This window comes from Gopherus evgoodei, chromosome 2, assembly GCF_007399415.2.
Source record: "Gopherus evgoodei ecotype Sinaloan lineage chromosome 2, rGopEvg1_v1.p, whole genome shotgun sequence".
NCBI classification, from domain to species: domain Eukaryota; kingdom Metazoa; phylum Chordata; order Testudines; family Testudinidae; genus Gopherus; species Gopherus evgoodei.
In genome coordinates, this window is record NC_044323.1 from 258592887 (window position 1) to 258660511 (window position 67625).

The 67625-nt window shown below is 43.3% G+C and overlaps 1 protein-coding gene across 5 annotated transcripts; it reads right to left on the bottom strand.

Annotated features, from left to right (window-relative positions):
- Window positions 1–30724: 30724 nt before the first annotated feature.
- On the bottom strand, window positions 30725–58609 carry ANKRD46 (ankyrin repeat domain 46). 5 transcript variants are annotated; one of them, XM_030553583.1, is made up of 6 exons: window positions 58547–58598; window positions 43718–43761; window positions 42841–42941; window positions 37324–37666; window positions 35834–35992; window positions 30725–32726 (listed from the first exon to the last, which is right to left on the bottom strand). In XM_030553583.1, the coding sequence occupies exons 4-6, from the start codon at window positions 37632–37634 to the stop codon at window positions 32510–32512; spliced, it is 687 nt and encodes a 228-aa protein (XP_030409443.1). In that variant the 5' UTR covers window positions 37635–37666; window positions 42841–42941; window positions 43718–43761; window positions 58547–58598; the 3' UTR covers window positions 30725–32509. The 5 variants fall into 5 exon arrangements, with proteins under 5 accessions (XP_030409443.1, XP_030409442.1, XP_030409444.1 ...); XM_030553582.1 differs by lacking the exon at window positions 42841–42941 and adding an exon at window positions 54923–54990 and having other exon boundaries at window positions 58547–58592; XM_030553584.1 differs by lacking the exon at window positions 58547–58598 and adding an exon at window positions 54923–54947.
- Between the last annotated feature and the right edge of the window lie 9016 nt (window positions 58610–67625).

The following is a 67625-nucleotide window of genomic DNA, read 5'->3' on the forward strand; positions in this document are numbered from 1 at the left end:
CATTATTTTACAGAGTTCAGTTGTGCTCATCTTGCTCTTCTTCTCTGTAAGCTAAATAGCCCTGAATTTCAGATCCTTTCATCCCGTGTAAACTCTCCCACCACACAACCTGGCTAAGCAGGGGTGGCATGTGTAACTGACAAGATGGGGTGCAACATAGGGAACGGCTGTTTTGTGCATAATTTCTTATTCCCTACACCTGATAATGGTTGTGGGTTAGTGAGAAAATGCTGAACTAGTTTATAACCCCTCAGAATTCTGTATTTTAAATATTGCCAAGGGTTTTGTTTTGAATGTAGAATTTCTCATTCATTTCAGCTTAGCTGGATTTTTTTTTTTATTTCTGAACATTTTAGTCTGCCAATTAAGTATTGGTCAGATTAATTTAGTATAGCTCTCAGAGAGCAAGCGCATAGGTCAACAATATTATGATCACATTCTGTTCTACTTAACATGTTAATACTCACTATAGTTACTGAGCAACAATAGAATCATTTTAACATGAGCTTTAAAACATATTCAAGGTTTAACTTACTATGACATCGAAGTAAGTAGGAAAAAAAAAAGAACATAAACATATCCATCAGTCCAAATCAATCCCTAGATACATAAACAGAGAGCCACATGGCATAAACAGGTCATCTAGCATCAGTGTTTGTCATTAACTATGACACAGAATGGGAAAAAAAAGGACACAATAATTAATATTAAGATAATGTGTGGGATGGTTGAGTGGCACATGACCTTAGTGGTGGTAGGGATGAAAAGCCTTTTTCCTCTAGGTCAAAAGCAAACACATTGTTGCTTCTGCTTTCACTGTCTGCTTAGCAGTGCTGTCAAGAGTAAGAGAAGCAGAGTGAAACTGACAAATACTGGCCAGTTTCATTCTGTTGCTCCTGCTGGGTCATGCAGAAAATGTTTTGTGCAGCTGTTCAAGCATAGGAATAATGCTCTACTTGCTGTTGGGGGTGCTCTAGGAATAGAGAGGTGAGATCAATTACCCTATTTATTTTAATGTTAGGAAAATTATAGACAAAAGACCCTCAGTTACACTTATGAAACCCCACTGGCTTAGCTTAGGTTGCATGGATATAATGAGGGCATCACTAGACTAAAGTACTCATGACTATGTTGGTTAATGGCAAAACAAGGGGGATATGGCAAAATCCATATGTCTTCAGTATGCTTCTCTCTAACTCATGTCAAAATTTAACCCAGCTAGGAGTCAATCAGGAAAGTCAGTTATCCTTACAGTACACTGAAGTAATGAAAAATAGTAACTACACAGAAGATCATCCCCGACCATATAGGATGAGTTTGATGAATTTAGAGTCAGGAGGAGGATGGTGACAATTGGCTATTAGAGATGTTGACAGTTGGCTATTAAATATGTTTCAGTACATTGGATACAAATAAATAGGGCCCTACCAAATTCAAGGTCCATTTTGGTTAATTTCACAGTCATAGGATTTTAAAAATCATAAATTTCATAATTTCAGATATTTAAATCTGAGTGTTGTAACTGTAGGGGTCCTGACCAAAACAGAGAGTGGTGGTGGGGGGTATCACAAGGTTATTGTAGGGGGGTCACAGTATTGCAACCTTTACTTCTGCACCGCTGCTGGTGACAGTGCTGCCTTCATAGCTGGGTGGCCAGAGAGTGGCGGCTGCTGGCTGGGAGCCCAGCTCTGAAGGCAGCGCCCCACCAGCAGCAGCGCAGAAGTAGGGATGGCATGTTATGGTATTGCCACTCTTCATTCTGCACTGCTGCCTTCAGAGCTGGGCCCTTGGCCAGCAGCTGTCGCTCTTCTCCCACCCAGCTATGACAGCAGCACAGAAGTAAGGGTGGCAATACTGCATGGTCCCCTTTTGGGTTGGGGCCACCAGTCTGAGAAATGCTGGGCTACCCCATGAAATAGTATAGAGCAGATGTTCTCAAACTATGAGTCAGGACCCCAAAGTGGATTGTGACGCCATTTTAATGGGGTCGTCAGGGCTAGTGTTAGACTTGCTGGGATCTGGGCCCAAACGCGAAGCCCGAGAGCTTCAGACCTGGGTGACAGGGCCCAGGGTTACAGGCCTCCCACCTAAGGCTTCAGCTTTGGCCTCTTTCTGCCCCCCACCCCACCGCCTGGGGCAGCTGGGCTTGGGTGGACTCAGGCTTCGATTTCTCCATCCTGGGGTTGTGTAGTAATGTTTGTTGTCAGAAAGGGGTTGCAGTGCAATGAAGTTTGAGAACTCCTCGATTAGGGTGTGGAACAGCTTCTATAGGAGGAGAGATTAAAAAGACTGCGACTGTTCAGGTTGGAAAACAGAACTAAGGGGGATATGACAGAGGTCTATAAAATCATGACTAGTGTGGAGAAAAAGACTAAGGAAGTGTTATTTACCCCTTCATAGAACACAAGAACCAGAGGTCACCCAATGAAAGTAATATGCAACGGGTTTAAAATAAACCAAAGGAAGTACTTCTTTACACAATGTACAGTCAACCCGTGGAACTCATTGCCAGGAGATGTTGTGAAAGCCAAAAGTATAAGTAGGTCAAAAAAGAATTAGATAATTTCCTGGAGCATAGGTCCATCAATGGCTATTAGCCACTATGGTCAGGGATGCACACCTATGGTCTGGGTGTCCCTAAGCCTCTGACTGCCAGAAGTTGGGACTGGATGACAGGGGATGGCTCATTCTTTGTTTTAACAATGACAGTTGTTTAAAAAAATATTTTTAGAGCAGATATTTAGGAGAAATATTTCCCATGTCTAATTCTGAGGCCTGTCTATCAAGTGTCAAATATGCCTGTGATTAGCTGTAGAGAAACCACTGCTGTACTGTTTGCCAAGGTCACCAGGAAAACCCACAACTCATCCATTACTTTGTACTTCCATCCAAGGATCTCAGTATGCTTTACGGACACCCTTGAGTTAAACCCTTGCAGTCCTTACCTGTGAGGTAGGAAAGCATCATCCTCATTGTACAGACACTGAAACTGAGGCTATGGCTACATTAGAGAGCTTACAGGTTGGGCTCCTACAAGCTCCCTAGTAGAGCCACTCTGAGCTGGGAGAGAGCTTGCTCGCTGACACAGCACTGTCCACACCAGCACGTACGTTTGTGTCACTTATGTCACTTGTGGGGAGGCTTATTCACAGCTCTGAGTGACCAAGTTACGCCGACATAAAGGATAGTACAGTAACTCCTCACTTAATGTCATCCCAGTTAACGTTGTTTCGTTGTTACGTTGCTGATCAGTTAGAGAACATGCTCATTTAAAGTTGCACAATGCTCCCTTATAACATTGTTTGGCAGCCGCCTGGTTTGTCCACTGCTTGCAGGAAGAGCAGCCCATTGGAGCTAGCTGCGGGGGTTTGGAACCAGGGTGGACCAGCAGCCTCCCATCAGTTCCCCTAAGTTCACTGTGCAGCAACCGCTCAGCAAACTATCAATTGCCCGGCAGTTCAGCTGTCCCTCCCCCCACTGCCATGTGCTGCTCCTGTCCTCTGTCTTGGAGCTGCTTCCGGGAGCCTCCTGATTGTTCTGCAGGGGGTGGGGGGAAGAGGGGTGCTGATGTCAGGGTGTCCCTCTCCTCCCACTCCTGCACCTCATATCCACAGAGCAGGGCAGGGGACATGACAGGTTTCAGGATGGAAGGAACTGGCTGGCAGCAGCAGCTGCCTCAACTTGCAGATCTACTTAAAAAGGCAATGTACTTAGAGTGGGGGCAGCGTACTTAAAGGGGCAATACCCCCCCCCCACACACACGGTGTGTGTCTCTGTCTCTCCCCCCTCCACACACAGACAGTGTGTGTCTCCTCCCTCCATTCATGCTGCCTTGTACAGTGTGAGGCTACATTAACAACAAAGTGTTAACCCTTGAGGGCTCAGCCAAGTGCTAGTTCATCATTTAGCAGCAAGGCATTCCCTGGGAAATATCCCTCCCTCTTCCACCCTCTGACTCCACCATCTCAACCAAGCTTCACAATCATCATTGCTGTGTACAGTATTAAATTGTTTGTTTAAAATTTATACTGTGTGTATATATATAAATTTCCCTGGAACCTAATCCCCCCATTTACATTAATTCTTATGGCGAAATTGGATTTGTTTAACATCATTTTGCTTAAAATAGCATTTTTCAGGAATATAACTACAACATTAAGCAAGGATTTACTTTATAGACATGGGGTTCTCAAACTTCACTGCACTGTGATCCCCTTCTGACAGCAAAAATTACTACAGGACCCCAGGACAGGGCACCAAAGCCTGAGCTCACCCAAGCACTTCCGCCCCGGGTGGGGGTGCCAAATCCAAAGCCCGAGGACTTCAGCCCCAGGCAGGGTGGCCTGTAACCTGAGCTCTGCCACCCAGGGTTGAAGACCCTAGGCTCGGGCTTTGGCCCCAGGCAGTAGAATTGGGCTCCAGCCCTGGCGACCCCATGAAAACGGAGTCATGACCCATTTCTGGGTCCTGACCCACAGTTTGAGAATCGCTGCCCTAATCTTTTCTGTTGCCCTTTGCTGTACCTTTTCTAATTCTAAAATATCTTTTTTTGAAATAAGGCGACCAGAATTGCATACAACATTCGAAGTGTGAGTGTACCATGGATTTATATAGTGATGTTTTCTATGTTCTTATCTATCCCTTTCCTAATGGTTCCTAAAATTCTGTTAGCTTTTTTGACTGCCACTGCACATTGAACATATGTTTTCAGAGAACTATCCACGATGACCACACGACCTTTCTTGAAAAGTTAAAAGCAAATTTAGACCCCATTAGTTTGTTTGTATAGTTGGTATTATGTGTATTACTTTGCACTTATCGACATTGAATTTCATCTGCCATTTTTTTGCCCCGTCACCCAGTTTTGTGACATCCCTTTGAAACTTTTCGCATTCTGCTTTGGACTTAACTATCTTGAGTAATTTTATATTATCTGCAAACTTTGCCACCTCTCTGTTTATCCCTTTTTCCAGATAACTTTTATGAATATGTTGAACAGCACTCGTCCCCGTACAGATTCCTGGGGAACTCCACTATTTACCGCTATTAAATCTGAAAACTGACCATTTATTCCTACCCTTTGTTTCCTGTCTTTTAACCAGTTACTGATCCATGACAGGACCTTCCCTCTTATCCCATGATGGCTTACTTTGCTTAAGAACCTTTGGTGAGAGACTTTGTCAAAGGCTTTGTGAAAGTACAAGTACACTATATCCACCAGATTGCCCTTGTCCACATGTTTGTTGACCCTCTCAAAGAATTCTAATAGGTTAGTGAGGCATGATTTCCCTTTACAAAAGCCATGCTCACTCTTCTCCAATAAATCGTGTTTATCTCCATGTCTGATAATTCTGTTCTTTACTATAGTTTCAACCAATGAGCCTGGTACTGAAGTTAGGTTTACCAGCCTATAATTGCCAGGGTTGCCTCTGGAGCCTTTTTTAAAAAATCTACATTACATTAGCTACCCTCCAGTCATCTGGTACAGAGGCTGATTTAAATGAGAGTTACATACCAGTTAGTTCGTCAATTTCATATTTGAGTTCCTTCAGAGCTGTTGGGTGAATGCCATCTGGTCTTGGGGACTTATTACTGTTTATCAATTTATCACAAAACCTCCTCTACTGGCACCTCAATCTGGGACAGTTCCTCAGATTTGTTACCTAAAAAGAATGGCTCATCAGTGGGAATCTCTCTCATGTCCTCTGCAGTAAATACTGATGCAAACAATTCAATCAGCTTCTCTGCAATGGCCCTGTCTTCTCTGAGTGCTCCATTAGCACCTCGATCTTCCAGTTGTCCCACTGATTGTTTGGAAGGTTTCCTGCTTAAACATTTGTTGCTGTTAGTTTTTGTCTTTTTCGGTTAATTGCCTCTGGAGTACCTGGCATTGGCCACTGTGGAAGACAGGATACTGGGCTAGATGGACCATTGGTCTGACCCCATATGCCCACTCTTATGTAGTCTAGAGAGGACAATGGAAGTATGAGCAGGGATGTTCCATGGGACAGCTGTCATCAATGCAAAACTTTCAGTAAGTGTGCTGTCCACTCACCTCGTACTTCATACATCACAACTTTCTCTCAAGAACCCATGCTCCTCTCTGAATCCACAAGTGGAAAGAGCCTAAGCTTGCAAAACGGATGAGTTCTATCTATGTGGCATTCACCTCCTATCTCCAGTCATCATGGAAACCCCTTTATGGCAGGATTGGGACTTCAGAAGGGAAAGCACTGAGTTCCTCTGAATTCTTCCATCCAAACTTACAGAGAAGCTGCACAAGGTAACACAGCTTCAGACTATATTTATTCTGTCATTTTCCGGAAATCCCCTTTGAGGGAAGATGCGTTAATTAGGAGAGGAGAGAATGGGCCCTTCATTATTTATTATTAATGCTCTTCCTTGAATTGTCTGGTTGGACTCTGACCTTGCTCTACCATTCATGAGTCTCTTTGCCCATCTTCCTAACTCTCAACTCTGTTCCTGAAATTTTCCACTGTTTCCCAGCAACAACATGAACTTTTCAATAAAAGTAAATACAATTAATAAATCAATACTTGCACTGCAGCGACTTCAACCCAAGTTAAGTGAGAATGTGTAGAGCTCCGTACCTGAATGAACTGTTTCATTTGCTTCTGTTTCTCATATTTATGTGGTGTGGTCCTCACACATGCATTTATTTTCTCCAGTTTGTAACATGAGTCCAGTTAATCCAGTCATTCCTTTGTGTGGGAGGGATGGCTGCATTCTGTTCCTTAGTTTCAAAGCTGTAAGCAAGAATAATCTGTGACATATTCCAACTGGAATGTCTTTTTTTAAAAGGAGTTTTTGGCAACATTCCCAACACAGCAAGTGCAGGATCGGGATCTGATTTCACTTGTAGTGCTGGAAATAGCTACTCAAAATTTTTTCTTCAACAGTTATTATGGGGAGATGGCAGCAAGTGTTAAGGTTTAACAAGTTTTCTGTTATAGTTTGATTTTACACACACACACACACACACACACACACACACACACACACACACACACACACACACACACACACACACACACTTACTTACTTACTTTTGCCACAGATAAACTAACTGGCCTGAAATTTCTAATCTGTTTTTCTTTACCAGAGGACAATTTTTTTAAAGGTTTGAGGGTAGTTAGACAACGTGTTTATCAGACATGAAAGTTCACAAAAATTATATATTTTGGAATTTTTTCGTACCACTTTTCTACCAGTTTCATCACTCGAAAATCTCCAGATATGGGTTTTGTATTGTCCTGCCTGAGGAATAGGATTAGTACAACGATAGTATTTTGTGCAAGTTTGCTGGGATAAATTTTGGATTTATTTGCTACATTTGATCCAATCCAGTGAGAAGTCCAGGCAGTTTGTAAAAGTCTGCAAATAGTACTGGATGCGCTTCAGAAAGATTGCAGCCACAGACTGCCTATGTCAGAGCTCTAGCAGCATGGAATTTGAAATGTTTGTAGATGAAAGCACCACAAAACTGCTGTGGGGATCCTGCTACTGTTGTGGAGTTCGCTACTTGAAATCCCTGTGGTAGTTATAAACCCTTTATAGACTCCTGAAGAGATTATAAACCTGCAAGGACTCATAAGGAGGTGTGCACTAGAATAATAGTTCACAAATGTAAAGATAAATACAGTCCAATCCCAGCTTCCAGAAATGCTAACACACAAAAGAGTTATAGAACCATTCATAAAATGGGTTTTAAGGGCCCAAAGAGATTTCCAGATCAAAAAAATCTGAAAAACTGGAATTAAATTTGTAAATATGTATCAACAACTTCACAGGAAAACTTAAAAGAGTATCATTAGGAAATCAGAAAGCCAGGAAATGCAAAGTTAAAGATACACTTAAACCTTCTTCACCTAAAAGCTAAACATTTGGTAATACAGAAACACAAATTAAGGTAGCCTTACGTCTGCCCCTTTCTCACCATGTCCTGAGACCAATTCTTCTCTCACTAACCCCAATGCAATTCAGGAGGAAGTCCAATGAAGTCAATAGGGTTACACAGTCATAAAGCTCGTGCAGATGAAAGCAGAATGCTCTGTGTAAGGTAGATGCTAATGCATAAATAGCTCAGCACAGCAACCACTACTAACAATAATATACCATGGCAATTTGGAGAGACACCTTTTCACATTGGCCATGGACAGTGAGAAGCCCTGCTCCTGTAGCTGCAGACATCTTAAATTGGGTCCACTATGGTTTAAACAAGTTGGTATGCGTAGCTGAATCGTGAGAGCATACAGGCTTTTCTATAGCCACAGCCACAGGCCAGCTTGACTTGTTTACAGTGGGATAAAAGCTATTTATTAAGATTGACGTTTTAATGAGCAATCACCCTGTTTCACATACTTTGCCATGACCTGTCACAAATGATTACTTTTGAAATATAAAGATTTATTAAAAGTGAAAGAAGAAGCAGCAGTACAGCAGGGAAGGAAAAATGATTACTAAACAAATAAGTGACTGAGTCAAAGGGTTTTATTTGAATATGTCAGGCACTTGATTCTCTGTTAGTGCTAAAGGCAAGCAGAACTGAAATAGTTTTCCTTTGAGACTATTCACCCTACCATTTGAATATAAACATTAGATAAGCTCGACTCCATTGCAGGATGATTATTTCACTTTGTTCTGCCAGAATCTTTCTGGCTAAACAAACACACGTAAAGAGCAAATTCAGATGGCATACAATGGAAGCCAGCTTGCAACCATAACTATACAGTCATGACTCTGGCCCCATGATGAGCTTGTCATGATTACAAAACTTCCTTTTAAATAAGCCCCTCGAGCTCAAAGACTTAACAAACAGGCTTGGTTGAAGGTATTAATTAAAATAAGATGAAAATCTGTTATGTTCTTTCATAAACAGATAAGTAAGAGTTAATAGAACAAAAGTGCTTCATATCTCCTTTGCCTGGAAAGGGTTAACAAGATCAGTGAGCCTGGCTGTCATCTGACCAGAGGATCAATTAGAGGACAGGATACTTTCAAATCTTGAGGGAGGGAAGTTTGTGTGTGTGCTGTTAGTTCTTGGTTGTTGTTCACTCTGGGGGCTCAGAGGGATCAGATGTGCAACCAGGTTTCTCTCCAATCTCTCTGATACAGGCTCTTATAAGTTCAGAATAGTGAGTACTAGGTAGATAAAGCGAGTTAGGCTTATGGTTGTTTTCTTTATTTGCAAATGTGTATTTGGTTGGAAGGAGTTCAAATGTGTATTTGGCTGAAAAGAGTTTAAATTGGTATTTTGCTGAAAAGATTTTAATTTGTACTTGTATACTTAGGCTGGGAAGGTATTCCCAGTTTCTATAGTTGAAAGACCCTGTAACATGTTCAATTTTTTTAAATTTACAAAGATAATTTTTACTGTTTTTCTTTCTTTAATTAAAAGCTTTTCTTGTTTAAGAACCTGATTGTTTTTTTATTCTGGTGAGACCCCAGGGGACTGGGTCTGGATCCACCAGGGAATTGGTGGGGAGAAAGGAGGGAAGGGGGAGAGAAAGATTAATTTCTCTCTGTGTTAGGATTACTTTCTCTCTCAGGGAGAATCTGGGAGGGGAAGAGAGAAGGAGGGGGAAAGGTGAATTTTCCTCTCTGTTTTAAGATTCAAGGAGTTTGAATCACAGTGATCTTCCAGGGTAACCCAGGGAGGGGAAGCCTGGGAGAGGCAACGGTGAGGGAAAGGGTTTACTTTCCTTGTGTTAAGATCCAGAGGGTCTGGGTCTTGGGGGTCCCCAGGCAAGGTTTGGGGGGGACCAGAGTGTACCAGGCACTGGAATTCCTGGTTGGTGGCAGCGCTACAGGTTCTAAGCTGGTAATTAAGCTTAGAGGAATTCATGCTGGTACCCCATCTTTTGGACGCTAAGATTCAGAGTGGGGAGTTATACCATGACATGTTCACAGCATACACACAGAAGTTAGATAAAACCATAAATACTCTTGCCAGAAGGCTGTAATGTAACACTACTTTATTTCTTAGAATTCAGAACAATAATGCACAAAACCCACAAAGCAGAGATACACAAAGCAGGCTGCTCCCTAAAACAGAGAGGCACAACTCAGCCCACTTTACTCTAGACTCTCTCTCTGCAAACTGACTGCTGCTAGGCCCCAATTGCATGTTTCCATAGGCATGGTCTACACTGGGGGTGGGATCGACCTAAGTTACGCAACTTCAGCTATGTGAATAATGCAGCTGAAGTCAACGTACTTAGATCTACTTACCGCGCTGTCTTCACTGCGGTGAGTCGACTGCTGCCGCTCCCCTGTTGACTCTGCCTGCACCTCTCATGGCGATGGAGTACAGGAGTCGACGGGAGAGCACTCGGGGGCTGATTTATCGCATCTAGATTAGACGCAATAAATTGACCCCCACTGGATGGATTGCTGCCCGCCGATTCGGCAGATAGTATAGACATACCCTTAAAGAGCATCTAGCCTGCAAGCAGGACCAGGAAATCTCACCCCCTGAAATTTAAAGTGACAGATTACAATTTTAGCACAGTTTTTAGTATACCACAATCTGCTTCTCCATAGTCTGGATTGAATGATGACATTCTGGGAACTTTTTTCCATATTTTTGGTGTATGAACTTAGCTCTGGTAAAAGGTGTTAGCCTATGTGAAACTCATGAAAGCAGTGGAGCTCCAAAGGCAACTCCCTCACAACATGGGGAAAGGACCACAAAAACAGGGGCCTCAACTCACTAACAGGGGACAAATATTGAGAAAACAGACACAGGAATGACGTTAAAGGGTCAAAACAAGGGATACAGAAGGGGACATCCTGGAAGGAACCCCAGACAGAGCCTATGGCTCCAAGCAAGTATCAACGCAGGTAAAGTCAAACTGATTCCTCTGCTTCTAGTTTGGATACTGAATAGTTCATATTCTTGATTAGTGTCAGAGCACCCTAATAAACTAGAGAACTGAACTGGTGGGACAGTCTCAATAGGACAATGTATCTACAGTAACCATGATGCTTTGGTTGTAGTTTTGTCACATACCCTCACTTGTGCTGCACTACACTGCTGCGGTTGCACTGGGTATCTATCTGACAGTTTCCACCACAACTACAGGGTGTGATGCAGCGGTTTGTGGGAGATGTCAAAAGCCTTCCTGGGAACCCAGCAGAAATGTGGGAGGTCAAGCTCCCATGGGCTCCTTGAAAACGTCTCTAAGTCCTTGTGACTAGTTAAGAGGCTTTACACCACTTTTGTGCTCCCACAAACCTGGGCCAGCTATGTGCCAGTCCAATTGTCCAGTCAATGGCGCTTTTTCTCCAGTCATGGCCCTATACTGCTATGGGAAGGAGGGGTGTCACAAGAGCTGCTATGCTAGCTCTATGCCACTGGAGGACCCCAGTATAGTGGAGAGATCCTCCTATAGTTGGCTACACCAGATTTTAGCTGCTTTGCCAAACAGTTCATTGATTGCTTTGACTAAGGATATGATTTTGTCATGGATTCCGTGACTTTAATGGACCTCCCAGACGTCTTCATTTTCAGGCACCGTGGCAGGACTCCAGGCTGTCAACCCGTCCCCTCAGCAGTCAGGCCGTACTCCCACATTAACGGACAGGTCATGGGCTTCCATGAATTTTTGTTTATTGCTCATGACCTGTCCATGACTTTTACTAAAAATAACCATATAAAATCTTAACCTTACTAAAGACTCATACAAAAGTTGGAGTGGCTGCCACTGTTTTAATCTGCAGCTCAGAATGCATTTTAAAAAGTTAAGGAAATCCCATAAGCCTCCTCTCACCTAAAAGCAGATATTTTTTATAGATTCAAGATCAGAAGAGACCACTGTGATCATCTGCTTTGCCCTTCTATACACACAGGCCACTGAATTGTCCACAGAAGCTGGAGTAAAGCATGTCTTTTAGAAAAAGATCTCTTTGGATTTTGTCCTTAGAAATAAATAGTGTTGACCATTAAAACACTCTCTAGCATGAAGTCTCTATATTTACCAAACAGTCTGCGAACTGGGCAAAAAGTCTTGATAATGTTCCAATAAAAACATTTTACACACAGCAATGTAATGTGGTTCTTGCCATTTCCATGGCCCTTGGTGCCATGAACCTGCCTTCAGCACAAAGATCCTTTCCCCAAAATTACTATTTCCATTGGCATCCATTCTGTATTAGCCACCATTCACCGTAACACAAATGGACACATTTCTGGATGTACTACAGTAGTGCCTAGAGACCAGAAGCCCACTGTGCCAACCTACATGCTGTACAAACATACAACAGAGACAATGCGTGCCCTGAAGAGCTTACCACCTCCGTGTAAGACTATAGACAACAGATGGATCAAATAGACAGATGGGAGAGACCAGGGAAACAATGAGATGGTACTGATCAGAATGAAAAAGAGTAGTCACAGCAAACCGCCTGCCTTGCCATTGTTGATTTTTTTTCTGGTCCTCACAGCGGAGAAGGGTTTTAAGGAGTACTCTGAAGGAAGGCATGGAGGTAGCTTTGCAACTATCTACAGGGAGCTGCTCCCATGCATAAAGGGGTAACATGGGAGAAGGCACCTAAGTACATGAAGGACAAATTAAAAAATGGACAGTCATGACTGGCATCATGGAATCTTCCCAACAAGGTGTAAATATTAATTAGTAGAAGTAAATTAGATCATGTAATACAGTTCTACTAAGGACCTAAGGGATCTGTTCTCATCTTGTTATCCAGGGATTTATGCATGTAAAGTCCTGTGCATCAAGACACTTGTAAATTGCTTTGTGTTTCAAGCAAGTGTCTTGCAAGTCCAAGCTCAGTCTTCTTTGACATCCTGTTCCCCTCATCATGATACAATGGGCCAGATTCTCCACTGAAATAGGCCCCTTTGCAAGGCTCAGGCAGAACAAAGGAGATTGAATCTGGCTGTAAATTGCCAGCAGGAAATTCTCCTGGCATAGAAGAACTCCCCACTAGCATAAAGCAGGTGGGAGCCCTCTGCCACCTACTTCCCAAGCCCATCATCAGCAAAGGAGTGTTTTAGAAGAAGGGAGGGAGCATGCTGGAGTGGTGCTTTGCTACATCCATCCTCAAGGAGACTCACTACCACTGGTATAAATGACTGCAGCTCCTCCAACTCTCATTAGGAGAAGAGCAGACCAACCTTCAAGCTCAGGGAACCATAACCACCTTCCTGACCCACCCGTGCGCCACCCCCTCACATCTCCTCCCTGTCCCCCTGCATGCTGAGCAGACATCAATCACAGGAGAGGCTCACTGTGTCCTCGGAGCCTGGGCTGAATATTCAGCTGAATCCAGACTTGACTCAGCTGAGGGGAAGAACCACAAAATTGCTGTTTGCAGCTCTTTAGTCCTGGGGCAGTTCTATGCTGTCCCTGTCCCCTCTGGATGCCATTATCCTGGCAGAAGTATAGGGTACTCTGGTTGTGTCCCCTTCCTCTCTGGAATGCAAAAGGAGTTGTAGGATGGAAGGAAATGGTGTAGAAGCAGCTCTAGGGCAGTCAATGATTCTTCAGCTCAACATTCCTGGCATCTTTAGGTCCCTGGAATGGAGTAAAGGTGACTTAGCATGAGCCAGGATCCAGCCCACTGTATTCACTTTAATCTAGTAATCAGTTGATAAAGGCCACTGCAAAACTGTGTGGTTAAAATGCCCCTTCCCACAAGAGCTATAGTGTCACCTGCACAAGACACATAGTTATTCATGGTCTGAGGGCCAGAGGCCTTAGTCTCTCTCTTGAATTCAGCAAAACTCTGGCGAGATCAAATATATCACCACTACCTGAGACACAAAACCATTTATGGTCATTAAATGCTTTAGGACACACTATGCAGTGGTGGGGGTGTTAATCCCAACATGCTGTCAAATTACAGGTCCAGTTATTGGATGTTGCTTTTCCAACTTCCCCCTGCACTTTCAGTGGAATGCATTTTCAGCTGCATTCTTTACTTTCTGTTCTCAACTGCTGTGTGGTTCTGCTGAGCAACATTAAACAGCTGCTGAGTTCCATGCCAGAGGTGGATCCATTTCAGTTGTAGGTGAACTGATCCATTTCTATCTCTTAACTTTCTTCACAGAGATATGGGTCCAGTAGGCAAAGGATATATATCATGTGATAATTTTTCAGCAAATGGAGGGAATTACTGATTAACTTAGCAGAGGCTGTTGTTGGAAGAGGAGATGTCAATGGAGCGGTTTGAGAACTATTTTGAGCCAACAATGACCACCATATTTGCCCACAGAGTACCTGTGCTATCAGCATCACTCAGTACACTGCAAAGCAGCTTTGGATACCTGGAGAAGGAAGGGTGTTACATACAAATACATTCTAGTCTAAAATAGCAAACAATACAATCCTGACTGGCTGGCACAGTTTTCTATTGGCCAACTCAGCTAGAAGGTACATTGTATTGCAGTTAGGAGACGATGACAGAGAGAACAAACAGAGAGACGATGACAGGTGTTAGCCAAGGTGCTTAATGCAAGACTGGAGGGTGCTCAGACACTGTGGGGATGAGGCCAGTTTAATTCCCTACACAGGACAGAATGCCTTTAAAAATTCATCAAAACTTTACATTCCAACTGGTGGATTTCAGGACAGGAAACAATTTGTTATTCTGGTTCAGATTTGACTTAGGGTTTACTACATGCTTCAGCTTAGGCATGTAGGTAAGACATGTCATGGAGGGCTTTTACCTTTCTATTAATGGCATTATCATGACAAACTGTATTTAAAAGTCATAAAATATGAGGGGTGGTAGTTATTTAACATGCATGTAATTGCTCATGTAGGCTGTTAAAAAATGAAAAATAATAGTATTAATAAATAGCCTGATTGAGAAGAATTCCAAAGGTGCATTACAAATTAGTTCCATGGACAGGAATCACTTTCCTAGGCAATGAAACACAGCCACCTTTGGAATGGAAATTGACAGCTGTCCAACTGTGCACAGCAGCACTTCACAGCAGTTTGAGACAGGAAGTGAAGAATACCAAAGCCAACTGAAACACAATATGCTTTTTCCTCCTTGCATATTTTCTAAAAAAGCTCCATGGTCTATTAGGGCCTGATCCAAACCCTCTAAATCAGGAGGAAGACTCCCACTAAGTCCACTGGGCTATGGATCAGGCACTTCTTTCAGCACGTGATTCAGATGTCATTCAGCACATCTTCAGTAAAAGTGCATCTGTTTCCTGTGTTGTATTTCACTTTACAGATATAAAATGATCTGTATTATTACTGATTCCTGCTATCAGCAAGTCCAAATTCTAGGCTACTGGAGTGACTAATGCTGGCAGTATTTTCAATTTTCTAATGAATTTACCAAAAGCATGAGCAAGAATTTTGTATTTCAGAGATCGTATGAGGAGTAATGCCTAGTTTACTTGCTTGTGGGATTCCTATCACAATGGAGCTCTGATTTCAACTGGGGAGTACTGCAATACACATGTGAAAGAACAACAACTATAATTCAGCGTAAATTGGTGCATCAAATGCTATAGGGATAGAAGGGCATGTTGCAGCAGGAAAACAACTGACAGGAGGATATAAAAAGTGTAAGTTAATTGCCCTAAGGCAAAATTCTGCTCCCAGTTACATATGTGTAGTAAATCTGAAGTATCTCCATTGAATTTTTAGTGGAGTTACTCCAGATTTACCTGGATTTAGCTCTGAGTAGAACTGACTGCTTAGCTCTTCCTGCCAGACCCTCTCTTTCCACCCTCTCTGAATGTAAGCTACCTCAGGTTACACTGATTTACCATTGTGTAATTTAGATGTCTATTTACATCCTCTCTGTATTTAGCCTCATACTTCTCTTGTAACTAGTACAGGTATGCAAAATAAACGTGTACATAAATGGTCATGATAACTCTCACAACCTCCTGTATTTCACACACCATGGTATGCATTTTAAACTGGCTTCCTAATGCACTTACAAATTTCATCGCTACAGCTCCACACACAGCAATCACATCATTGTTTCCATAGTAACTACTATACTTCAAAAAGGAAAAACCAGAAGGAGATTAAAAAAAGGTCAAACCTCAAACAAACTATGAGTGGGTGTTAGAGGAGCTAGAAAGTGCTCAGCACTTACTCAGGAAAAACTTGATCCAATGTCCAATGAAGCCAATGGGGATTTTTCTGTTAACTTTAATGGACACTGGATCAGAGTCCTTAAGACTAATGTGATCATGCCAGCCATGTGGTGGTAACATTGAATTGCATCGCTGCACTCACTTGGCTAGAAAAACTTCAAATGAAAATTTTCAGCTGGTCCCCTTATGGATCTAATTAAGTTTTGGAACCAGGCAGCAGACCCACTGGTCCCTGGTGCTACTGACCAACCCACTGAAACTAGGAGAGGACCGTAGAAACCAGCAGAGACCAGCTGAAGGATTCTAAGAGTTTACTACTGTTACTCTCACCTTCTTGTCAACTGTTGGAAATGGGCCATTCTGATTATCACAACAAAAGTTTATTTCTCCTGCTGATAATAGCCCACTTTAATTAATTAGTCTCGTTAGAGTTGGTATGGCAACACCCATTTTTTCAAGTTCTCTGTGTATATATATTTCTTCCTACTATATTTTCCACTGCATGCATCCGATGAAGTGGGTTTTAGCCCATGAAAGCTTATGCTCAAATAAATTTGTTAGTCTCTAAGGTGCCACAAATACTCCTTTTTCTTTTTGTTGATACAGACTAACACGGCTACCACTCTGAAACCTACCTCCTCTCTCAGTGGCAAAGTACTTTTCCTGCGTCTGGAAGACCCATGTGATGATAATTCCTAACTACAACTATTCTCTGGACATTCGTTAATGGCATCAGAGATGGCTGATTACTTTGAGGAGTTTGTGATGGACTTGGACTTTCATTGTTACCATAGGTGGGAAGGCACCTGATGTAATGTATTTCCTGTTTTAGCATCCATGAAGTTATCAGTGCAGGGTAATATTTCTGTCCCAAAAAAGGGCCTTCAGTTTACTGTTTGCTGTATAAATTGCCATTAAATATAAAATATAAAAATGAAGCCACTGCAAATGTTTACCAGGATGACATTAAAATAGGGTTAAGAAGCCGTTAAAAATGTCAGTATTATAATTTTGTTTTTAAAATGAATTTGACTTCTCTATTCCCATTAAGTCAATGTTTCCATGCCTGAACCCTATGGCTAGTCAGTCATGCATTCAGTTTTCTGTAAATCATTCCTAACGTACAAGCAGAGCTGTTTATTAGCTAGAAGGAAATAAATGTGTAACTGGGGATTTTATTCATTACACAAGCAATACTGCTGAAATCAGTCTGGACTAGTCACTTGGGTACAGATTATATGTAGAATAAGGGCTGCAAGAGCAGGCTCTGAACCTACAATTTCCATCTACCATAGACGTTTTTCTAACAATTGCTTGAGAAATAATCAAAATCACTCAACTGTTAAATCCCTTTCAAAAAATACCATTTAGTGCAATTCTCAGTGACATCAAAATAAACAAAACAGAACTAACCTAAAGGAGCTATTAAGATGTTTCATTTTGGGAAATCAGCATTGTTCAATATCATAGAGCAGCAAAACCAGGCCCAGCATCTGATCTTTAAAAGGCCAGTTATGAAATACAGTTCTGAGAAAATAAAAAGCGTGTCTCCAAATTGGGCTTTGCAGGCAGGTGACGGAAAACCACTCTGTCCCTGAATGAAAAGCTGCTGGGCTGATGATTTGCAACCAGTAAAAAGTTTGCCAATTTATAAATTGTCACAAGACTAGGAATAGTTTATGGTGATTAAGAACAGAAAACCTTGCCTTTAAAGAGGATCCCAAGAATTCATAAGATTTTCAAAATGCTCTTTAACCATTACAGGGTTTGAACTGTATTATCCACATTAAAAAACAAACAAAACAAACAAACAAACAATGCCCCCCCCCACCCAAGATTTCACAGGATGCTCTAATTGAGACCCCTGGCCTTTCAGACCTTTTTCATATATTGCAACTATATATTTATATTCAAGGCCAAGACAAAAAAGTTACTCATAAGTTATTTGCTCCGCTAATGCACACAAATGTTTGCGGTAAATTGACAGGGAGCTCATCTTGGTGACTGCTCCAAAAATATTGCCTTAGTCTGTGAAGCAGTACCCTGCACATCTTATATCTGACAAGAAACAAGAGTGCAAGTGCCTTTAGCATACAATTTTGCTACATATTTACCAGATATCAGTATATTCAATAGCGTGGGAGCATTGTGGGTTCTGATCTTAGTCACATCGGGAGTTAACACCATTGACCTTGGTGGAGTTAATCTGGATGGGTAACTGAGGTTAGAACCAGGCATACTGATGATCGCTTATTTTTCATTTTGTGAAAGAAAATTATTTGAGTAACAATATTCTCAAACCCAAAGCAAAACTGAGCGGATTCTTACTCACAGTTAACACCGCACACAACAGGGAATTTCCAGCTTGGAAATCCCCTTGCACCAACGCCACATCCGTCTTCATGAAAAGCATGTGCACCACCACATGCGAGAGAATTCTGACAGGCCCATCTGCTACGAACGTCAGGGAGTCACTCCTTTAAACAGTTAACTTAGCTGAAAGAACAAAAATATTTTCTGGAGTAAGCATTTTAAAAAAATATAACAATCTACAAAATAGAGAAGAGGTGGGTAAGGTATTACCTATTATGGACCAACTTCTGGCAGTGGAAGGGACAAGCTTTTGATCCCAACAGGAGTTGGTCCAATAAAAGATATTATCTCGCACACCTGGTCTCTCTCATATCCTATGCCCAACATGGCTATAGCAACACTGCAAACAGTCTGTAATGTTCATATTTGCCCAGCTGACAACTAAGATGTAAACACATACCTCAAGAGAGAGCCTTAATTCAAGCCATGCTCACCCTTCACCTTCCCTAAGCCCCACTGGGACATGGTTTGGGGTAGGGGTTTTCCACTTAACAAAGCAAGAAAAAACTAGAATTCCCCAAGGAATGCCTCAGAGTGCATCTGAACCCAGCTGTTTCCAGATTGGCAGCTCCACTAGGGCTAGTGAAAGTGGGAGCTCTAATGTAGACAAGGCATATTCATCAAAATGCTGCACTCTGTCTACCCTAAAGCGTCCACCACTGTGGTCACTGGGTAGAGCTGCACTGGTGATGGCAGTGGTAGAAAACGTTAGGGCAAAGAAGCCTCCTGGAGCCATAGCACGTAGTAAAATAGCAGTGAGCACTATTGACCCATTACTGCCACCAGCACCTCTAGTTCACTTTATTCCTTCTCTCTCTCTTTCATTTCTCATTTCCTTCGATAGTTCTCATTTTTTCTGATTTCTGCTGCATTTTGCTTACATAAAACTTTTCTTTACCTTCCTTTTCTAATATCCGGAGAAGTGCTTCAATAGATGCCGAGAGCTACCTCCTCCTGCCTTTTTAGAGACAATGTAGTTCCCTCCTCCACAGCTGTGATGGGGCCTTGGCAATGGAACTGGTGTACTTCTGCTGCACAGGGACTGCATAATGGATGAACAGGTTCTGCACAACAGAGCCCTACTCTGTGTGAACTCCCAGGCTGGCAAAGGGGGTGAGATATGGGCAGGGGCGGCTCCAGGCCCCAGCATGCCAAGCGCGTGCTTGGGGAGGCAAGCCACGGGGGGCATTCTGCCGGTCGCCACGAGGGTGGCAGGCAGGCTACCTTTGGCAGCATGCCTGCGGAGGGTCGCTGGTCCCGCGGCTTTGGCGGACCTCCCGCAGGCTGCTGCCGAATTCACGGGACTGGGGACCTCCTGCAGGCAAGCAGCCGAAGGAAGCCTGCCTGCTGTGCTTGTGGCAGCAAAATGCCTAGCGCCGCCCCTGGATATGGGTGGGATGGGGACAAGAATAAGTGGTGGCAATAAGGTCCATAACTAAGCTAATCCTCACCCTGGGGGATGGGCATAAAGGCCCATGGAGGTTACTCTATTTATTGGATTGGAAAAACCTGTGTAGAATAGCTCTCAGCTGCTCTGGCTCCTTGCTTCTGTCACATGCACACTCAGCACTTAGCCTGATTACTCAGGATGGGTGCGGGACTTACAATTGGGCCCTTCAAGCATTGTCATTAAGAAGACAGTGACTTGCTAAGGGTATGTCTACATTACAGGGGCTACAGTGGCACAGTTAGGGGGCTGCAGAAGGCATTTTTCTGTTGATGTAGTTAATCCACCTCTCTCAAAATTCTTCTATCAACCTACCTCCTGCTATAGCAGGGGTTAGGCTAACCTAATATCTCATAGAGTGAGAAATTTTTCAGAGCCCTGAGTGACATAGGCCACTCTGATTTTGAGGTGTCCACCAGGCCTGCGAATGGAGAAGTGCCCAGTGAGATGTTTCAAAGCTGTATTCCATGCTGTGTACATTCTGTGGGTGCAGTACTTGTCTCCAGCATGAAAGCTCTCTTCCGGCTCTGCACAATACCCACCACAAGGAACCAGGAGTGCATTAACCAGAACACCTCTCACTTCCTAGGCTCAGGCAAAGCCAGGAGCACTGACCCCAGGAAGGGCTGCCCTCCCAATAAATAAATCTGGAATTACAAGACACATACGCAGCCTCCACAACACACATTCACTTGATTTTGTTCCCAATTCCTGTTCACAGTGTCTCATTTCAATATAAGGTCTCCTGGACCCGAAGTTTGCCTGCCTGTTTTTGGTCCCAGTCCTGTATCAGGGTACATTAGTGTGCATCTGGCACCTGTGTCAAGTCCCACTGAAGTCAATGGGACTCCACATGGGTGCATGGGGGTCTAATATAGGGGATTCTAATGCATGATCTGGGCTTCTGTCTGCAAAAGTTCATACACACGTGTGGAGTGGTGAGGAGCCCTCTCTACTCACATCCATCACAGAGCACTCTTTTCCTCTGCTCCATGGGAGACAGGAGCCTCCCTCGCAGGGTCCACTGCTCCAGTATGTGCATGTGTCCTAAAGGCCATGCCACTATCAACGTCTGGGGAATGAAGGGCCTCATGAGCAGAAGCAACAGCAGCAGGCTATCCTCCCTTGGCTGCCTTGAAGATTGTGATCAGCAGCAGCCAGGGCTACCTTTCTCCCTGCCCAAAGATCAGCAGCAGTAGGGCCCCTGGCTGCAGGTACTTACCTGAGCCCCTGGATCTGTAGGGACCTTTTGTGGAGCAGAGCCTTGTTCTGCTGGCAATCTGCTCCACATGCTCTCTCCTCCAGCTGCATGTCACAATGTGACCAGGTAACCCCAGAGCTGGGCATCCATGGCACAGCCCCGCTGTGCCTTGGGGTTAATCCACTCCTGCTGCTGGATTTGAGAAGCAACAGAAATGCTTGCCTTTAAGGCATCCTCTCACAGAATCATAGGGTTGGAATTGACCTCAAGAGATCATCTAGTCCAACCCCTGCTGCTCAAAGCAGGACCAATCCCCAAATGGCCCCCTCAAGGATTGAACTCACAACCCTGGGTTTAAGAGGCCAATGTTCAAATCACTGAGCTATACCTCCCTCCTTCCATCGGCAGTACAAACACTGAGGGGACAAAGTTCAAGAACTGAAGAGGGAGGAAAACAAAACACAAGTGGAAAATGAAAAGCTGAGTGGTCCCATTTGAACTTGGCTTAGGTTCAAGTTAAGCAGCTGAAAAAGAGCTTCTGATCCATTATATTAGTGTTAAAAATGGAAGTGGAAATTATGTATTGGGATACTTATTTATAGAACCTGACGTCTTAAACTCATTCTGTACACAGCAGTTCAGACCCAGAAGCCTTTCCACCCCAACTTTCCATCTCAGTAGTGTCATGTTCAAGGTTTTCAGTCCATTCCGTTTAAACAGCTGCAATGCTGTTACAAGAAGAGTGCACAATAAATTTTTATAAATCTTGGCAAAAAAAATCTGATTCTGTTTAGGTTTCCTGTTAGAAAACTGAGCATGTTTTGCTCATTGCAGCAGTAATAGCTCCAGTAAAGTGACACTTAAAGGCCTGCATCTGGAAGAATGAAAATGGAAAGATTTCCCAAGAAATATAGTCTTTTCTGCCAGCAACAGGTTTGAGTCTGTCCAGCTTGCTTCTTTGGAATGTCTGTAGTGTTTAAGGACGTTGGCTAATCTTTCTTCAGCTTTATGCTCACCACTTTTTGATCTTACTCTTCAGCATTCTTCTTTCATGTGCCAAAGAGACACACTGGATCTCAGATTCTATTACTGTTTTTGTCACTGGAAACCAGAGAAAATTAATTTATATACAACATTTTTCAGGCAGCAAACATGCTTTATTTTGGCATAAGTGACACTAAACAGTGGTCAGTGGTCCACGGACCACTTGCTGAGGGTCCACACAGAGATGACAGGCTATATGATGCAGATTGCACCTCCTTTCTTCCCAGCTTTTTCTACGTGTGTCATTACAGGGAAGAACCTGGCTGCCTGTAGAAGCAGCCACAGGAATGTTGTATGAATGTGACTGAGAAAGGAAGTGGCCCATAGAAATGAGAATAGAAGGGTAGGGCCTCCATCAGCAAACCTCCACCTTGATGGGGGGGAAATTACATAGCAAAGCCATTTAAAGGGCCTTTCAAAATTATGTAGAAGGGATCAGTGCTTCAGCTTTCTGTATCAATATTGTTATTTCACTGCTAGAAGATACTACATATACTCAAGTATCAGGAGGTAGCAGTGTTAGTCTGTATTCACAAAAACAAAAAGGAGTCCGGTGGTACCTTAAAGGCTAACAGATTTATTTGGGCGTAAGCTTTCATGGGTAAAAAACCTCACTTCTTCAGATAAATCTGTTAGTCTTTAAGGTGCCACTGGACTCCTTGTTGTTTTTACTATGTATGCTGTGTGCTGCTCTACACAAGGCATGGGATCCTCTGCTGTGATTCATGAAGCATTGCTGTAAAAAGTTCTAAAGCAACATTTCAGCAAATGGCACAGATGTTATGTTCAGAAACTAAAATAAGGGCAGACAAGTTTTACTAGTCCATTGCTCGGGGCCTTTAAAACTACACTGGACAATACACTAGTAAACGTACTGGCTCCAAATCTGGCTTCTGCTGTGGTTCCTTTATGCTGTGTCTTAAGGTTGCCAGGTGTCCAGTTTGGACCCGAATGTCTAGTCGAAAAGGAACCCTGGCGGCTCCTGTCAGAACCACCGACTAGGCCATTAAAAGTCAGTCACCGGCACAGCGGGGTGCCTGGGACTAAGGCAGGCTACCTACCTGCTCTGGCTCCGAGCTGCTCCTGGAAGTGGACTCCAGGTCCCTGCAGCCTATAGGTGCTAGCCAAGGACTGGGAGGCTCCACACGCTGCCCCTGCCTTGAATAATGGCTCTGCAGCTCCCATTGGCTGAGAACTGCGACCAATGGGAGCTGAAGGGGGTGGCTCCTGCAGATGCGAAGGCAGTGCACACTGTGCAGAAATGCCTGGCTGTGCCTCCACTTAGAGGCCAAAGGGACCTGGTGGCTGCTTCCTTGGAACCGCGGTAAGCGCCACCGGGACCCACCCTATCCCCCAGCACTCTAACCCTCTGGCCCAGCCCAAAGTCCCCTAACACACCCCAAACCTTTCATGCCCAACCCCACCCCCAGCCAGAGCCCTCACACCACCACCCCCACACTCCAAGTTCCTGGCCCAGCCTGGAGCCCCCTCCTGCACCCCTCACCCCCCCATCCCAACCCCCAGCCTGGAGTCCCCTCCCACACCGCAAACCCCTCATCCCCGTCCTCACCCCAGAGCCACACCCCCAGCTCAGAGCCCCTCTCGCACCCCAATTTCCTGCCCCAGTCAAGAGCCCCCTCCTGCACCCCAACCCCTCATCCCCACTCCCACCCGAGGCACACCCCCAACCCAGAGCCCCTCCCACACTCCAACCTGCTGCCCCAGCCTGTTGAAAGTGAGTGAAGGTAGGGAAGAATGAGCAATGGAGGGGGTGGGGATGGAGTGAGTGGGGGAGCAGGGCCTCAGAGAAGGGGTGGGGCAGAGGGCAGAGCAGGGGTGTTGTTTGTGTGATTTGAAAGTTGCCAACCCTACTATCTCTGCTAGCAGAAAACTGGCTGTAAAGCCTGCTGAACGACCCACCAGGAATCCCCACAGAGGAGGGGGATTTCTCAGGTGAAACAGAGCTGCTGTAATGGCTCTATGCCACATGCATCCCTTGCAGCCCTGCAATGGGGGTCACTCTCCTCTTGTGAGCGCGTCCTGTCACTTGGGTACAAATCTGCACTCACTCTCTTTCTCCCAGCACCTCCTCTTGGCTGCTAACCTCGTCATGTGGTGTAATGATCTTGGGGTACATTAAATAACAAACCAGTGAATGAGAATGGAATAAAACAAAACTGGAGAGTATATCTGGTGAACTGCGCACACAGCCATCTGGTGTTCCCAACCCCTGCCTCCAGGGCACTTCTGCAAATTCCTGTGTTCATAGTACTGTCCCTTATGAGGGAGCGTCTATAAATTATCAACTTCTATAAACCTCTCTCTACCGGTGCGTCTTTAGCGGCCCAGCCCTCTGACCAAGTCTCACACAGTCAATATGCACAAACAAACTCCTTATAGGCTAAAAGGTCCAGCAGGGCCTGTCCTTATGCCCTTGTTAAAGTCTTTAGCTATGTTTTTGGGCTCAGTCCTCATCCCCTTTGGGGCTAGCTTTAAATTTGTGGCTGCCCTGGTATAGAGCAGTGCCCCCAGGCCGCGGCGGCTCCAGGCCCCAGCACGCCAAGCGCGTGCTTGGGGCGGCAAGCCGCAGGGGGTGCTCTGCCGGCACCGCAGGGGCGGCATGCAGGGTACCTTTGGCGGTTTGCCTGCGGAAGGTCCGCTGGTCCCACGGCTTCGGTGGACCTCCCGCAGGCACAGCTGTGAGAGGTTCACCGAAGCCTTGGGACCAGCGGACCTCCCACAGGCAAGCCGCTGAACACAGCCTGCCTGCCGTGCTTGGGGCCGCAAAATGCCTCTGCCCCCAGGGCTTCCTCCCTGGAGATTCTTTGCCTTATTGGTTCTTATTGCCCCAGCTCTCCAGCCAGGCCACTCCTTCAAGTTCAGTCCCCTTCTGGGGTAACGAAATTAAACAAATGGTTGGCCCTCTGCAGGGTCTTCAGACCCATCCTTGAGCTCTTTAAATTCTAGCCCAAAACTTATCCCCTTGTCAGAGCTTTGACTACTCTGCCAGTGGCTGGTGGTGGACTCAGACCCACTCAGTACTCCAGGTCCCAACCCAGGGACCATACAAATAGCAGCCATGTTCTGCTTTCTTTAATAATTGCTGCTGCTCTTCCCTAGGCTGCTTCCCAAGCAGTTCCTTCCTCTTCACTAGGGTTGCTAGGGTCCGGTTTTCGACCGGAACACCTGGATGAAAAGGGATCCTGGTGGCTCTGATCAACACTGCTGACTGGGCCGCTAAAAGTCTGACTGGTGGCACAATGGGGCTAAGGCAGGCTCCCTGACTGCCCTGGCTCCATGAGGCTCCTGGAAGCTGCTGGCATATCTGGCTCCTAGGTTCAGGGGTGGCCACATGGGCTCCGCACACTGCCCCCACTCCAATCATGGCCAATGGGAGCTGCAGGTGCAGCACATGCAGGTGCAAGCAGTGCCTGTGGACATGGGCAGTGCATGTGGACATGGGCAGTGCACAGAGTCCCCTGGCCCTTCTTCCTAGGAGCCGGACATGCCAGCCGCTTCTGGGAGTCACCTGAGGTAAACGCCACCCCCCCAGAGGCTGCACTCTGAACCCCTTCCCACACCTCAATCCCCTGCCCCAGATTGGAACCTCCTCCCACACTCTCCCACAGCCCACACCCCAACCCCCTGCCCCAGTCCTGAGCCCCCTCCCACAGCCCACACCACACCCCGTCTTGCATCCCAACTCTCTGCCCCAGTCTTAAGCCCCTTCTGCACCCCTTCCCAGACCCTGCAGCTCCTCCCACACCTCAACCTTCTGCCCCAGCCCTGAACCCCCCTGGATTCTGCCTCCAAACCCCTCATCCTCGGCCCCACCCAAGCCCCCACACTGTCAGAGCCCGCACCCTTTCCCACACCCCAACCTCCTGCCCAAGCCCTGAGCCCCCAAACCCCTCATCCTTGGCTCCACCCTGGAGCCCGCACCCCCTGCCCCAGCCTGCTGAAAGTGAGGGTGGGGGAGAGTAAGTGATGGAGGGAGGGGGGATGTAGTGAGTGGGGGTGGGAACTCAGAGAAGGAGCAGGGCAGGACAAGGGTGTTCAGTTTTGTGAGATTAGGAAGTTGGCAATCCTACTCGTCACCCTGACCTCAGGACTGAAGTTCTTCCTCACAGAATGCCAGAGCCACCAGAACCTGTCTTTTGGTTCTCCCTTGAGCTCCAGCAACAAGAAGCACCTTCGGTGCTTACTCCTCCCGCCCTGCAACACCTTTTAATCTGAGCCTGCTGTGCACTGATTGGCTGCTTTCCTGTAGCCTTTCTAGGCAGGCTTAGAGGACCCACCTTCACGGCTCCTTTTCTGAGGTGGGGTGTGGTAGGACCATGAGGCCTTCAGTGGGGGGCCTCAAAGGGCCTGATACACCCCATCACATACTTTCCCCACAGAAAGGATTGGGTTGGAGGTACTATGGAGGGTAATGTTCTCTCCTATCCAATCTTGCCCTGATTTCACAGGGTCTACTTTCCCAGGCCTCTTTGCCTGGAAAGATTTTTTTTTAACTTCACCTGGCTTGTCCAGGTCTTCTCTCTGTTTGCAGTGTCTGCCCTGGTTAGTCAAGATCTTTCTACCTGTACTTGGAAAGCTTTCACAATCTTTGCCCCCTTTAGTCTCGGTTCTCTCTCCCAGACCTGTCTGGAGAGTTTTTCCAGTTTCTGCCCTGCTTTGCTCAGGACCTTCTCTCTCTGGCCTCTCTGCCTGGACAGTGTTTTTGTTGACTCCAGTAGCTCTATCAGCTCATCTGTCTTTAGGAGGGGGGCAATAGAACAGGCCTACACTACCTCTTTCCCCACCCTGGGGTCCTGTTGCCTACCAGGCCCTCTGGAGAAGTCTTGGCTGAGTCCCCATGCTAGGTTGTTCAATGGGTAGTTCAACCTGGTTCCCAGAGTATCTTGCTGCACCCCAGGCTCTGCCTGGGTCTCTGCTGTACCCTGATGACCTCTCTGGGCCTATTCTTCCTGCAGGGCCCAACATTGTTTCTTCTGCCCCTTTGCTTCCATCTGAACCCAGGCTAACTCTTGTTCTATCCTGATAAGTTGGCTGATTTTCCCATGAGGTGCTTACTTCATCCAACTCCTGTTGGCATGTCCCTCAAAGCTTGGGGAAAACCGTGTTCTCAGTCCCCTTTGCCATCTTTATTCTGGCTCCCAGTCCCTTTACTTCCTTTCCCAGTTGGTCCCGAACCCCTCTGGTCCTGGGCTACTGACCTAGTCCCTCCTGCATGAGGGCTGAGAAACCCCCCGTCTCTCCCTAAAACCGTAGGTGCTGGAACTAGGGGTGCTTCTGCACCTCCTTGGCTTGAATGGTTTCCATTATATACAGGGTTTAGTTTGGTTCAATGGCTCTGAGCACCCTCTCAACAAAATTTGTTCCCGCGCCCCTGCCTAGAACTATGGTCCAAGGCAGGCCCTTGACCACCCCAGCACACAGTCAAGCTCCTCAGTCCTGCACTTCCAGCTCAATTTCTACAGTGGAGTACACACAGGTCTCACCATGTGTTTAGGAGATACATACTGGGAGGTGTTAGTTCAGGCTATTTAACCTCACCTGGTTTTCCTGGACCAAGGTGCATCCACAACCTGAGTCTACAAGACCCATAACTGTGGTCCCTCTAACCCTACCTGCTACTACCCATGGTGAGGCCACCCTGACTTTCGGAGTAGATCTGTGGATTTTTTTTTTTTTTTTTTTTTTTACAGTCCACATTATTTTCCCATTTCTTGTACAGGGTATTTTTAAATTAAAGAGGAATTTCTTAAAGATCTGAAAAACACATTGGCCACTTCACTTTCATTTCCGCAGGAATTATAGCTTGTTACCCCTTAATTATGGTACCTCAGAGATTCTCAATCCACGCTAATAGACTCTAATTGCCATCTCACCATACTTATTAGGGGATTTACTGTCTTTGAAGGCAGAAGTGTCTTTTAGCCTCTTGTTTCTTTCTGAGAGGAACCAAATCCCAACTGTCTTCCTAAAATTCCTTAGTTGCTTAATTCTTACTTATTATGGTGATGGACGCTCTATTAATATCTAAGCTAGACACACATTTTTTAAATGGCTACTACAGATACACAAAATTCTTTTGATAAGACATGCAGTGGATCAGTACCACTGATACCACAGAAAAACGCTGTCAAGACTATGGGAAATCCCGGTTTATCACAGATTTCTGCTACACTTTGATTTAAAAAAATCTGGGAGTGCCCAATTTCCTAGCTATAGATAATACTGATCTTACAATTAATTGCATTTGTTCCCTTTCATCATACATTTCTAAGTATCTTTTCATATGAGCATCTCTAGGCACTGTACATAGACAGACACAAAAACACAAATTCAGTTCAAGCACTGGAAAGGCTGAAGACAAAAATCTCTGGGATTTAACTGTAAGCAGAGATACTAAATTAGCTCTAATGTCATTAGGAAAGGAGTTTCCTAACATTAGGGTTCAACCAGCAAAGGCTCTTGCACCATCAGTCTCAAATCTGTATTTAAACTCTGTTAATCAGTTCACAGGGGTGTGCAGGATACAATAGAATGCAAGATGGTCACGTTTTTTCCAGGAAGCTTTTTCTATGGTGACAGATGTGTGATCATTTGTACCAATGTTTAACCTCTGTGTAGCATTATCAATCACTTAGGAGTTTTCACAAGGTATATTCTTGATGACCAGACTAAATGAATTAATTGTTTATAACAGAGGTAAAATCATAAAGGAGCACAGAGCTTTCCATAGTATATCACTAGTCATAAAAGGCTTTCTTAGTGACCTGATCAAAATATGGATCAAGGGATAATTTATGTAAATATTAACTCCTAAATTCCTACGGAGGTGGGAGCTGGTTATAGAAATAAGATTAGCTCTTTGGGGTGGGGGAGAGGGTGGAAGGGTGGCAGTGAGGAGAATGTCAGTTGTTATAATTAGGCTTCAGCTAACCTTTAGACAACCACCTGTAAATATATCTGATCACTACCTCTAAAATGCTTTATTGTGCTTAATTTTTACTATTAACCTTAGCAGTTAATGTTAATTTTAAACATATAACAGGGCAAACAACAGTATTAATCCCTGCACACATTAGGCCTGTAGATGCATTTGTCTGCAAACTATGCTTTCTAGACTTATTCTAAAGTATGTTATTTAATATCTGGATAAATTACTGCCATCATTTGCACTTCTATAATGCCTTATGACCAATGATCTCAAAGCATCACTGACATTAACTAATTCACATACTGCACCACTGTAAGGCAAGGGCTATTTCCAATTTGTATATGGGGAAACAGCCAGAGAGAGGTTAACTGACTTGCCCCAGTACCGAACTTCAGTCAATAGCAGAGCCAGGAACAGTACCTAGATCTGAATACCAGTACTTTAAGAACCAGACCATGCTCCCTCTCTCATATGCGCATCCCATGACAAAGCACCACAGAGTGCCAGATTACTTATAGTGCATCAGCTAGAAAATGTACGATACTGGACTAATCTATACTGCCCAGAAGCAGTACAGACTCTAGAAAGTGAGACAACAATTGACACTGTCCCACAAAACAAAACGCCACCATAAGCCACTGAAAGCCTCCAGAATCACAGAATGCCTTTCTGGTATGACACTGGCCAAATTGCGTCACCTCTGTGCCTGTGTTTCCCCTCCCACTTTTCCCTCTGTGTTGTCTGTTTAGATTGGAAGCACTTCAAAGCAGGTACAGACTCTCACCAGGTGTCTGTACAGCACTTGGCACAATGGGGCCCCAATATCAGCCAGATCCTCTTGGCACTACTGTAATACCAGTAAATAATAAATCTTAGTGACATATATAAAATCCAGAGTGGACTTATGAAATGTCCAGATCCCTGGAACAACAGGTTCAAGTACAGCAGGTTATACTTAGCTCTCCCTCCTTGCAAGGGCAAAGGTTGAGTTCCATGCAGTTTGCTGTGATGATGGTGGTGGTCGGGGAGGGGTCTGTTCTTTTGAATGGACCCCAGAAACTGAAGTCCTGCATGGCGTGTGGACATAGTAAAGATACAACTGGTCTCTTCACTGAAGGGTTTGCTCTCATGCACTTAGGCAAAACTTCTCCTCCCCACTCTTTCTGCCCAGAGCTGTTCTGGCTGATTCCCTCGACCCTACAGATGGCTAAATTTCAGTGGTGTTCAGTATATACTGAGGTTCAAGAAGTGCTTTGGATTCCTTTGGGATGAAAATGGCTATATTCGGCATTAGAGAAATAAACAACTGACCAAAACAATTCCAGTAAGAGGGAAAAAAACATGCAAGCCCAAAAAATAATCATTCTCCAACACCGTATATGTTAAAGCTAGATTCTTCTCCAGTGGGAGGCCTCCAACCCTGCACCATCCCAAAACCCTCATGCCTCAACCCTTAAGAATGGAGCAACATCCTCTTTTTTAATACACATTGTTTCAGTGCGGTTAGTGCAAAATGGGAAAGAGGTGAACACTGAATCACTAAAATGAAATAAATATTTAGTTCTGTTCTAAAACAGTAATAAAATAAACTTGTCTACTTATACATCTTTATTTATGGCATTCATCCACATTCAAAATACATTTACAAATTATACAGAGAGTGCATAATGCAAAATTTCATTATTTAATATAAGACAGGGTGTTCTTAACAGAAATAGACATATATAAACTACATTTACTTGAATAGGTAATAGCTTATGTTTCTCTATTCATAAACAGATAATTGACAAATTAAACTGTTTGGAAGAGAAGCTCATTTTGTTGGTTTTTGGAGGCTTCCCTCTTTGCTGTATTTGTACCATCTGGGAGAATCGCTTCTAAGAATTCTTCAGAAACAATTTAGAATGAACGCTTCAGTGAAGCCTATCCCAACATCACAAAGACAAGATGCTGCCTCAGTCAATGACCACAAACTAGAGACAACAAATATATATTAAACACAATAATAAGATGTATGTATATCCACCATCATTTACCATAATTTCTAACTTTGCAAGTGTTCAATTTATTTTGCAATGATTTAGGATCATTTTAATAAAACAAATCCTTTTGCTGTTTTATTAACGTTTGCTGAATTCACTTAGGTTGGGATTGTGAAAGCTACCTAAAGGAGTTAGGCACCTGACTGCCATGGAAATTGAGTGGAAGTTGGGCACCTTTGACAGTCACAATCTTACTGCATATTTACCCAGTCTCCATAAAAGAGTATTAAACCATCAGGTATTATAACTTCAGATTAACAACAAACAAAGACCTCACATTGGGCCAGATTTCAATTTACATAATATTCCCAAATATGAAGACACTCACTGCAACATTGCATTATGTTAACTCAGAAAGCGCCCCATCAGCTTTTGAGTGCCAGTTGAAAACAGTTGAAACTGACAGTAATATTACCAAAAATATATTCCAATTAAACCCTTGCACAAAACTGCAAATGAAATGAAACTACAGTAAACAATATGTTATGTGAAAACACTCAGTTATCCTGCATGACACGTTTCACAGCAACACAGAACAAAATGTTTAAATCACTTTTCATCTACATTACAAAGAAAATGTTTCCTTAAAAGGTATTTGAAATGAAAAAGTTGCATTTTGAAGTCAAATGCTTAAAGATGTTTGCATCCAAAAGCACTACAGACAATTTCACTTCAAAGGATTTATTCTCACACAAATTTTAGTAACACCAAATGAGCTGGAAAAAAACAACCTATATTATATTAAGCTAATACATAAATACGAGATTGATCCAAGGATGTCAAAGGAAGTTTAACGAAGTTATAAAATTTGAAATGTTTCTCATTCTTTAAATGTATATGTAGTTTATAACCATACACATGAACATGCACTAAGAAAACTGCACATTTACAGTATTGTATGATGTAAATACAAGAATAGATTAAAATTATTCCAATTTAATCTAGTTAGTTTTTTATAAGAATACTCCTCCTCAAAAGCTGAACCATAGGAAAAGTAGTTTCTTTTTTTTAAATGGAAAACAAGATGATTTGGTCCTATACCAGGACACATTTTTACATACTCAAGGATTTGCTATTTATTTATGAAGGGCCTTGTATAATCACCACATTTGATCAATAAAGACTGCTATCTACAAGTTCTGATTAGAAGTCAAGACATGTCAGAGGTAGCCTAGGAATGCTTTAGAATATGGTGGTTTTAGCAATTAATGTAGGTCTCTTCCAAAAAGGTTAGCATATAAAAGGCAAACAGTATATACAGCTGCGCCAAGACTTATAAGAAGCTCAAAACAAAGATTAGAACTCAGGAAAAGAACATTGTGCCTCTTCATTTGCTTTAATGCACCAATTCAGGCTGATTTTCCACAAAAGGAAGCACCCCACTAACGTAGTATGCAATTCCGAGAGAGAGAAGGGCAATGACAATGATCAGGAGTAGCACCCTCCAGAAGCCCAGGTCCTCCACAAACTCTTGCCATGTTGTGCGGAAGCTGGAAAGAACCCCTTCACCTTGCTGCAGGTTCGGATTAAGGAGGGAATGGCTTTCCATTGCACTGTGAAGGATTAAAGTTATAAACACACCTAGTAAAAGAATGCATCCTTAAGTAAAAGAGTAAACCTGCTAATACCACTAAAATATTCAAAATTAAACATTTTCAGATTTACAGTACTTACTCATGATCTAAAGACAGTATATAAGAAAAAGACCCTTCCCTGACCCTACCAAATCAACATACAGTAGTTGACAAGCAATCCTTTGAGACTTTACAATCTATCTTTTCAAAGAATCTTTGACTTGGGTGCAGAGTAGTGTTTTAAAAAAATAAGCAAATGTATTTCCTTGGCTGATGTATGAAGGAACCAGGGCTTTGGAGCTGTGCTCCGGCTCTGCTCCAGCTCCAGGCAAAAACCTGCAGCTCCACTGCTCCAGAGCTGCTCCGCGCTCCAGCTCTGGGCTCCATTCCAAAGCCCTGGAAGGAACTACACAAACAGCAAAAGAACTGACTAAAGTCTTGATCACACACTTATGCATGTCTGTAATTTTACTCATTTGAGTAGTCCCATGCTTCCCAGATGAGCAAAGTTCCATATGAGCATAAGCATTTGCAGAATCAGGCTCTTACTGTGTATCGAGAGAAACAGTGAAACTAGCTATGTACATAGTGATGTTAAGGCATAAAATATACAGAGTAAAAACAGATTCCCCCTCCCCCAATATCTCTTCAATTACAGTAATCGTAGGCGTATCCTATAATAATAAACAGGAACAAAATATTTCAGATCAAAGTAAATTGGGAGTTAACACTATCCGTTTAAATGCTCTTGCTTCCGATATGACGAAAGATGCCAGTAACACGCGCCTAGAAGGAAGATTCATTTGTAAACCTTTTTTCTAAAAATACATTCCTGATTAACATTACTGTCATTCATGTGACATTTTTCCTCATTATGAAGTACAACTACTGAATAATAATTAGACAAAACTCAAGTAATTTACTGAACTATTAGTGTTGTGTGCAGAAAAGTTCAGGCATTTCCAGTAAAGTGCCTTGTCTTTTTTGGTTTTTAAATATTTACTTGGCTGCGAAGCTATGGTGGTTTGCCCATAACTACAGGAGTTAGGAACTGATAAGCAGGGAAGATGACAAACAAACAAAGTGAGAGGGTTTATTAAAAGATCTCTATTGGCATAGAATAGATCTGCTCACTAATTAAGCACCAACTAGTCAATACATAATCACTCCAGGGGTTAAATAAAGGCATGCTGCAATCTTAAAGTGGTCATATGTTCATTGTTAAGAAAACCACCACAACAAAACCAATGGTCCTCACTCATCTCAAAGATGACCCCTGTGGCATTTTCTATTGCAACCAAATTAAAAGCAACATTAATGAAGCAGCAATTGCCTCTATAAAACTATTCTGGAAAAATCTGTACGTGACAAATCCTTAAATGATCATTTTGCTTCTAACAATGTTGCTTCCTGTTATAGTGACAGGTCACTAGGTTTATGCATACAAGTAGATTCTCTATGTGAAAATAGAGAGGGAGTGTTCTGCCCAGACACAGCACAATAATGATACCACACGGGAATGGAGGGGAGAGGAAAAGAGAAGAAATCGGATTTGGGAATCTAGTTTTGTTTTGTATTTTGCTCGTGAGTCAGAAGCAAGTGAGTGTAATGAGGAGGCGGCAGCATTAAACTCAGCCAGGAAGGGAGTGAACACTTTTACACTGATCTCTAGAAACTTCTCCTGTCAGTTCAAAAGTGAAGTTCAAGGTCTCCAGAGGGAACAGCAATTATCCTCACTTGGCTTCATGCAAAGTGGGAATGAGGTAGGAGAGAAACAAGTAGGGATTCTATTCTGAGAGTCTCTAGAATCAGGAAATAATACCAAGAGGTAGGAGTGAAACTAGAGGTCTGAAAAGCCAACCCCCGAATAGCGCTCTTACAAGGACACAAACTAATTACAAAGCACATGTGCATTCATTTGCTTCTAATGCTGTCTGGATCTATTTTTATTATACAAAGTTATCTTACAAGAAGAGATACTTTAGATATTTTAAACTAGCTCACAAACAAACTGGGAGTAAACTGTAAGTCTACAATTCCGAAAGACAAGTTATAGGTTTCCCTGCCAAATCAAACAAGAGAACATTAATGATGGTTACAAAAGGAAAAAGAAGTTACAGGTTTTAAAGGGACATTATCAGTTCAAATTCACAGCTAAATCCAAGCCCCATTAAAGTCAATGGTAAAACTCCCATAGGAAAAATAGGACTTGCCACACTGGATTAGATATGTGATCTGTCTAGTCCAGTGTCCGGTCTCTAACAGCGACCAGCACTAGATGCTTCAGAGGAAGATGCAAGAAACTCCAGAGCAGGCAGATGTGAGATTATCTTTCCTCCACATTAGGTCTCTCCCTAATTGTTGGAGATTAGTTTAACCCCTGACCCACGAGATTAACATTTCTTCCAAAATTTTGAGCAGTAATTGTTCTAACTCTGGATATTCATCTTATCCATACAAATGTCGAATTCCTTTTGGAATCTTGTAAAATTTTAATGATATAAAATGTAAAGTGAGTAGGCTTGTTTTTAACATATGGGGTAACATATGTTTGGGCTCAAGCTGGAGCTCAGGCTCTGGGACCCTGTGAGGGAAAAAGTCCCAAAGCTCAGGCTCCAGTCCAAATGTCTACACTACAGTTAAACAGCCTCTTAGCCTCAGCCCCAGAAGCCCAAGTCAGCTGGCATGGGCCAGTTGCAGGTGTCTAATTACAGTGTAGACATACCCTTTGTTTCTAGAGCATAACACTGCAGGATATTCAGGGACTTACTTATAACCAGTTTCTAGTGAATTTCATTTTCAGATTATCCTGCAACAGTAAAATGATACAATATTTGGGTTGTAAACCTTGTAGTGGAATACTTAGCTGTTATAAAAACTTCTTTCATTAGAAATTTTAAAAAAACAACAAAAAACAAAATGAACACTTTTCTATTGAACTTAGTTTTTATAAATCTTTTGTTCCATTTTGAGGAACAAACATGTCAACTCATGTCTCTAGCAGAAAACAATATGGATTTACCAACAAAGATATACTTTACACACATGCTTTTATTTTTTTCTAGTAAACATCTGTCTTGTAATACCTTTCACTTTCTGCAGTCTGCATGGTTTCCATCTTAGAGGGAGCTCCTCTGTTAAATCCTTTCACCTCCTGCTCCTCCAGAGACTCCAGCAATCGAATTACTTCCTTATTTACTCCTCTTCGTTTTGCCAGAACAAGTGGTGTTGCACCTTGATGATTGCTAAATAGTCCCCCCAAGAAAGTGGATGGGGGAAGATAAACTATACAATGAGAATTCTAAGATAGGATGGATCTTCATAACTATGCAATGTAAAATGTACTGCCCAATAAATATTTAGGACCAGCCTCTAGCTACACAAAATAGCAAACTATTCTTAGTTATAAAAAGTCCAAGAATAAAAGGCAACTGCATGAAAAATTCAGTAGTTTATTTTTAAAGCACACAACCCTATAATATTTTACTCTTGGTATAAAGTAAAAAAAATAGTACAATGGGGTCTTATCCTGATTGTAGCCTTTGGATGCTCCCGCAACAAAAATGAAGAAACTAACAACATATTTATATCAGTGTATAAGGCTTTGTATGATTACTGCTCAAAATCTAAGTTTCTTCATAGCTTCTTACTGTATAAGAGTCACAGACTATTAAGCAATAAACGAAACACAGAATGGGTAAATCCTCCCACTGCCACCTTTGAAAAAAACGAACCAAGTAGGAGTACAATTGTTGCCTTCATATTAGAGGCTGCCAGCAAAGAGGTGTTTGGGAAAAGGGAGGAAGGGAAAAACCACATAATGACCCTGGGCAGGCCAATAATTAATACTGCTGATATGAGGAGATCATGGGCAGCTCCAATAATCAAAGATAGCCAGAAGGCCCAAGGGCCTAAACTTATTGCCTTATTTTCCTCTGTTGGGATGCATGTGCAGAAAGGTCTAAGAACAACATGACCTAATTGTACTCAATAAAATAGCTAGTTATTTGGTATTCTAAGTACTTGTGTCTGGATACTAGCATCTGACAGCTGCTGGGGAGGTAGGAACAAAGAATATACAATATTTAAAAGAAGGATTGGCTTTGAGGAAGGGGGAGCATTGAAAGGCAGCACGGTCTCCCAAAGAGTATGGGAGAACTGATACACATTTACTGTATTTCTCTATTTGTTACAGTAGTCAATAAAAGCATTAAGACGGTGGTACAGAAAATTCTAAAAAAACTCCCTGTCATTCTAAATTATCCTGTGATGCCATCCACCCCCTCTTGGCTGCCTGGCCAAACCAAGGACAGCAGAGCCATCAGCTAGTGAGAGACAGTGGCTATGCCAGCCCAGTCCCACAGCTCCTGCTTCTATTGCCTTTCATGATGTTCACGATCAGTTAGGAGTGGGCCCATGCATTTGTTTTTGTTTTTTTCCATAACTGGCATTTAAAAAAATTGAATTTCAATGAATTTACCATTAAAGCATTTGTATCAGGCAACATATTTGCACAAAATACTTCTGAGAGAGAGACTAATATGCTATAAAGTGGTCAAAAAAGAGACAAACTTACCAAATATCAATTTTGAGTCCATTAGAGACTAGGAACTGGATAGTATCCACGTGCCCACACAGGTGAAGGGCTGTATTACCTTGGTAATCGGTGGCCAGTAGATCAGCACCAAATTTGTGCAACAGCTGACAGATGTCTACGTTTCCTCTGGCTGCGGCAAGGTGGAGACCAGTTCGGCCACGACTGTCACGAATATTTGGGTCAAAGCCACTCTCCAGCAGCCGCTTGGAATAGTTAAAATCCCCATCAATGCACGCCTGCAACAGGGGCACATTTGTCTGGGAAGAATCATTTACAAAAACATAGGACATTGTTCCACTTCTGTCTGAAGTTTGTGGCAAACCTGCCGTTAAAAATGAGAGGACATGATGAAGTGAAGTAAATAAATACAATGCAAACACCTCACAAATGCTTTCTCAAATAAAAATGCAAAGTAGTTTATGAATATAGCTCTGAAATCATTGTATATTACATATTATTTTAATACGCTGCAGTCTTTACTGATACATAGAGAACACTCTGTTAATCCTATTCACAACTGCTGGAACAGAAATGGATAACCTTGTTACTTCAGAGGATTGCGTAAAACACCACCATGAATGCAAGGCACTAGGTAAACCCCACAGAGGGAGAGATCACACACTGTAGATTTTATATTAAAAAGAAAAACTTTGATAGGTCCAGCCTGTGAGCAAATTCTATTTAGAAAGAGGGGAGCAGGGAGAAGAGTCATATTTTATAACTCAGATTAAAGGACTGAACAAACACACTGGGCTCTCAAAGTAATCAGAGTTTTTATGTACTATAAATAAAGTCACTAATGGAATTTCCTCTCTCATTTATCTGTTCCTTATTTACATCTGAACTTCAATACACAATAGTGACAGCTGCTGAAAAATTCATTGTTACTATGAGCATTATCTCCTTCACTCTCTGCATGAAATTACATTTTTCAACCACCTCTGCAGAACATTTTTATACAGCACCATAGGTGGGCATAGCGTTTCACAAGCAACTATAATGATAAGGTCCCTGCTTAGAGGAAGTTAACTTAGACAAAGGACAAAATGATAGAATTTTTAGACAACGTGAAGACAACAATGGTAAATCAAAGGAGGGTCTAGAACTGCTGTGGGTGCAATTTCCACACCAGGATCCCATCCAGCAAAGCAAGGGAATAGTCCCAAAGGTTTTAAAGATAAACAAGTACTTTGTTGTTTCGGCCTAAAAGTGCAAGGTAGAAATTGGTTGCACCACAGATTTCTTGCTAATTATTATTTGATTAAATATGATTCAACTGACTAACTAGAGATAATAGGTATTGTGAAAGAAGTGAGTTTTTTTAAAGACAGACTTGGATGGGGAGAGAGTGAATAAGTGACTCACAAGACCAAGTAAGGTTGTTCCATGCATAAGGGACAGTGAGGAAGAGGCATGAAGACAAAAATGAGAGAGGAGGAAGAGAATGGTTACTTAGGAGGATTCACTGGTGAAGAGTGCATGAGAGGGGAAGATAAGAAGTTATGGTGGCTGGGAAGGACTATACAGGGCCTTGCAGAAGAGGACTAGGTGGCTGAACTTGATGTGGAAGACGAGTAGCCAGTGAAGAGCTTTGAACATAGGAGTGACGGAGTCCAGGTGGTGAGCAGGGAAAATGATTTTACCAGATGAATTCTGAACAGACTGGAGTGAGGAAAGATTCATCAAGTCAGACAGGAGGCAGTTAAAATAACAGGGCTGAAAGAGGACCTTGACTTGGATTAGAATTTTTCTTGTGGGAATGGAGAAGAAATTATGACTCTTGGATACTTAGTACTCCACGCTCATGACAATTCTCTAGCAGATTATAATCAGGATTCTGATTAGCTAGCTGAATCTTTTTGATAGGATACTTAAGTACTTTAATTCTCTTGCCTATGTAAGGCATCCTCCAATCCTAGTGCACTCATTTGGCTGGAAGAATGGAAATATGGCCAGCAGCCAAAGAATTAGATTTAAGACTTCCCTTGCTTTTGGGGAGTTTACACTGTTCATGATTTATAACTTTTCCCTAGTGTTTCAAATTAATCGTTTTCCAATACCTACACTACAGACACCTTGGTTTTGAATGCTGTTCTGATTAAGAGACTATAATATTTTAGTCTATTCAAATTATTATTTATACCTCACAAGTTGGCATTTCTTATTTGGACAAATTCTGCTATTAGAATGTATGTATCAACACTATTTAATTTGTCAAGGCAAGACACAAAGCTGACTTTTCTTATCTCAGATTTGGAAGAGGAAAAGATGGGAAATAACTTTCTGGCCCTGAATAACTACATAAAGAATGACTTAATAATTCAGTATCTATGCAAAATACATTCTTTTTAGTCTGCAAGTAATATTATGTAGGGGATAATTTACTGCTTACTTGAAAGCATTCTCTTCCACAATCATTTCCAACAGCAGAAAGCCATAAGATAGTTCATACAATATTGCTTCCCTTTAGGGCACTAACTACTTCCATTTTATCCAAATATGGACAGAGCAACTGAAAGAACACAGAATCTATCTCAGGGGCAGGCAAACTTTTTGGCCTGAAGGCCACATTGGGTTTCCAAAATTGTATGGAGGGCCAGTTAGGGGAGGCTGTGCCTCCACAAACAACCAGGCGTGGCCCGACCCCCATCGACCTCCCCCCCCACTTCGCACCCCCTGATGGCCCCCCGGGACTCCTGCCCCATCCACCGCTCCCTGTCCCCTGACCACCCCGAAACCCCCCACCCCTGACTGCCCCCTCGCCACCTCATCCAACCCCTCCTCTCATTCCTGACTGCCCCCCCCGGACCCCTACCCCCATTCAACATCCCTGTTCCCCGCCCTCTAACCACCCTGACCCCATCCACACCCCCGCCCCCTGACCACCACCCCAAACTCCCCTGCCCTCTATCCAACCTCCCCTGCTCCCTGCCCCCTTACCACACTGCCTGGAGCACCGGTGGCTGGCGGCGCTACAGCCGCACCACCCAGAGCACCAGGACAGGGAGCCGTGCCACCTGGCTGGAGCAAGCCACTCCACCGCGCAGAACAGAGCACTGGGTCAGGCTGGCTCTGCAGCTGCGCGGCCCGGTAAGAGCTCACTGCCCAGAGCATTGTGCCAGCGGCGCAGTGAGCTGAGGCTGTGGGAGAGGGGGAAAAGCAGGGGAGAGGTTGGGGTCTAGCCTCACAGGCCAGGAGCTCAGAGGCCAGGCAGGAGTGTCCCATGGGCCCATAGCTTGCCCACCTCTGATCTATCCAGTACTTCCAACTGAAATGCTACAAGAATTCTGGTGGGTTGCAAGGCTAAGACTCCACAGCAACAGGGTGGATAAAAAAAAAATCAACGATTTTTTTTATTTAAATGGGATGTTATTTATTTATATTGGATTTTTTTGATAAAATGCTTTTTGAGGAAAACACTATCTAAAGATAAAGATATATTATAGTTCAACGATATCTCATCATGGAATAGGGATTATAAATTCTAATTCTATAGCATGAGACAATATATTCATGTAATGTTTAAGAAAAAAATTGTAAATGAGTTCCAATAGTTCATGGATTTTTCAGACTGTGGATTTGCGTCTCCAGAGATAACACGCTTGTTAACAGAAAAAAAATGTTTTTAAATAAATAAAATAAATAAATAGTGAGAAATAACAGCCCTCAATCCTATTGTCCCTCTGCAAATTTGTGTACACAGTCAATTCCTTACCTCTCTCTAAAAGTGCAAAGTTTCAAAATATTTAATTAACAGAAGATTGTTGGGGGCAGAACAGATCTGGACAAGGAGAAGTCTGGAGATAAATGTGAGAAGGGAGGGACAGGCAGTAGAAATAAAAGTGAAACCGAGCAGCATATTCCAGAAGTCTTGAGGTCTTTCTGAGTGTAGCCTTCATTGATTTGAGATCAACCATACCATTCTCTCACTAGAAGGGAAAACCTATAGTGTCAGCAGGCTGTAAAAGAGACCCACTTTGGGAATAGGAACCATTCAAGAAATATATGTTTTCTGATGATGTTTTAAAGAAAGTCACACCAGTGAACTGGTGGAAGTCACTTAAGCGCTTGGATTCGGAGACTGTTGAAGTGATAATCTCACTTTTAACAGCAGTAGCTCCTTCTGCTCGTGTAGAAAGAATATTTTCTTCCTTTGGACTAATTCATTCCAAATTGAGAAATCGTTTGGGACCTGAAAAAGCAGGAAAGCTTGTTTTTCTTTTCCAGATTATGAACAAACAGGAAAATGAAGGTGAAGATGACTGAGGTAGCTGCAGAAGCCAGTATTTTAAGTTTCTCATGTTGATCTGGCTGACGTAGTCAATTTAATGCATTTGTTTTTTTAAAATTCATTTAACTATTTTAGTTAAAAACAATTAACAAAACCAAATCTGATTTTTAAAATTCAGGAATGTTTAATTAAATTCAAAAATTTATATGCTTGATTTGTTAAAATATTATATGTTTGCTGTTGAAGAAAAAAATCCAGAATATATAGCCTTGTTGTTTTAGTTAAATAAAACAATTTAAATGTCTGTCTGGTGATGTTCTCCTCCTAATACATCATGGCAAGAAAATCCTCCAAATATTAATGATTAATCTGTTGAATTGGAGACAGTTCTTAGATGGGATAGGATTTGGGTTATTATAGAGAATTCTTTCCTGGGTGTCTGGCTGGTGAGTCTTGCCCACATGCTCAGGGTTTAGCTGATCGCCATATTTGGGGTCGGGAAGGAATTTTCCCTCTAGGGCAGATTGACAGAAGCCCTGAGGGGGGTTCACCTTCCTCCGCAGTGTGGGGCCTGGGGCACGGGTCACTTACTGGAAGATTCTCTGCACTATGAAGTCTTTAAACCATGATTTGAGGACTTCAATGGCTCAGACATAGGTTTGAAACAGGAGTGGGTGGGTGAGATTGTGGCCTGCATTGTGCAGGAGGTCAGACTAGATGATCATAATGGTCCCTTCTGACCTTAAAGTCTATGATTCTTTGCCAATGACTTCATAAATATCTGCTTCAATTACCTTTGGTAAATGAAATAACCAAACAATCATTTATTTTCTGATATAGCTGTAAAACTAATCTGAAAAGTTTTCAAAATAAATCACTTTAAAAACGTATAGTGTGTACCTTCTAAAAAAGAAACCTACATCTATCTCTGAGTTGTGAAGAATATGTATTAAGGTTACAACAACCAACAAGAATGCACTTTTATGTAGAAATCCATGATTACATCGTGTCTTCCTGACTAGTGATTTAAATCATGATTTAAATCAATTTGACCCTGTACAGCAATCAATTTTCTTGCCTATTTCCCTTCCAAAATTGAAGTGGCACAACTGTATCTTCTTCAACCCTAACCTTCCCCACAAGCTGACAGGCCCAATCTCCAAACGATGCAATTTTCACATTAGTTCTCTGTACTAGATACAGAGAACTTAAATAATTTTAAAATCTTCAAGTAGCACAAACATAGCAACAATGTAAAAGCTCACTTGTTCTTAAGAAAATAAGATTTTGCCTTCAGATGTTGCAGGACACTGGTGGGATCCTTAAACTTGTTTAATAAAATGTCTTGTAGTGTATCAGCGCAAATCTGTAACAAACAAACAGACTATTCCATTAGAAGAACAGTACAGAACTTTCTGAAAAAGAATTGTGTGTTCTGTTAAATGTGTATTTGTTTGTACATCTGGTAAATCCTCCTAGAGTTCTCCAGGTACTTCACATGCAAATCTTCATGAAACAACCAAATGACCAGAAAAAACTCACTGGACTAAGTATGCCAAGGTGGTTGTGGTGTGTGAAGAAGCAGCTGTTTATCATGGAGCAGGATATGAAGTATTCTGGTTTAGAACTAATACTAACTAGAACCTGCAGAGAGACACACTGAAAGGCAGAGGAATTAGGATAAACCCTTAGTGCTCCACATTAAGTAAATAAAACAAGCAAAAATAAATCCCACTTGCCATTGTTTGAGGATTAGAAACCATGCAACTGACACACTCCAGCCCACAAAACATATTTCCAGTATTCCAACATGCAGGCTACCAACCTCTGCCAGTGGTTCTACCTGTCACAAACCAGTAACAGAGGCAGAACAGTCTCTCTCAAAATTTCTAATCCCCTAACGTCAGAAATGTTAAACAAAAAAATACACTACATGTCTTGAACTGCATCTGGTTTATTGAAGTTTTCTGCCACCAAAATACAGCACAGTTACGATGGTTTATTTGTTCAGACACCTTTGATAACTTTGGATATATAAACTGTGGATTTAGTGCTCTGATCAGAAGTTGCAACCTTATGCAGGACATATGCCAAAAGGGTTATTTCTGTTAAAAGGATTAGAAGAAATATTGAGGTACTCACCAATCTCCTTAAATGGGTTCAGAAAGGTGAATTTGAGGGCAGATCTAAATATAAACAAAACATAGCATCATCTACCAGTCACCACAAATGTATGAGACAAATTAAAAAGAAAGGTATGTACTATAGTGCTGAACAGCAAACATACTGTAAAACAAGCATTCTGAATATCTGTGAGAATTACCACTGTTGCACCTGGAACAAACACATGTAATTTGATTCAGTGAATTACTCGTTCCAAAAATGTGGCACTATTTATTGAAAAATGTATCTTCTAATAGACAAGCAGTATACTTGTATAACAAAAGTACAGTTGTTGACATTTTGTTGTAGTAATATGAAATGACTATTTTTAAATAATCAATTAAAGATATCATTTCAAGTGAGAAAAGGTGTTAAGGGGATTTCAATTTATTCTACGTTTATGCAATACATACACATTGAATGCAGTAGTGTGATCACAGAGTGTATTTGTACTATTAATGGGAATTATGCAATAAATTGCTTCTTCAGTGCCACAGGAGACTTAGTGTAGTGGGAACATCAATGAAACTATTCTGTTTTCAAGAGGAATCATAGGGGGAAATGATTAGATGTTCGTAAAAGTTATTTACGTTTATTTATCAGAAGTCTGACATCTGTAATTTTGCTTGTAATTCTGCTAATAAGTCAAGTTTTTTTCTCTTAATTTTGTTGTGCCCATTTAGACAATACACTGAAGCAGCAGCAGGGGAGGAATTCTCTTTAACAAGTAAAATCACACTACAAGCCACAATTTGTCAAATCTTAAACAGCTTGTAAGTTTGGAATTTACCAACTCTGAGTCATTTTATTTTGCAGCAAGTGGATGTTTTCCTCTTCGTATTTCTCAATATGTAACAATCAGAGCAGCTACATAAAACAGCTACCACTCAATACCGTGAACACACAAAGATATGGCTGGATCATTGATGAGACAGGATTACTCATGGGGACAGGTTCTCCCTCTCTCTCATATGCATCACAAAGATATTAGTTTGATCAGGGATCCTAGAAATACATTTGCAACCGAAAAATGCAGAATTTGCATTTTTCGAGAATCTTTAGTTTTTACATTTTGTGAAAAAATAAAAACATATATTAACTACATTTTACTGAAAGTACCAGTGTCACTTATTTAATGCGCACAACCTTCCCTTCTTGTTGTTGATTTTTGAATGCACTTTAAATTTACATACAAGAAATTTCCCACCTCGACCCAGTGACCAGTCAGCTGGAAGATGCTTTAAGTGTAATGAACTGGGTCATATCAAGGCCAACTGCCCAAAGAACCCCAACCGAGTGCAGTTCATTATACCACCATCACACCAAAGATCCCCAGGCCCAGATGCCTCTCAAATACCCTTGGAGCGAAGGGAAATTTTGAGAGTGGGCGGAAAGAAGGTTACTGCGTGGAGAGACACGGGGGCACAAGTGTCAGCTATCCACCAATCCTTCGTCGACCCCAAATTCATCAACCCAAAGGCCCTGCCTTGTAGGTGGGAAATTTCTTGTGATGTGGAACAATCATTGGCGCAGGGTTGTTAGGATTGGCTGTGTTCTGTTGCTTAGCCTGTTCTAATTCCAGGGCCTGTCGGTGGGCCTCCCTCTGGAGTTCTATCTGTCTTCTGCAGGCTGCATCTTCTTCTTCTTGTTTCCTTCTGTGGGCTGCCTCTTCTTCTTGTTGTTTTCTTTTGTGGGCTGCCTCTTCCTTGGCTAGTTCTGCATTAATTAATTCCATCCATCTCCTATGTTCATTTTCTTTGTCCATGGCTTGTTGCTGTGCTCGTTCCTGTTTCAGGCTTTCCTTGGAACTCATGATTCCTGCTTTCTTGTGCTGAGGCGCCCTCTGGTGTTTACTGCCTGAAATTCAGGTTCTCTGTTGGCTTCCTGGGGTTGCTTAGCAACAGAGTCCTTTTAACTTCCTAGCCTCTCTCGAAAAAGAGTTAAAAAGCAAAAGAAACTGTCTTTCATTTACAAATGTGTTCTGCTGGTGTAGCTGACTCACAGCTGGAGTTTTATTGTCTAATAAAAGACCCCTGTTAATCTTAATGGCACTTGCCTGAGGCCATTTCTATGCACAGCCAGATGGAGCAAGAAAAAAAAATTCTCTGGCTGTAGGTTTAAAAAACTAACCCATCTCTCTGCTTACAAGCAGCTAACAGAGAAAAGAAAATTAATAATTTTACTGGCTTTTGGATTCTACTCTTTCCCACACGCTGCACACCATGTCAAGTATAATTCCCAATTCTGGACCTTAGCGTCCAAAATATGGGTACTAGCATGAATTCCTCTAAGCTTAATTACCAGCTTAGATCTGATAGGCTGCCAGCAATCAGAAATTTTTAGGGCCTGATACCCTCTGGTCCCCCCAAAACCTTCCCAGGGGACCCCAAGAGCCAGATTCCTTGAGTCTCACAACAAAGGGAAATAAACCATTCCCTTCCCCCTCCCTTCTTCCTCCCAGCTCCTTCCCGCCCTGGGAACACTAGGAGATCGCCTGATTCAACTTCTTGAATCACCACACCAAGAGGAGTGTTACCTTCCCCCTCACCCAGAGACAATACAACCTGCGTGAATATAACACAAAGAGAAAATTTATCATTCCCTTCTCTCCACCAATTCCTTTGAACCTTAACTAGGAGAAAAAAATTAAACAGGTCTTAAAAGCAAAACTTTTAATAAGAAAGAAAGAAAAACGTAAAAGGTTTATCTCTGCACTTTAGATGGTAAACAGTTACAGGGTCTTTCAACTTATAAACAATAGAAAGAAACTTTCTCCAGCAGAAACACAATTTAAGCTACTTCCAGCAAGTACACATATGTAAATAAAAAAAAAATAAATTAAAAGACTATGACCGCCTTTTCTTACTCACAATTCTGAACAGATAAGAGACTGTAGTAGGGAGATTGGCAGAAACCTGGTTGCACCTCTAGCCCCATCCAGGACCCAGAGAGAACAAAGCCAAACCCAAACCCCACAAACAAAGGCTTCCCTCCCATGAGATTTGAAAGTATCTTGTCTTCTGATTGGTCCTCTGGTCAGGTGTTTGGGGTCCCTGTTTGTTAACCCTTTACAGGTAAGAGAGACATTAACCCTTAACTATCTGTTTATGACATATGGTTTTTTAAAATCAGAGAATGTTGGGTTTTTTAAATCACAAAAAATTAGGATCCCTAGTTATGATTGGTCAAAATCTTTTAGTCACCCAGTCAGTGCCACCCATAATGTATCAGTAAAACAACAACAACAAAAACAAAAAACTAGGAACACTCATGCCATCTCTCAGAAAATGAATGAGAGTAACCATTACTACCTTTGCCCTATAAATAAATAAATCGATCAATAGGATGCCATGACATGTTACCAGTAAATGAGACTTCCCAACATTAATAACTATTTCTGACTCCCAGAGCCAAAATGCCATTGGTGATATTCTGACTAGCAGTAACAGGATATTTAGGATATGTCAACAAGTCAAATGCACTGTGATGGAGAATATGGAGAGGTTAATGTAAGAGGTACACAGTTTACACATAAGCGCTACATTCATCAACTCCTTAATTGCATATAATCTTCCACTCTTTTGTCATACACTTTTAGAGTATTTAATTGACACTGGCTTGCATAGCCTCTCCTTTTTTTAAGGTAACAAAGCATCCATCTTAGGCAGTTTGCCCATATCCTCTGAAAGTAAGGTTTCCTGTTCAACTGGGATTGCATCTAAAAATACAGCGAGACAAGAATAAGCCCTATTTACATGTGCATGCAAGATAAAAACAAAACTAAAATGATGTAATTTTATCCATGAGAGGAGGACACACTCTCCAAGTACTTGTATGACTCCTCCTCCATCACTGCTGTATATGAGTACCTCTCAAGTATTTAAAAATAGAAACAAATAGCTCCCTCTCCCCCTTCCTTCCTAGCATGTAGGAGAAATTACTCGATTAATTTACAGGATATGTTTGTGTGTGGATTTCTTTGGTATGTGGAAATTGAGGGAAAGTTAAGTTGAATAAATAAGTTTTGCATTTAGTTCTGAAAATGATAAGGTCTCTAGTCATTTTTGCTTAGGGAGAGAATTCCATAGTTTACATTCAGCTCCTCTGAAAGAGCTGTATCCTGCACTCACTTCCCCCCCCCGCCCCCACTGGATTGTAGTTTCACTATTCCAGTGAAACGGAGCTGCAACCTCTCAGGTAGCCAGAACCAATCCCACGGAGGACTCTGAACACCTCTCAAATACAGAGTTCACAATATACAGATCTCAGAGTAGCAGCCGTGTTAGTCTGTATCTGCAAAAAGCACAGGAGTACTTGTGGCACCTTAGAGACTAACAAATTTATACAGATCTACTAACCTACAGCACTTGGCATTTTCCCCTCTTCCTGCCTTTAGCTATTTTCCCCAAGAGTTTTGCTTTCCATGGTGTTGGCAAACTATATCCAGGGAGCACAGAGATAACAATTTTCAATGGTCTGCTATCATTTTGTGTTTTCTCAGATGGGATGTATGAGTTGGTGGCAGTGCAAAAGCAGCACTACCTGTCATTTGCTGCACACTAAGGAGACTCAAATGTTGAATCCTTTCCACTAACTGTGACCTGAAAATCCAGTTTTAGATTTGGAATCTTCCAGTCAGCAAGAAACCCAGTGTTGGAGGAAATAATTCCTATTTTCCTTCAACAATATTAAATAGGGGTGTGTGAGATTTATAGCTATACTATCCTGACTTTAACAATAACCATACCCTGAGAAAAGCTTTGGCATATAATATTACCCAGCTCTCATATACAGGGTAACCAGACAGCAACTGTGAAAAAACGGGACGGGGGTGGGGGATAATAGGCACCTAAATAAGAAAAAGTCCCCAAAAACGGGACAGTTTTTAAACGGACAGTCCCATCTGGTCATCCTACTCATATAGCACTTTTCATCTATAGATTGCAAAGTGCTTTACAAAGGAGGTAAGTATAATTACCTCATGTGGGTAAACAGAGGAACAGCAAGTGGATGTGTCTTAGCTAAGCTCACTCAGCATGTCAGTTAGTGGCAGAGCCAGGAACAGAACCAGATTTCTTATTTCTATCTGCTGCTCTATCCACCAGAGGACACTGCCTCCCAGTAAAGTATAATGCATGTGCTGTACCCCCACCCCCGCAACCCAAAACAAAATTTTCAGATCTTGCTCTGTTGCAGAAAAGAATGTTACTTTACACCACAGCTTTAAAGATGAGGGGATTCACAAACATTTCCCTTAACCACTACATATATGCAAATCAGTTGAACCAAAGTATTTTTACAGATAGTGAAATATTCTGAAACAAATTCTATTTAATAGATGCCTTTAAAACCCCATTCTGAACCAGGCCCATTTTTGTACTTTGGACAGGGAGCATGCAGTGAGGAGCATAATTTACAGTGATGTTGAATGTACATTCAAATTACTTGCAGACTTAATTCACTGCAATTGTCTCACCCAAAGTGGATACAATAACTGAAGGAAACTGAACATATATATTTATTCTCAATATAGAAGTTGAAACAAAATTTGCTGGCTAATGCCATAAGTTCTAATACTTCTGTCTTTATGGGAAGTTACTGAATCACACTCTTCATAAGTATAAATATCTTCCTGCTCAGAAACCTTCAAGCACATTCTCTTTCCACTGGTATACTGCAGGAATGCTAAACATGAAGGACTTCCAGTAGTTAGTTCAAGGTCAGTGCAACATTTTTTGTTTAAAAGCTACTGATATTTATTTTTAGCTCTTGATGATATATTTCAGTTTGAATTTGCTGCAGCTCCTGAAAGATTCTTATGCAATAGGAGACAAGTGCCAGTGAGCAACTGTCCATCAGAAATCAATTCTTTAATAAGTGAATTATTCTTAAATTGCTGTTTGTATGCGGATGAATGGTGCCACCATGTGACCTGCTGAATTCACATTCGGCTGCAGCAAACAGCATATAACCCCTCACTATTTCTTATTGCTTGTTTCTGTGGCTGTTGTTTTCTTGAAAGAAAATTTGCAAGTAAGAGTTTAAATTATTAGGGGGACAAAAGGGGATCCTGAAATCCAAAATAACTTGAAAAAGCTAGAGATAAGTTTTGCAGCACAGTTACAAAACTCTGTCCCATCTAACTGTTAACCACTAAAAATAGAGTGTATGGTCCATGAACTTTGGTCCTAAAACATCTCACATCACTTATGCTAAAGATGGTTATCCTGTCTGGTCTTTGATTCCTATTCTACTGATATTAGAGGCTTGGACTTGGGCCAGGGATCTCAAGATAAGATCACTTTCCTTCAAACCACCCAGATTACTGCTGCCTGTTTACAGAAGAACAGTTCACATTCCGTCAACAGCTTCAATACCTTGAGGTTACTAAAATGGAGAGACTTACTGCCTTTCAGAGACATAGAATTGAATGTCATGGGTACGTCTGGCATAGTGTGGTTCAGCAAATTAAGATACACACATTACAAACCAGTCAGCCACATGAAGTTTATATTACTATACTGCCTTTTTCTTCCCTTTTTTGTCTATCACTTGACATAATCTAGGGTTACGCCTTACCTTGCACCTCTCTTTGAACATCTGTGCTTACATTTTTCTAGGTTAAATCTCCTGCCCACACATTTAACCTCCATGGGCTCCTTCATAAGGTTTCAGTAGGGTAACCATACGTTTTGTTTTGATCAGGACAGTCCCTTTTTTAACTCATGTCCCGGCTGTCCTGACTTTTTCTGAAAAAATGGGACAAATGCCCACTTTTGTCAAAAAAAGGGGATGCAGAGGAACATGTGGAGGAGTCAGGGAGTGCGGGGGGTGGGGGGGGGCAGAGATGCCAGGCCTATGCAGGGGGGAGGGGCAGGGCTCAGCGAGCAGGCAGGGCTTGGGCGAGCAGTGACGCCAGCCCCATCCAGGGAGTGGGAAGCAGGGCTCCTGTGAGCAGCTCAGGCCAACCCCGTAGGGGAGGGTGCAGATGAGTGACTTGGGCTAGCTTTGTGCCGTGTCCCATTTTCCCTTTGGGAAATATGGTCATGCACGGTTTCAGTGTTCTCACTGGCACTTACAACATTCAGTCCCATACAATGGCTAACAGAGAGAGTCAGGTCAGCTTAGGGGAACTCTAGGTTAGCAGAGCCTTCTTAATTTTGTGCACTATACATCTACAGTGTATGCTATTCAGTAAAAACTTTTAAAATATTAAAAACACATTGCTATGCTTGTTCACAATCGGTCCTTATTGCTAATATGCTTATTTGCCAATACTGTAGATCATGAAATTGACACCATCAGATTTATGGCTCTTACTATGCAACAGGACAGGCACACACATGATCTTTATTAGACTTCCGACAGTGGAATCAGTTTATCATAGCTAAATACGTGATGGATTGAAATAGAACACCTGTTAAGAAGTGGGTAAGTCTCTGTCAGTAAAATGTTATTTAAAACACTTTCAGCACATCATGTTATGCAAGGACAGGATACATCATGTGGCATGAAATGATGCAATGGCACAACCTTTTTAGGCTACATTTCTAATGAGTACATACCGATGCTAAGCACTGATCCTTTCTTGTGTCAAAATTTTAAAAACAGTAGCTAAACTCATAAAGCAATAATCTGGTATATAAATTCCTTTCCTGATTTCAGTAATGATGAATGTTGAAGAAATGTAAATGTCTTCTTCATTCAGTATTATTATTGGTGTTTTTGAATTTTCCTAGAAAAATCAGTAAAGAAAAAAAATAAAAGCTAAAACAAAAACAAACAATTCCTGTTCTTCAGGCTAGAGGGACTCATCCATAACCTGTTCAACAGGATTATAAATACAGCTATTTGCCCAAGTTTACCATCTTAACTGCTTCCAAAAGAATCACCCATCCAAGAAGTTGCTATGGAACACAAAACAAAAACAAAAGTTTCCAGTCATCAGGTTACAGCAGGAGCATTCTATATACACAGACCTTAACTACACTGTTCACTGTGTACTTTAATTTCTGCTAACTAAACTGCCTCCTCAAAAGCTGTGCAAACCATGGATCCCAAAATTTGAGACAATTGTTTCAATTACTTTTGTTTTCATCAGAGAGTGGCAGTTGCCCTCAGTTCTCCTACCACCATGATCATTCCTGCCTCTTCTGCCAAACACAGCGCTTGTATACACAGGGAAACTGACCAACACAGACACTGCTTTAGCTATGTCATTATAACTCCCCCGTGTGGACATTAGACTAGAATAATTACCTGCTACAGCTAGGCTTGTCTTTTCCCCCATGTAAACAAGTAAACAGTTCCTACTGGAGTCTGCCAACATTGCTTCTAGAAGGATTAATTTGTGGAGGAGGGAGAGTGAATCAGCAGATAGGAAGGATCAGGAGACACCTGAGTATACTTCCAGACTTGCTGGCCCAGGAATGAGGGGACTGAGTTGAAGGTCCACATCTCTGATGCCCACATAGTAGAGCTCTGCATCACTTCTAGACTACTGTGCTATCCCATGCCTTTTTAAAATAAACTTAATGATTCTAAATTTAAATAAAACTGTAGGCAATTCACTCGTTTCCTTGTATTTATAGTTTATAACTCAGGGAAGTGCCAAGCTGACTGAATTAAAACTAAAATCTACTTGTCCTCAAAACAGAAACAAGGCCAATTGCACAGCAACTTCCCCACCCAACAGTGTGCTTCAACCCTGAGTCAGGAGAGACAACCTGCAGGGATGAACAGACATTCAATCCTTAAAAAGCGACAAAGAGTCCTTAGCCACTCTGCTGAGATGCCCAGTTACATGCATTTATACACCATGGTATCAGAGTCACAAGTGTGCCAATTAGTACGAGTTGTCATGATGGTTTTTGTGATGAGATACCCAGAACTCAAAAAGTTTACCAGACATCTAAGAGCCAAAGGTAAATAAAAAAGACAAAGGAGTGGCCTTACTAATAAGGTCGAAGGGCAGGGCTCTGGAAAGAAGCCTGTAGCGAGGCGGTGGGATACCCCACCGCCCCGCTGAGGGACAAACCTTCCCCAACCCCGCTATGGGCGGAGCCGCTGGGTCCTGTGTCCGCCCCTCAGAGGTCACGGCGCAGACCCAGAAGTATAAAAACTGACCTGCAGAGATTAGTAGGAGCCCAGCCACTGCCAGGACCAGATGTCTGCGGCCTCTGCCAGCTGGAGCTCACACCCGGCCCGCCGAGCCTGCCTCGCGCCCGCTACCCTGAGGAGGATTGGCCGAGCCTGCCTCGCGCCCGTACCCCGAGGAGCTGCTGAGCCCACCCTCGAACACTTACCCAGAGGAGCCAATGGTGTTTGAGACCGCTGCTGACACTACGACTACTCGAGTACCTGACGAGGGGGAGAGTAGAAGTAGCCCGGGGGCAGCTGACCCCGGTCTGGCTGCAGCACTGCCAGAGCCAATGTCAGTGTGTTGTGGCTAGGATCCCCATTGACAGCAGCAAGTGTCTGCCACTGCTAGGGCCCTGGGCTGGGACGCAGTGGAGTGGGAGGGTCTGCGTCCCCCCCTACCACCCCTCCATGGGTGGCAGACTCCCCCTTTCCCTGGCCTGAGTGAGGCGGAGACCTACTATTACTGACTCAGCATTTGTTGCCCTGCCCTGCCCTAGGGCTGGGCTTAAGACTAGTGCCACTCAGCCCTGTCTGAGGGCCTGAGCATACGGACTCAGCGTTTGTTGCCCCGCCCTGACCTAGGGCCGGGCTTAAGACTATTGGTAGCGAGGCAGTGGGATACCCCACAGACCCGCTGAGGGACAAACCGAGGCCGAGCTGGCCTACAAAGCCCCAGATGATAGTGAGGGTGTGGGAATTTCTAACAAGGTATTCCATTTTTTATAATCACCTACTGACTAGGAGGTATCGGATCAATCTGAAGCTCCATCCCCTATATGCTGGAAGTTTGAAGGAATTTTGTTTCCTTCCCTGAAGAACCTCTGGATCTATCAGAAGGATTTCGGCTACTCAACCCTTGCCAGATCTGCTGCTTTTTTTTTGCTTTCTCTGTCCTTATGTGTCTCTGGTGACGACGATATAGTTTTTTTGAGGCAGGAGAAACAGGAATTTGACATGATTCTTGAGAGATAACACTGCTGTTTACAAGATTTTCAATAATAACAATGAAACTGACCAGAGTCTTTTAATTCTACTCTGCTGCTTGGTAAATTTGTGAAAATTCAGGAAAACAACACTGTGCATCAATCAACTTACGTTCAATTCACAATTGGATGGTTATGTTCACAACTGTAAGAGGCAGAAACTTTATTTTTTTTTTAAATAAACCTGAAATTCTGGAAAAACTGATACCTTTGGGCCTCACACTCACCAGCAAAAATGTCCCACTTGCCAGTGGATTGTGAATGCCCTGACTTTCAAATGTTTGTATTCATGATGGATTTTTTAAACTCAAATGACATGATCGCATCCTAAGTCGCATCTATTAAAAAGCCAAATAAAAATGTAAATAATCATTTTAAAGTCAGAGCCTTTCTGGAATGGCCTCACCATTCTTTACTAAACTGAAGTCATACTTTCTTCCATGGGAGTAAGAATATTTAGTAAAAGAATTCAATTATACTTAAAAGTGAGCTGCAAGTTGTTTAATCAAAACTCACTCAACCAGTAATGAACCCAATGGCCACATACTAGGGGCATTTAACTTTAAAATAATATGGTAACATTTTTCTCTCTAAAAAGTAAATTCTCCTGTGCATTCATTTAGCCAGCAGTTTTCATTATTTAGATCTGGTTTTTCTCCTATCTAGTTATTCAACACATTCAGTAAGTTACATAAAAAAATCAAAGGTTCAAAAAGGACAGCAAATCCTGGCAAAACAAAAACACTAATCAAACTGCAGTATCTGCAGATGTTGAGTGTATGCTGCTATCAAAGCATTTCTGTCACAATACCAAAAAGGTCAGGCAATTAATGATGGTGAGACCAACAGGCAATGGGGATAACTGATATTTTACCTGATCTTAAAAATAACTTTAAAAGCTAGCATTTTTTTTAAAAAGTATATATTTGATTGAGTCCTTCTCCCACCACATTTCATATGCAATTTGTCTTCTTAAGCCAGACCCTGCCAACAATTACACACTTTTAACTGTACACAGGAATAGTCCTACTGACATAAAAGTGTAAAGTTAAGCACTTACATAAATACATGTAGGATTGGGGTCTTGGACTGTAAGATTTTCGGGACAGGAACTGACATAAATAGCAGCTGCATCAGAAAAATGAAGCTTTAAAATTAGAGAACACTAAAATTGTAATTTTCACATTTTGCAAAACTAAAGCCTTTCTTCAAATATCTTTTTTCTTTCAATTCCATTATAGCATTACGTGGTCTTATTTTATGTAGATGTTTAATACCAACTGACTCTTCTCCAAAGCTAATTATTATTTAAAAACACTTTGTTTTTACAGTGAAGGCTAGTGCCCAAAAGAATGAACAGCAACACCCAGATTTCCTAAAAATGTCTTGAGAGGCAATTCACAACACCATGAGAAAGAGCGGTCAGAAACTCTACAAAAAAAAATAAAGGGTCACAGCACTTAGAGCTATTGTGACCACATACAGTCACATCGCAATGTCATTAAGAATGTTGGTTGCTGCAATTTTTCCTTCAGGTTCTTTATTATACCTTTTAGAGCCTTCCCATAGCATCTCTTTTCCTTCCCGTTGTGTTAGCCTCTTTTCTGTCTTACAGGCTAAAGAGCAGTGCTCATAGTAAGCATCACTTAAAAACTTTTATTTGATCCTTCTTAGTGCTGCTGAACAAAAATATTAGATTTTCTCACAACTTGTTTTGATATATTACTAGTCCCTCACAATCCACACAAGATTTTAGAAAATGTTGGAAGACAAGCTGCCAAAATATTCTAGTGAATAAAAATAGCATTACATGGTAGGAAAACAACCCAAAACAAAATACAGCCATGTTGTTTATTTTGGTATTAAAATAGTTAAAAGGTGGAAGGCAGCTTTCAAGGGAAGAAATGGAAAAAAAGACACTACAGTGAACTCCCACTGAGAAAGATTTCCGGTTTGTCTACACGGGGAAATTATTCCAGTATAAGAACGGGTGTGCATTTAAAGCACAATAGCTATTCTGGAATAACTCTCCGTATGAACATTCTTATTCTGGAGTAAGTATCCATACAGGGTCCTATTGCAGAATAACTTATTCTGGCCCACTTTCCTGTACAGACAACTCCTTAGTGATGTGAAGATAGTGCTCAAAGCTATTAAAATCAGTGGGGCAGAATCTCCATTGCTCTTGAGCTACAATCACCAGAAGGTAGCTCTAAATTACGCTCAAATGCAACAGTCCTCTAGGAGCTGCTCCACAGCCAAGAACAGCCTTAACTATATAGTGTACTCTGGCCTCATCTGCTGCACCCCATGGGGGCTGTGAGGAGGGAGCAGCATAGCTCTATTCTGGCAGTCCTGTGGCACCGAAGAAAAAAAACCTTACATCAGGAGTACTCTCTGGTGGCTAGGGCTGCCCTTTATGTTGCTCTGGCAGTGTAAAACGGCTGCAGAATACAACAGAATTTAGCCCACTGAATTTACAAGTAAAAAACTTCTTCAGTCATCTAATCATTCCTGCCAGTGCAGGACTGTACCCTACTGTATGTATTAGATTAAAAACTATTTTAAAATCGATGCCTGTATAGCTAGCTAATATCATTTAAGGCTATTACAAAATTTAAACCTTTCACCATTGGTGTGGTTGGTTTTCTCCCCCAATACACCTTTCTCTTCAACTCACAAAGTGAGCATCCAGTCAGTGTCACTTTTTGATGCTCATGCCTAGCATGATTCTGTAATATTTGAGTTGCAAACACTGCACTACTTTCATAGCTTATTAAAAATATAGAACATACAGCCGTTTAATAAAACTTAAGAACATAAGATGGCCCTATTGGGTCAGATCAAAGATCCATCTAGCCCAGTATCCTGTCTTCCGAGAGTGGCCAATGCCAGGTGCCCCAGAGGAAATGAATAAAACAGGTAACCATCAAGTGATCCATCCCCTGTTGCTCATTCCCAGCTTCTGGCAAACAGAGGCTAAGGACACCATTCCAAACTTACTGGTTTGTAATTTAAAAACAACAAAGCACAGAACTAAAACTATATTAGGTTTGGTCTACATCACAGATTTATATCAGTATAAATACATCTGAGTGACAGTTATATCTATAGCCCTGAAAATTTGCTGATACCCCCTTTATATCAGCAGATATCTGCATTTGTTTCTGCATCGCGGATGGATGTGGATCCAAATTTTATATCTAGAGCTCTGCAAATCTGCAGATAGCCGCTTTATATCCACATCTGCAGATATCTGCAGACTATGTTTGCTGATTGGACATGGATACAAATTTTTTATCTGTGCAGGGCTCTAGTTATACCAACTGACCTCCTGGTGGAGACAGCCCTATGTTGATAGAAGGTCTCCTGTTGACATAGTTACTGCTACTTGAGGTGGAATACCTATGCCCACAGGGATGTAAGTAGCATCTTCATTAAGTGCTACAGTTGCGCTGCTACAGTGCTGTATGTGCAGATGAGCCCTTAGTATGTAGCACAAATGAACCTCAATCTCGACTGGGTGTATCACAATACAAATCATAAATGGCAGTACCTTTTAAAATGAGATGTCTACTATTTCTTTTCAAAGACTACTTCAGTCTAACAGATCATCTCACTGTTCGAAAGTTTTTCCTCACAGACCACATTTTCTTAATTCTACCCCATTATTCTTAGTTACATTTTGGTGGAACAAAAAGGGAACTCCTCTGCCTCCTTAGTGTTTTTTACATGGTTAATGTTCTTGTACATGTTTACATCTCTCACACTCCTTTTAGGTATTTAGTCAAGCTGTACATATTTATAAATTTGCTCCTCTTTCTTTGTAAGTCAAAGTTAGACTGTAAGGTGGAGAATTTTTTTTCTCACTTTCCTTCTCTTCTAATTTTCCCATCCCTTCATCATTTCAAAGGGCCCTTCCTTTGACTTCATAGTGACATTTCAAGTATTTGCAGACAGTTATATCTATGCAGAGTTAGCTATTTTTAGTCTTCTCACATCTTCATGACAAATTTTGTGGAGTTCAATTTGTCAGGGAGGTGCTAAAAACTAGAGTCAGTTATACCCCGTGTACGTGGCTCAGCACAGCATTAATTCTGTGCCACCACATCACATTGGGAACCTACTTAGTTGCCTAGCCGGTATCACAGCTGTTTTTCAACATTACTCGGAATGCACAACCCCCCTCCTCCTTCCCTGTACCTGGGATGAATTCGGACTACACTATTTATACACTGTCGCTTGTCCTGGACCAGCGTGGGCCGGGGCTTTACACGAGCCATCGCTGAGCCAGGCTTTGCCACAAGGCGATTACCAGCCAAAGGGCAGGCACAACCCGAGCCCTGAACGCAGGAGGGTTTCTGGCCCGCATCTCCTGTAACTCCGCTGGCCTGGCTCTGGATGGGAATCGCTGAGCCCCGCTCTGCCGGCCTGTGCTCCGCGGCGGCCTAGGCCCGGCATCCAGGACAGGCCCTGCCGTCTCCCCCCGCTGGGGTGGGGGTGGCAGCTCCCAGTCTCGGCGCGCCTGGGTCAGGCTGCCCGCCCGGTGCCCAGCCAGGCCCGGCTGCCCCGCGGCTGGGCACTCAGCAGGGAGCGGGCCCCGCGCCAGATCCCCTCCCGCGGGCCTTGCCTGGCTCCGACCCCCGCCGCCGGGCCCAGGGCCTGGCGCTGCCCGGCCCGATACCTGAGTTCCGCCGCGCCGCGCCGGCCTGCTTCTCGGGACGCACACGCAGCCGGGCCGGGCCGGAGGCCGCGCCACCTGCTGGTCGGAGGCCGCCTGGCTCCCTTGGCCGCCGTGCGAGTCGCCTGGGCCCGTCGCGGGACAGTCGGCGCCAGGGGCCCTGCCGGGGCTGCGGCCCTGCCCTGCGGCGAGACTGCAGCCCTGGGTGGGTGCAGGAGCTGGCGGTGCTGCTGCACCTCTTGGCTTGAAGCGGATTCCATTATACAGCTGCAGGGATTTCCCAACCCGCCCCCCTCTCCTTTTGTGAACTACTTACATGCAGTGTTGCCAATTTCACAGATTACGACACACTTTAAAAGCATATACAGCATATGTAGCTGAAAAAAGTATAATAGATTTGAAAAGTAGGAACATAGACTCGCTTCCTTATACAGCTGTTGTTTTTTATGACAATGTCAGTGCATGCATTTTGGTGATGTTGGCCAGCCTAATCATTTCACATTATTATTTGTAAGCAAAGTCTAAATGGGCTCTTCCTGACAGCTAGTGATGAGCTGGGAGGAAAGGCTTCAGAACCAGATTGTATTTACATTCATACCTAATCTACCTAGGTATCCAGCAAATAGGTTGCCCAAGTGATAGATTTTGGCTGGGGTTGGGTTACAAATCACTTGAATGAGTGGGGCAGGGTACTGAAATGTTGTTATTGTATGAGTAAAGGGCAGTAGAACTGTACTTAGCCTGTGCTGACTGAGGGCATCAAGAGAGAGGGTGGGGACAGGTGTTTTGCTTGATGGTCTGCCTCAGTCACAAGTACTAGTTGATCTGCCCCTGTCCACTGTTTAAAGACAGATTAGGCTTTTGGTTCAAGTGACCACTACAGCTGAAATCACCGATAATCAGGTCGAAGTGCTTAGACTTGCTGTGGGACAGTGTTTCTGTGGAAGAGACAGCCCAGCCCGCATGAGCAGTGAGGTTCCCCCACTGAGAGCTCAGCTGAAATCACTGAGAGCTGGGTGGAACCTCGAGAGACCAACTCACAGAGGTCACAGTGGCAGGTGGCAGCAGAAGGTGACAGTGCAGGGCCATTGGACAGAGCAATAGAGTGAACGGTGGCATGACAAACAACAGCGGCCAGAGCATTGGACTATGTTTTAGTGACTTCACTCCAGAATGCTAGATTTGTGACTTGGAAACTTATATAAATATACATTTCCTAGTAGGCCAAGATTTTTAAAATGCATTTTTTGCCAAGTTCTCACATCATCGCTATCTCAAGAGGTCATTATCTTGGGGAGTTTCTGTACTAAACTTTTTGATTATTATAATTATTTTTTATGTAAGAATGGCTATATTGGGTCAGACCAATGGTCCATATATCCCAGTTTCCTGTCTTCCAACAGCAACTATTGCAGGTGCTACAGAGGGAATGAACAGAACAGGGAATCATCGAGTGATCCATCCCATGTTGTCCACTCCCCGTTTCTGGCAAACAGAGGCTAGGGACACTCAGAGCATGGTGTTGCATCCTGGCTAATAGTCACTGATGGACCTAACCTCCATGAACTTACCTAGTTCTTTTTTGAACCCTGTTATAATTTTGCCTTCACAACATGCCTTGCAATAAGTTCTACAGGTGACTGTGCATTGTGTAAAGAAATACTTCCTTTTGTTTGTTTTAAACTTGCTGCCTATTCATTTCATTGGGTGACCCCTGGTTCTTGTGAAGGGGTAAATAACACTTCTTTATTAATTTTCTCCACACCAGTCAAGATATTATAAGCTCTATCATATCCCCTCTTAGTTGTCTCTTTTCCGAGATGAAAAGTCCCAGTCTTTTTAATCTCTCCTCATATGGAATCTGTTTCATACCCTTAATAATTTTTGGACATGCATTTAACGAAGTGGGTATTCACCCATGAAAGTTCATGCTCCAAAACGTCTGTTAGTCTATAAGGTGCCACAGGACTCTTTGCTGCTTTTACGGATCCAGACTAACATGGCTACCCCTCTGATACTTAATAATTTTTGTTGTCCTTCTCTGAACTTTTTCCAATTCCAATATATCTTTCTTGAGATGGGGTGACCATGAACATATCATGAAGGACTGGAAGTACCGGACACACAAGAAGACACCAAAGAGTGCAAAATTACAACAAGAAACCAAGAAGGCTGTAGATATAGTGCTTCATGGTAGGCTTGAGTAGCCAACTTTAATTTTTGTGATGATTTTAAAACATGAGTTAAATCTAATAAAATGGTCATGAAACATTTTTCAGTTTTTACTCTGGTGCCATACAGCCCAACTTTGCCCTCATGGTCTCAACCCTCATCAGCCTTCACCCTCCCTGAATATTCCAACACCCCCCTAATTTCAATTCCTGGGGAAAACACTGTACAGCAGTGGTCCCCCCTTATCCTGTCAACCATCCCCTCTCTGTCCCATGGAGCCAAGGCCGGGAGCAGGGTCGCAGGAACAGATCTCCAGGAACAGCTGGCAGTCAGGGCCCCTGGCACTGGCTGGGAGTGGATCCCTGAGCGAGGAGCCTGGGTCTGGACCAGGAACGGAGCTGGGTGCCGCTCCTTCCCCACGCCCTGTGGAGGCTGGCCTGGGCCCCAGCTATGCCCCCTCAGTGGGGACAACCCACAGTTTGGCGATCTCTGATGTACAGGGTTTGCAGTTTGGTTCAATGGCTTTCAGCAACCCTTCCATAAACATTGTTCTAGCACCCCTGCAGCCAACCCCAGCGAGCTTTGATTGAGCAGCAAAGCCTGTTTGCAGGAGCAGGGGGACGTGGACACCACTCCAGGCTGTGACCAGGACAGGGGGCTAAGCTAGCACATGCAGCCCCATGTTTCTTATTCCAACTCACAGCTAGTTCAGGTAGGGCTGTCTAGGGGTGCTGCAATCACATCTCATGTCTGCAGTGTTCATGTACAACTTCAGGGATTTCAGGTACCACGGCAATGCCTGCCTTAAATACCAGAAATGGCTCATCAGTCTTGAAGTGATAGCAACTAGCCATAGCATAGGAACATAGAAATTGCCACAATGGATCAGACCAGAGCTCCATCCAGCACAGCAACCTGTCTCCAACAGTGGCCAACACCCGATGCCTCAGAGCAAAGGGTAAAAACCCCACAGTCTGTGGGTGTGGGATGGTGTGCATCCCCACATTAGGTCCATCCTGATCTCTAATAGTTAGAAAAATGCGCCAGCATATAACGTAAAGGTTTATTTCATCTCAGTAATGCCTAAAGAAGTGCTTATATTATACACTTAAAACTCTTGCATCTCAAACAGCCTTTGCTATATTAGAAGAAATTATTTCCATGTGGGTAAGGTTTGTAAATTAACTCGGTAAGCTTGCTAATTAACGATCATGCAGCTCTTTAGCCCACAGTTTTAAAAAATCTCCTAAAGGAAATGAAATAGCCTCTTTACAACATGGCTGTCTTTAAAGAAAATACAAGTGACACCAATACTGAACTTGCTTGTAAAAGCAGGCTAGTTTGCTCATGGCAGTATGCTGGAAATTAACATGAGGTGAAAAGTATTTCACCAGTGTGCTGAAGAGTGACATTGGGACTGTTCAGGGCTGCTGTCAGAAGCTACAAACTAGTTTTATAAGAACATAAGAATGGCCATATTGGGTCAGTCCATTATCCTGTCTTCCGACAATGGCCAATGCCAGGTGCTTCAGAGGGAATGAACAGAACAAGTAATCATCAAGTGATCCATCTACAGTCCCCCATTCCCAGCGTTATGTCTGCTTTAATAGTGCCTTATAATAAGGCTAAGATTTTGTCATGGATATTTGTAGTAAAAGTCAGGGACAGGTCATGGGCTTCCATGAATTTTTATTTATTGCCCGTGACCTGTCCGTGACTTTTACTAAAAATATGCATGATAAAATGGGAAGGGACTGGGCAGCCGCAGGTGGCTGGGAGCACTGGGGCCCCCACCACACTTGGGGGCTCAGAGCTCCAGAGTCCCTCTGATGTCCATCCCCCGCAATAGTGGAAAGCTGCAGCGTCAGCCTTCCCCCTCCCCAGCAGCGGGGAGCTGCAGGAATCAGTGATGCCACTGCAGTGAGGAGCTGCGGGGCTCCCTCTGCATCCCCATGGCAGCCAGGGGCTCCAGGGGTCCCCTTGTAGCCAAGGGGAGCTGCGGAGATCCCCCTGACACTGCCACAGTGGGGAGCAGCAAGAGTCCCCATCACTGTACCTCAGGAGAACACCCTGCACCCCCATGTTCATCCTTATAAAATGATTGTGTGGTACCCAATGCAAAGTTTGTCATGTTGGGCGTCTTCAGAAGACTCGTGATGCACTGAGCGTTGCTGTTATGGTAATCTTATAGTAATGTTATAGGTTGTGATTTCATGTATATAGCAGCAAAGAATCCTGTGGCACCTTATAGATTAACAGACATATTGAAGCATGAGCTTTCGTGGGTGAATACCCACTTCGTCGGGTCCGAAAGCTCATGCTCCAATACGTCTGTTAGTCTATAAGGTGCCACAGGACTCTTTGCTGCTTTTACAGATTCAGGCTAACATGGCTACCCCTCTGATACTTGACTTCATGTATATAGTTATGAGGCTGAAAATGTGTCCTCGTGGCTTAACACAAGCCCAGGCAAAACTCTCCAGGAACAGAGGGGCAGTTCACATCTCATCAGGGAATGTATGGGACAAACCCAGCCCAGCCTCACAGGAACAAAGGACACTGGCCTAGGCAGCAAAAAAGGATCTTTTGGACTCTTGAGTGAGTCACCCCCCTTCCCTTGGTCAGTCAGGGATTACGATGAGGTAATGCTCACCTGACCCTGAGCAGGGGGAGGCAAAGCCAAGAGGGAAGAAAGAATATGATAAAACGGAGAGACATTTGCCATGCTCGCTCTCTCTCCCACTTCCGTCTACAGACACCACCACCAAGCGACTGAAGTGCTGATCAAAGGTGAGAGCCTGGTTGAAGGGCAACCAGCCAGCCTGTGGTGAGAAGCATCTAAGTTTGTAAGGGCACTGAAAGTGTTAAGATCAGCTTAGAACGCATTTTGCTTTTGTTTCATTTGACCAAATCAGACATATTCATAGACTCTAGGACTGGAAGTGACCTCGAGAGGTCATCGACTTGTTATGCTTTGACTTATAATCACTTAAAATATATCTTTTGCAGTTAATAAATTTGTTTGTTTATTCTGCCTGAAGCAGTGCCTTTGGTCTGAAGTGTGTCAGAGACTCCCCTTGTAATAACAAGCCTGGCGCATATCAATTTCTTTGTTAAATTGATGAAGTCATATAAGCTTGCAGCATCCAGTGGGCATAACTGGACACTGCAAGACAGAGGTTCCTAAGGTTGTGTCTGGGACCGGAAATATTGGCCAGTGTCATTCAGTTGCACAATCCAAGGAGCAGCTTACATGCCAGAGGCTGTGCATGAACGGCCCAGGAGCGGGGGTTCTCACAGCAGAGTAGGGTAAGGTTGGCTCCCAGAATCGAGGATAGGAGTGACTTAGCAGATCATCGGTCCCAATAACATCAAGGGAATGTCACACCCTTTACCCCTGTTGTGGTCGAAGGCTGTGGGAGTCCCCCTGCCGCACTATGACAGCTGGGGGCTGTGGGGATCCCCCGCTACCATGGCTGGCAGGGAGCTGTGGGGGTCCCCCTGTCTGCCGCAGTAGCTGGGAGCTGCAGGTTACCCTCCCTGCCTGCAGCAGCTGAGTATTTGGGGGCCCGCTGCCTCAGGTGATGGTGGCACGTCACAGCTCCCTGCTGCAGGTGCTGAAATCACGGAGGTCTTTGGAAGTCATAATACCATGACTTCTGCGACCACCATGACAAAATTGCAGCCTTACTTATAATTCGTTATTTTTTGGCCTTAATTTAGCATAAAATAGTGAGGTGTTGGGTTTTTTTTGTGCTTCTCCTTTTGGTAATTCTCACTTTCCACTCACGTTTCTTAATAAGGCTTTGTATAGTTTTATTTTTAAAACAAACAATGATCTTAAGAATGTAATATGGATGGTTACCAGTCATACTGTACTGTCTGCTGCTATCATGGATGCTCCTGGCGGCCTCGGTGAGGTCGGCCAGGGGCGCATGGACAAAAATGGGAATGACTCCCCAGGTCATTCTCCCTTTAGACAAAACTTAAAGAAGAGAATCAGTCCTGCTTAGAACATCAAGCAAGCCTACTAAAGTACCAGAGAGGCAAACAGCAGCTCTAGGTCAGAGCCCCAGACATCCCTCAGAAATGATGAGCTGCATGCCATTCTAGGGGGTGCCCCTGCAACAACGCCACCCATTGCTTCCCTCCTCACCTATTCCTCCTGGGCTACCATGGCAGTTATCTCCCCATTTGTGTGATGAAGTAATAAAGAATGTACGAATTTGAAACAACATTGACTTTATTGCCTCTGCAAGCAGAGATCAAAGCAGGGAGGGGAGGGCAGCCTCCAGCTGCTATGATATTCCAGGCAGGAGTGAATCTCCATTAGACAAAGCTTAAAGAAGAAGAGAATGACCTGGAGTCATTCCCATTTTTGCCCAGGAACCCCCAGCCGACCTCACCAAGGCCAGCCAGGAGCACTCACAGGACAACGATGACAGATATCACTCATACTGTACCACCTGCCGAAGGGAAGGGAAGAGGATGCTGCTGTGTAGCACTGCAGCACCACATCTGTCAGCAGTATCCAGTAGACATACGATAATGTTGAAAAAAGGCGAGAAAGGATTTTTTTCCCTTTGCTTTTACAGAGGGAGGGAGGTGGGGAGGCCGACAACATATACCCTGAACCGCCCGCGACAATGTTTTTGACCCTTCAGGCTTTGGGAGCTCAGCCAAGAATTCAAATGGTTTTCGGAGACTGCGGGATAGCTACAGTCGTCAGTCGCCCCTCCCTCCGTGAGCGTCCATTTGATTCTTTGGTTTTCTGGTATGCTTGTCTCAGCTCCTTAGTTTCACGCAGCACTATGTTGAGTCTCTGTTGTGGCTTCTGTCCATCTTGGCCTTGGAGATTTTTTCAAATGTTTTGGCATTTCGTCTATTGGAAAGGAGTTCTGATAGAACAGATTCATATCCCCATACAGAGATCAGATTTAGTAACTCCTGTACAGTCCATGCTAGAGCTCTTTTTTGATTCTGGGACTGCATGGTCACCTGTGCTGATCAGCTCTCCACGCCAGGCAAACAGGAAATGAAATTCAAAAGTTCACGGGGCTTTTCCTATCTACCTGGCCAGTGCATCTGAGTTCAGATTGCTGTCCAGAGCAGACACAATGGTGCACTGTAGGATAGCTAGCGGAGGCTAATACCATCGAATTGCAGCCACACTAACCCTAATTTGAAATTGCAATACCAATGTGAGCGCTACTCCCTTCGTCGGGGAGAAGTACAGATATCGATATTAAGAGCCCTTTATATTGAGACGTAAGCAGAGTCAGGATGAGCTCTACCCTGACATCTGGTGGTGAATTATGGGGAGTGTGGAAAGGAATTTCAGGTATTTGCATTGGCACACCCACCCCACCTAGCATAGCCCACAGCAGCCTGGGTTGGTTATTCTGACAGCTCTGGGATCCCCAATTTCTTTGTTATTAGGGCAGGATGATGTAAATGGGCAGACTCAACCCTGCAGTGCCTCCTGCTGGTCGTCCTCGGGAATTAGCTCTTCGACCCAGGAGCGCCCTCTGCAGGCTGGTGATCCGCGTGTCCTCTGCTGGCCCCCGTTTCCCTCCCAGGACCCCCGTGCCCTTATTCCAGGGTTCTGCCTCCTGCAATACCCCACAGTCTTACTGGGTTTCCCCACCCCCAGGGAACCCCCACTCCCTATCCCCACATCACCTCAGTCGTGGCTACTGCCAGTCTCTGTTTAGCCCCTGCACCCTGGGGCAGACTGCAGCGTATTAGCCAATCATCACAGGCAACAAGGGGTTTGGACTGGCTGCTTTTACCCACCCTCCGACTGCCCCTCTGCAAGCCCAGGAAAACCTGCCGTATGAAAGGAGACTCAAAGAGCTTGGCTTGTTTAGTCTAGCCAAAAGAAGGCTGAGGGGGGATATGCTTGTTCTTTATAAATATATCAGAGGGATTAATATTAGGGAGGGAGAGGAATTATTTAAGCTTAGTACCAATGTAGACACAAGAACAAATGGGTATAAACTGGACATTAGGAAGTTTAGACTTGAAATTAGACGAAGGTTTCTAACCATTAGAGGAGTGAAGTTCTGGAACAGCCTTCCAAGGGGAGTAGTGGGGGCAAAAGACATATCTGGCTTTAAGATTAAGCTTGATAAGTTTATGGAAGGGATGGTATGATGGGAGAGCCTAATTTTGGCAATTGATCTTTGATTATCGCCAGATAAGTATGCCCAGTAGTTGGTGATGGGATGTTGGATGGGATGGGATCTGAGTTACTGCAGAGAATTCTTTCCTGAGTGCTGGCTGGTGAGTCTTGCCCACATGCTCAGGGTTTAGCTGATCGCCATATTTGGGATCGGGGAGGAATTTTCCTCCAGGGCAGATTGGCAGAGGCCCTGGAGATTTTTCACCTTCCCCTGCAGCGTGGGGCATGGGTCACTTGCTGGTGGATTCTCTGCAGCTTGAGATCTTCAGACCACAATTTGAAGACTTCAATAACTCAGGCATAGGTTAGGGGTTTGTTATAGAAGTGGATGGGTAGGGTTCTGTGGCCTGCTTTGTGCAAGGGGTCGGACTAGATGATCACATTGGTCCCTTCTGACCCTAGAATCTATGAATCTAAGCCCAATACCTGGGAGGCCTAGAGCTAGGCCCTGCAGCCTGGGGCTTCCCAGCTCCTAAGGCCTTTCCCCAGCTCTGCCTTCCCCTAGCTCCCCTGGGTGAGTTCCCCAGCAGCCAGGCCTGTCTCCCTCTCCAGTCAGAGAGAGACTCCTCCTGCTTTTGGCTCCCCTGGCCTTCTTATACCACCTTGTGGCTCAGTTTGGGGTGTGGCCCCCAGCTGCAGCCACTCCTGCCATCAGCCCAGGCTTCTGGCTCCAGCTACGGCCCCTTCCCAGGGCTGCTTTTAACCCCTTCAGGGCAGGAGCAGGGA

Bases quoted from the DNA above. Each gene is read 5' to 3' on its own strand.
- ANKRD46 (XM_030553582.1), bottom strand. From the start codon at position 54,981: ATGTCAGTTCCTGTCCCGAAAATCTTACAGTCCAAGACCCCAATCCTA. The intron at 37,667-43,717 runs GTGAGTACCTCA...TTTTAACGGCAG, and splicing joins GAACCCATTTAAGGAGATTG to GTTTGCCACAAACTTCAGAC. The intron at 35,993-37,323 runs GTAAGTTTGTCT...GGGACTATTTAG, and splicing joins GGACTCAAAATTGATATTTG to CAATCATCAAGGTGCAACAC.